The sequence below is a fragment of the Vidua macroura genome, chromosome 1 (genome assembly GCF_024509145.1).
Source record: "Vidua macroura isolate BioBank_ID:100142 chromosome 1, ASM2450914v1, whole genome shotgun sequence".
In the NCBI taxonomy this organism is placed as follows: domain Eukaryota; kingdom Metazoa; phylum Chordata; class Aves; order Passeriformes; family Viduidae; genus Vidua; species Vidua macroura.
In genome coordinates, this window is record NC_071571.1 from 74,012,829 (window position 1) to 74,084,917 (window position 72,089).

Below are 72,089 nucleotides of genomic sequence, written 5' to 3' on the forward strand. Positions count from 1 at the left end.
TAAGTTGTGAGTGTTTCCTTTTGCAGGAGCACAACATATTTCTTGATGCCAACTTAATTTAATTAGATGCTCTTTGATACTGCAGAGCAACTGAAGTGTTCTTAAAGTGGAAAGCTATATCATAAAAGTACAACTAAAATGTTTGAGAAGTTGATTCTAGAAAATATGCTTTTATTAAGGGGAGACAAAAGTAAAAAAAAAATATCTTTCAGTGTCACAGTACCAGGTTAACAAAATAATAGGAAGTGTAGGTAGGCAGAGGTAATTCAGAATACAAGTAAAGGACCCACAGTAAAGCAATCACATCTTTATAAGTTTTCAGAAGTATTTCTAATGAAAAACAATACAATTCAGAGGAGAAAACCCCCAATATCTGTAAAACATTAAAAAATCTTTATTCTGGATTAGTATTTGAAGATATCACTATTATATGGAATTTTTGATACAACTATAATTCAATTCCCAATGAAATAGAAATGATGGTAACCTTTACTGAAAGAATGCTTATTTTCCTAATAAGCATTAGGAAAACACAGCTTTGGGACAAAGTGTTTCAGTCACTCACAAAGGAAAATGTTCAGGTGTGGTTATGCCTCATTTAGTCAAGACAGTTAAATTTCATACAATATAGGAGTATGGAAGACAAAATACAAACCCTTTTTGTAGACTTTTAAATAAAGCTATCACTCAGAATACCCCAAATATGGATATGCATATTGCATAAATGAATAATCAAATATTCATATTTGCCAGCCATTTGAAGAGTTCCAGGGAGTTCATTTCAGGCTCATGTGGTGTTGCTGCTGTAGAAGGAAGAAAGTGCAGTGTCATTTAGTGTCTGCACAGACTGAAGGTCTCCAGTGCAAGCAAAGTCCAGTTCTGGGAGTTTTTTCACCTGCCAGAAAAATGCAGGTGGAATGGACAGAATCAGGATGAGGACAAAACCACGTCTTCTAGTCAAAACAGATTCAAGAACAAGCATCATTCAAGTCCTCACATTATCTTCTCAAAATATGAACTGAAATCTTCAAAGTTACTTCTCAGTTTTGTATTCCTGGATTCTGCTCCACTAGACTCAACAACCATCATAGACCTCTGAGTGAATTTTTCACTCTAGTGAAAAATCTATCTTAGTTTGATAAAAAGTACTAATCTAACATAAAAGGAAACTGCATATTGGGTGGGTGGGGGGGGTGGGGGGGTATATTTTTTATATTTTTGTTCAGAGAAGCATTATTGTCTTATTGAAAGCTTATGTTCCCTTAGGTGGCCAGGCTATTCAGCTTTACAAAATATCCTCAAAGGGAACAGCACAGTGCATGAGGGATCCTGACTGCTTTTAAGCTCCAATAGTCAGAGCTCATTACAACAAATATTGTCAAGAAAGCACCCTTATTCTTGAAGGCATAACCCATGGCAGAACTGGATAACTCAACAAATTTCAGAGTTAAGGAGAAATTCTGTGAAAATAATTTGTATAGAACAATTGACAGCCTTATTGTGGAAGAGGTGTGTGACCTCAGAAAGAAAATATTTCATATGTAGAAGTGAAACTGTCCCCTTGACTGTAAATAAAATCACACACAAAAAAAAAAAGCATCCAATAGTCAAAACTTAAATTTCTTATCCTTTATGTACAGAAGAATATAAGAGTAGGATGTAAGAAGGGATATTGCACAATACAAGAACAGTCTTACATTTAACCATGGCCGGGAGACCTATGAACAGGAAGTTTCTTTCTATTTATTTTCTGTTTCAAAGCCTATACGTAAAAAAAAAAAAAAAAAAAAAAGCATTTAAAAAGCAGTGAAAGTTGTGAAACTAACCCAATGCTCAATTAATTTAATAAATTTAAGTCTTCCAACAGACCTGCCTGAGCTGGACTCTAAAGTGATTTAAGTTCATATTCTTCAATTAAACAAATGAATTTGTCTTATCCCCTCAATGCAAGCCTATCTTGACAGCAACTGCCCAGAATTTTAAGTGAAAGAGGGGACTGTTGCTTTTGGACTTAAAGGGTCGGGGGTTGGGGGGAGGATAGATATAACAAAATGATAAAAGAAACAAGGGTAACATATGTAATTTGTTAGGAGTTGTGTAAATTACAGGATTCAGGAAATTCCTTATTTTATATTCTGTCAGTAGGCTGTGTCAAGCATATTATCAGAGCTTCTTCCTTCTCCTTATATAGTCTTCTCTTGGGTATATAGTGTAATGCTTAAGTGCCTCCCTACATCTATTCTCTGAAGCAAACAATATATTTATATTTTCATTCCTGTAAAATAATGTGAAATTGCAGAGCAAACTTGCTTCTATCTGCTCTTCTCTCTCAAAAGATATAACAAAATATATAATATTTTGGATTTTCTAAATTTTAATTTAATTTTTTAACAATTTCACTATTTCAGGTATATCAAGAAGCCTCCTTGAACTCACTGAAATTAAGAAAGGAATGTTGGAGAGAATCAATATCCTTATTTCATATATTTCCCTAGGTTAAAAGCTAAGCATATACATGTCATTTATATCTTTATTTCAATCTGTATTATATGAAATATGATATCAATAATATGAAATTATATGAGCAGTATTTCTGAAAATTAAAAAATGGATATTGACTAGAAGTAGAAAATAATTTTTGCATGATAGTCTACAAGAAACACTATGTAATGTATTCCTCTTTCAATTTAACAACTAGTAACAACCTGTCAAAGGAGGACAGACAAAAAAAAGAGGATTTTGAAGAGGTGTGAAAGTTTTATTGAACTTCAACCACTGTTTTGATTAATTTTAGCATGTATGGATAAGTATTTTTCATGCACACTATTAAAAATAAGAACTCCCCAGAACAGTCCATTCTATTTCCTCTTCACACCAATCCACTTTTTCTAGGCCTTTCAAACAAATATTCTCTGTTTTTTGCGTAACACCCTTATGCACTTTACAACAGGATTTTGTGAGCAGTGAGGACTGGGTATTGTTTCTATTTTAGAATATCTGTGTGCTAGATGAAATAAAAGGAACAAAATGTGTCATAGGACTACTTTCACATTTCCTGGTACCCCAGCCATCATATTAGTGGAAAAATATAAAAGTTGTTATTAAAAAAAAGTTGCAAACTTTCCAAAGATGACTTAATCTTTCATTTTCTTCTACTGCATGTATCCCCATTCTGCTAACAAACATTACCGTGGTACTGGGATATAATATGACGTACGGGCTATATGCTAAGCCCTCTATTTCTATATGGTATGACCTTATACCAGCAGGATCCTGGAGCAGATCCTTCTGGACACTGCTTAGATACATGGAAAATAAGGAGGCAATTTGTGACAGCCAACATGGCTTCACTAAAGGCAAATCATGCTTGATGACTCTAGAGGGCTTCTACAACAGGCTTACAACCTTAGTGAATGAAAGAAGAGCAACTGCTGTCATCTATGTTGACTAGTGCAAACCATTTGCCATCACTCCAAATAGCATCCTTGTCTCTACACTGAAGAGAGATGGTTTTAATGAGTGGACTGCTGAGTGGATAAGACATTGTCTGGATGCTTGCACTGGAGAACTGAGGTCAACAGTTCATGTCCAAGCAGAGGCCAGTGAGGAGTGGCATTCCTTGGAGGTCAGCAGACTTTTGCTGTTCAACATCCTGTCATGGACACTGGGATCAAGGGCACCCTCAGCAAGTTCACTGATGACACCAAGTTCTGTGGGGCCATCAACACGCTGGAGGGAAGGGATGCCATCCAGAGGGACTTGGACAGGTTGGAAAGGTGGGCCCATGCAAAACTCATGAGGTTCAATAAGGCCAAGCACAAAGTCCTGCACTTATTTTGTGCCAATACTGAGCATAAATACACATTAGGGGATGAAAGGATTGAGAACAGCCTTTAGGACAATGTCTAGGGAAACTGGTGGATGAGAAGCATGACATGACCCAGCAATGTATATTTGCAGCCCAGAAAGCCAACTGTATCCTGGGCTGCATCCAAAGCAGAGTGGCCAGCAGGACCAGGGAGGGGATTCTGTACCCCTGCTCTGGTGAGACCCCACCTGAAGTACTGCATCCAGATATGGGACCTGCAATATAAGAAATACATGGAGCAAGTCCAGAGGAGGGCTACAAAGATGATCAGTAGGCTGAAGCACCTAATCTATGAAGACAGGCTGAGAGAGTCGGCATTGTTCAGCCTGGAGAAGAGAAGACTTTCAGGAGGCCTTATAGCTTCCTTCCAGTACCTAAAGTGGACTTTCAGGAAGGCAGGAGAGAACCTTTTTCCAAGGACATGCACTGCTAGGTCAAGAGGAATGGCTTTAAACTGAAAGGTGATAAGTCCAGAATAGATATTAGATGTTCTTTACTGTGAGGGTCCTGGGTTGTTGCCCAGGGAATGCCCCATTCCTGGAAATGTTCAAGGCCAGGTTGGAAGGGGCTTTGAGAAATCTGGTTTAGTGAAAGGTGTCTCTGCCCATGGCAGGGATTGGGACTTGATGGTCTTCAAAGAACCCTTCTGAATCCCAAACTATTCTATGATACTAGAGCAAAATAATAAGTAGCAGCATTAGACACTATTAATACCTGAATAAACCTACAATCATCTACGCATGCTAATTCTCCACTCTTTCTTGAAATTAAAACTACTAATTTTCCTGTTGAATTGTTTTGCTTGGAAATTCTCTTTGAAGTGCCACTCTTTTTTAATGCCAACAAATTATTTGTTTTTCAGAGGAACAAGTATTTAACTGTTAAAGCTGGTTTGCCGCAGTAAAACAAAACAGTTTTAATATATTTGGTCTCGTCATTGATAAATAATCCATCTAAACGCAGAACTCTTGAAAATTAAAACAAACCCTCCTTTGGTGCATTTAATTGTAAAATTTTTGCACACCCAAACTTATGCACAACTTATGGAAAATTTTGTTGGGTAAAACATACCAAAAACAAGACAGAGGGGCAGGAAATAGAATAATGGTCCCACAGAAAAATGCATTTTGTAATAATTTTTACAAGATTTTGAGAGGAAGTGCCAAAATATTTCAAAGAAAATAAAAATTTTTACTATAGCTGACAAAGTAATATTTATTTGTTTTCTTCTGATTTCCTCACAATACTGATGACTGTGCAGTTTCTTTTTGTGATACGTTGTGTATACCATGTAATTTTATGTTTCAGAATTACAGCTCTTTTTATTTTAGGTGTGATTTTTTTGACTCAACTTCCTACTTGGATGATCCCAACTGTAAGCAGCCCAATTTAGTAAATCAGACGTAAGAAGAAACTAAACAGATTATGCTTCAAGCTGCTTCTGTCTCATTTTAGCATTGTGTTCCACGCCTACTACAGAAATAGTGTTAAGAACATGTAAGAATATTGAAAAAATAACTATTTTCTCTCATTTCAAATGTTTCTGAGAACTACACTGGGCTCCATAATCAACCTGGTTAGGACACTTCCCTGAGTCTCAATAGAGAAATTTGCCTAATAGATACCTAAACAAACTAGTATATTGACTACCCTCAAATTTTTTTATGCAAAGCATATAATTTCTCCAGGTTTGATTTTTTTTCTAGCCCTACTTAAACAAAGGCAGTTTTGAAGGTTTTTGAGACAAGGCAGTAGAAACAGATGTTTCTAGATTAAATATATATATTGCTATATTGACCAAAACTGGAGCATAATTGCACTATTTCAAATCACAGACTGATTTCAGTTTCAGATGAGTGCTACCTAGTAAAGTGTCCAGCTGTGACCTCAGGGCTTCTACGCTGGCTGTTGACAGGAGCCAAACCTTCATTAAAAGCGAAGTGATTGCAGCAATTGAAGAGTTGTTGCTCTGGTGAAATGAACACTTCCTGAGTTGCAGAGCTGAAATCTTGTGCCCACCTCCTGTGAGGCCACTTGGCAGTTCTGCCAGAAGGCTGGGTGTCCTTTCAGCCTGTAAGTCAACCTACCCAATACTGCAGCTGCTCAAATGTAGGGCTACTACATCATCTCCAGAGCTGACAGCTGGAAGCACTGGATCCAGGCAATGTAGAAAGCATGTGGGGGGCACTTCCCCAGAAAGCTTCCAGCAGTCCAGAAAACTTTCTGGGACTTGGAGGAAAAAAATGTTCCGAGTTGGTATTTCCTGAGCCAATATTGATCCCAACATGATACAGGAACCATAAACTGTTTTTACCTATAATTTCTTATTAAGATGAGAAATGAATTTCAGTTAGGGTATTCTGAGAGAGATGCTAACAATTGAAATAAAGCTTCCAAATGAAAGAAAGCTTTCTACACACTTCCTTGAATTCTACTTGAATTTCTGTAGCAGTGTCATGCTTCCTGTCAAATTGCTACATACACATGAGTTTTTTTAAAAATCACGTTTTGCCTGTTTTAAATACAGCAATAATACTGCTGTCTGCACATTGCCATTTCAAGTAATGAGTCAACACAGTGTTTGGAGCAAGACTTTACCTAAAGAAGAACACCAAAAGACATTGGTATTCCCAAATGTTAACCCTAGGCAAGGTGCAGTATCATTCTAAACCAGTAATTAAGCTAAATGTTTACTTCAACATATAGTGTAGGTTTTCTGTTGGCATGCTGGCCTGCTTAATTCAAGATGTGCTATATCATGATCATAACCAATATTTTTGAGGAACAAGTTACTCACTTGCATTGTGTGAAAATTTATTTAATAATGGGCTGGTTTACAATACCAACTTCCAGATGATACCAACTTCCTGTCTTTTAGAATGTTTTTTTTTTTTTTTCCTAAAACCAGAGAGAAATAGGAAAAATAGGCTATAAATGTGAAGCAGAAAGAGGCTTGTATCAGATTGTTCCATATTCTTTTCTTATCTTTAGCTAAGGAACAACACTGTTAGATTTGAACTCAAAATTTATAAAGCCTGGACATAGATTTTTAATAGGAAGACAGCTGGGAAAAAAAAAAAAAAAAAAAAAAAAAAAAAAAGGAAAAAAGCATCATAAGGAAGAGGTTTCTCAAGAGAAGAGATATCAATCTAGTATGCATGGGACAAAATGTCCCTGAAATAAAGGCACATATATTAGTAAAACATTTCTAACATAATGTGTTTCTGGTTAAAAGCTGGTTGAAGTAATAGAGCAATAAAAACAAACATAACTATTTTAAAATACCAAAATAAGTGAAAGCTACATACAGAAAAAGCATTAAAACTCACATAGAATAAACTCATTTATTTCTAATATCAAATGATATTGCAGCCTGCCTATATTCATTAGGTGGGACTACCATTGTGACTAGTCCTGAATTGTTTAGAACTGAGCATTTAACAAGCTGATATGACTGTATGCATTATTGATTGCTAATTGCAAAAGGTTTTGCCACCACAAAGCCTCTCTGATTCAGCACCAGTAGATTAAGGAACAGCCACTATTTCTTAAAGCTATTTCTCCACAAGATCACAATAGCATCCTACTAAGGAACATTGTCACCAAACACCTTTCTTACAGCTGTGCTCAGACTAACTTAGTCTGAATTATAGCATTTGCCTTGGAGAGCTTCCCATATCAGTATGCAAAGTTGTACATGTTCGACATTTTGCCTGCAACACATAAAGAGTTCTGCACAAATTCATGTAGTAGGTCCGCCTTAGGACTATGGTGAGAATCACAGCATCCTAACTCCAACTGTGGAGCTTTAACTATCATGCTGTATGTGAGGGATACCTCTTGGCTCTGGCAGGTTTTACATCAAGCCCTAAGGATTGTAGAATGTGGCTGATGACTGTAATTAGTGTTTATTGTTTGTTGTGTACCAACAGCATGCTTGGAGCAAAAAAGAAAATTAAGGCAATGACTGCTGTAGAGAGAGGAGAGGCAAAAAACAAAATATAACAGATAAAGAAATGAAAACAATTACAGATCTATCACGCTGACTTAGAATCCACGCAGTTACAAAAATAATAAAGTTAAATAATAAAATTGCCTGCAGGCAATCTAAAAGGGATTTAATTATTTTTGAATTACCCATCTTGGATGAAAAATCATTTCCAGAACCAGGAGAATTAAACATTCTTTTGACCCTGACATGACATTTTAAAGATTTCTTCTTTTTTAATATGAAGCTTTTATGTAGCACAGTTGTATACCCCTGCTTTGTTTATTAAATGTATAGCATTGGATCAGGCACTAATTATATTATATGAAATACATTTGTAAATAAAATATGAAGTTGTGATGTATTTAATGATAAATACAATAAACTGTAACCAACTGTTAATTGTGAGCTCTGGTACATGGTGCTTATATATGTGAGTGTGTGTGTACGAAGCCACTGCAAGACTGACTAAAACTTGGACGAATTAATTCAATTCAGCACCATACAGCAGCTGTGTCCTAGGTCTGTCTGTTTTTAAAGGCAGCCTCAGACTGACCTCTATAAATGCACACTGTAGTAAATATACATATTGCTTCCTGTAAGGTCCTGAAGGCAGCTATCACTTGCTTCATATCTTCCAAATTCAGGCTGCATTTTTCCTTCCTGTAGCTACAGCATCCTACCTAGAATCCTAATTTCCTGTTCAAGAGTAGAAGAATTTGCACATCTCTGCTTTCTTGTGTAGCAAAGACATAATCAGCCTCCCATCACTGCTCACCTTTGTGCTGATTTCAACCACAATTCTGGATTCACTGACCGAACCAGAACTGAGGAGAGTCATCAGCCAAGAAAGGAGGAATTTCAGGGATGTTTTAAAGAACATTTGAAGGAATTTAGTATTTCCTAAAGAACAAGAATGCTGTTTGAGCCTTAGATCCCTAGAGTGATGCAGATATTTAAAAGTTTTGTATTGCAGGAAAAATATCTTTTAAAGATATTCAGTAGAAATAACCTGTTAATCCACAAAACCAGCCATTTTTTTCTGTAATGACACAGGAACACAATTTTAAGACATATATACAATATTTTGAGTATATGCAGGTATTCTTCAGTTAAATTACCTAAACATCTGCTTAGTTAACTATTAATAAATGAATGGCTTAATTGTTCACTTTAAAAATCAATGTTTTGAGATGGGACACATCAAGAAAATACTAGCAGAATGGTTTCTTCTTATAGTTCTGGTATTTTAGTAATGAAACTTTTTCTGCAAAACATGGATGTCCAATAGTCAAAAATTACAAATTGACAAGAATAAACATCACAGAAACTTAGCTCTTTCAGAGCTGAGCCAAGAGTACAGTAACAGCAGCCTTTCATGTTGGCTTCTGGATGGAACATAGAAGATGCCGAGATATAAAACTGAAAGATTATGGCAAAAAAAATTTCCATCTTTTTAAAAAGTTATTTAAAAAAATCCCCAATCCTTTGTTATTAAAGGTGTAAAGTAAGTTCAGTTCTGACGTTATTAAATCTGATTAATATATCTATGTTAAAACTACTGATTCAAGCCAACTTTATTTCAAGAACGCTGAAATATTTTTAAATACTAGATAGAGGAAGTTTTTGAGTTGCCTCTGTATCTCATTTACTACAATTACATTACAATACAATAACACAGTTATATTTAATTATAGTGTATAGCTTCACACAAGAGGAATCCAAAAAAATTTAAAGACATGTCCTCTTTGCCTGCAGTAAATACTCTACTGCTAGACAGCTAAATTGCCTGTCAAATATTCTCATGAAGCTTTGATAGGCACTTCTATTATATTATACCCTTTTTTTTTCATTTTACTTGCATTAGAAATACCTTAGCAGAACATGAAACTGCTTTAATGGTCCCCGTCTTTTACCTCACAAAACAGCCTGGCAGATAAGAGCTCATACTTTCTGCAAGAATTCTGAAAAAAGTTCTGTTTGCGCCTTTATTTGAATGAAAGACCTAAATATATCTATTTAAAGTTCTCTTTAAAAAATAAGCATCTTAAGGAAGGCAACCTCAGAAATGTCTAAAAACTGTTAAGGCTAAAATTTCCTTTCTGCATTCTCTAACTGAAAAGTTATTATCAACAACATAGATAATTACAACTTGTTCATAAAGTCCAAATCTGCTAAGTCTAGAAATAAGATTTACAACATTTTTTCCCAGTGACCAGCAGCATCTTCCATGAACCTAATCCGGACAAACAGGAAAAAGCAGCATTTTATGAATAGCCAAAAGCAGACTCTCTCCTTTAGCCAGGTGACAGCTCCAACTGGGAAAACAGGAAACTAGGAAAGAGAACCATCAATATAAATCAGAAGTCTTTTCTAAAACTTGTATTATTGTCAAACAATCTACCCAGACATCTTACCCTTGAGTACCTGAAACATTTAAAGATTTGCATTTGAAAGAGTATTACCATCAAGGTGAGATGGGTGAAATTAATACATCCTTCAAAACATTAAGCTATTTTTCTATTTGTAGTTGATTCAAGATTAGTTCTTGTCAAAAAAAAAAAAATCAATGTAGCTAATGAGGTAGTCTTTAAAAATTATTATAATTTCTTAAGAAAGGATTGTACTGTTCATATGTAAATGAGTTTTCTAGTTAATGAGTAAAACCAGTCAATCAAACAAAACTGCAAAAGGAAAAATTATTAATAAAAGATTTTTTTTGTCTGTCCTTTGTTCCTTAATTGCAGGGATAAAAAACATGGCTATTAATGTGTTATTGCCAAAAAGTTCCTATTTTATGAACAATTACTATAAAAACATTAAAATGTAAATAAATGTATCCCAAAGAACACAAATGAAAAATATTTTAAATACTGCTAGAAAATAATCTATAAGATTTTGTGTGGAATGACTTTTCATCATTTTACATGAACATACTTAAAGAGTACAGAATGATATTTACACTGAAAAATATACTAATGTTTCCTCCATCATCTCAGTGACATGTAGATAAAGAAAATATACTTAAAAATATGTTGGGGGTGGTGATCTTTCTGCTGAACTTGTAATTGAGCAATTGAATAATATAAAAGTATTACAACGTAGCCCAATTCTCACTTGATGTGTGATTATAATGCCTCTGATAATAAGAGTTAACAGCATTTTGCTAAAGCATTTCAAATAGATTAGCACCCATTTGCATGCCAGAACAATTTGTTCAGAGTTTGAGCAAATACATTCTTTAGGAAATATAGCAGCAGCTTTTGCATTTTTGTCCATCTCTCTGCAGAATGGCTTTCACTTTGTTTCTGGAATCAGTCAGAGGTACAATAGGAGGCTACTCCTTGGGCTGCAGTTAAACATGACCCATCATCCTTTACAAATCATGCTGAAGTACTGCCTGAGAAGTCTTACATTACTCTTTACCAACAGAAAGCTGAGTGAAAATCTCATGTTCAACAAAACACATAAACCTATCTTTCTTTTTAAGCATGCAAACAATGTTATAAAGAAGCAGAAGTTTATTGTGTACTGTACTCAGATTCAAAGAGATGCTAGAGGCCCTTGGGAAATGGAATCAGAATATTTTGTATTTACAAGACTGAAAAGCATTGTTTTCAAATTGCAATGTGGTTAAGTTGAATATCTTCTTTATGTGCCTATCTTACTATGATAATAGGAGTTAAAAAATAGAGAAAGAAAATGAGATCAGAATAATTCTAATGCCTTATCTAGCACAGTATTTCAGTATGTCAAAGGACATCTGACCTTCTTGTTCATGATCAAATTTTTAACTTCTGATTTAATAAAAAAAAATCACCTTCTGGCCTCAGAATGAACATTACTTTGTTCATTCAAAGATTTTCAATTAGTATTCAGTTTATCACTGCATATGATCATTACATAGAAATCAACAAATTATTAATTTTTTTTCAGATCTGAGCAAAGTAGACATATTTCTATCTAAGATTTGCCTAAGAGAAATAGCAAGCCTGACACTGAATTAATAATACATCCTCTGTGCATGCTGACTAAATCAAATGTGTCTGGGAAATATCTTATTTTCTGCAATAATCTATGAGCTTTAGCAATTGATGATACCTTCCATAGGAGCATGTTTTGCAGCACTTCACATGATATTTTGCCTACAAGTAAAATCCTCAATACATCCAGTATCCAGTTTCCATGTACTTTTACAGTGATGCAGTTTATGCATAAATCTATGATTTCATTGAATACTTCTGAGCAAGAAAAAAGACTTTTTTGGGGAAAGTCTAAATGCAGATAACTGCAGATGCAGTGCAATCTATCAAAAGCCAGCACAGATTCACCAAGGGTGAATCATGCCTGACAAATCCAGTGGCCAGCTACAGCAGGACATGCCCCTCAGAGCATTTTTTTAAACCTCACAGCAAACACAGTACCCTTGCCTAAGTGAAATCAAGGCACATGTGCACTTGATGTGAACTCTGATATTAGAAATCATTAATTCTTGTAGAAATTATTCATGGGAAGTACTTCTTTCATACAGCACTGGATATGCCCTGCAATTTGGGTTATAAATATTAAACTATATATTTTGGAAATTGTAATGGCATACTGCTAATTAGCAGTAGCACCTACAGTCACAATTTATTGCAGGCATTTCTGTGGAGGGAAGGAGGATGAGACTAGTGATATAAAAATTTTGAACTGCAGCATCCAGCTTTTGCATTCTGGCTACTTTTTGCTCTCTTGATTTATGTGAAATGTAGTAAGGTATAAAATTAGTAAATGTAGGAAATGAGAAGGTGCTAGCAAAAGTGTCCACCTGTGATCAGAACTGGGTGCGAGTTCATTAAACACGCTAGTTTTAAAATATTTTCCAATAAAAATCGCTCACAATATTTAAAAATAAGTAAATAAATAAATAAAGCAGGTCCAGTATTGCAAGTGATTAATTCTCCTCTCCTCTCCTCTCCTCTCCTCTCCTCTCCTCTCCTCTCCTCTCCTCTCCTCAGAACTTTCCTCCCTCTGCTCATTGCATACTAGTCAATGAACTAGTATGTCACAAATAATCCAGAAACTGAGATTTTGTCATGGTTTGACATGGAAGTGTTTTTTCCCAAAACTTCATTTCATTTCTAATACCTATTTTTTTCTGTGTGATAAGTCATTTTGGCACATATAGATGCAGCATTTAGTTATTGTGTTCTAAGTACTTTTAAATCAAAATTGTTAAAAAAGTCCAAAGTCTTCTAAGCACAGAAAAATTTGCAGCAAGTCTATCTGAAGCATCTAGCACTCTCATCCTCAGTAAGTTTCACATAAAAATATACAGTTATTAAATGGGCTTGAGCACTCCAGTTTATGAAGAATAAAATAGAAGTAACTGACTCAGAGGCTGGTATAAGATTTAGAGATGCCAACAATTGTTGGGTTTTTACAGAGACCCTGAAACTTGATTTCTCTTTGGCACGTATAGGGTGAAATTATTTATTTGTCTGTGTAGTATAGCATGGAGGAATTTAGGACTTTTGTTTGCTCTAAGCACTTTTGAAAATACACATACATTATTACTTCATGTCGTAAACCAATCAGTTTTGGAAAGATTAGCAAGATGTTTCATTCTGTAATGGTAGCTAAACTATATCTTCTGTTCCACTGACACTAATTGTTCAACATGAAACAAAAGTAGCAGGGAAGATTTTAATTTTTTTTTCCAGCTCCCACACCAGCTTCAGTGAAAGCAAAGCACCGAGTAAAACAACATTAGCTGCTATCAGACTTATGGGATGATGCAGTATTCTTCACAGATTGCAGCAGCAAACTGTCAAGAAAGGGCATTCTCCACTGGGCTTGGAGTCAAGGCCAAATTACCCTGTGCGGCGGCTACCTGCCACAAACTCAAGCAGACAAAATGAGCCAGCTAGCACTGTCTGTGTGAGGCTGGGTGGCCACCATGTGAGTGGGCATCCCAGGGAAACGGCGTCTGCCACCCTGGTAGTGCTGATTGCTGCGGCATGGGTTACGCAGCTTTGGTAACTTCACACGCTGAGAGGAGACGAAGAGACAAGAGAAGGACCCTTGTTTGCTAGCTCAAAGAGTTTTATTCCCCCATGTATGGTAGGAACAAAATGCTCTCAGAGAGGATGCAGTGACAAAATGCTGAGAACAAAGAATGACAACAGGTTAAGTAGGGGGTGGGCAGACAGGGGTGGAAACCTGGCTCGCCCAATGGGGACAAACGATAGAGAAACAACATAGATTATAACAATCAATGGTAACATAACAGAGGTGGGTACAGTGTCCTGGGACGAATAGAAGGGCTAAGGTGGGGTGATTGATACAGAACTTTCATGAAGAAGCTGGGGGTGGTTACAGGATTGACACCTCGACAGGGAGTGACAAACCTTGACTGATGGGACTAAATAAGGAGAAAACAGGGAGAGGTGAGGAGATTGACAGGTAACTGTGGATCTGGGTGGTGGGAACTTTCGGGGTAAACAACTTGGAGCAGACCACTGTGAGGGGAAGAATAGGGAAGTACAAGGAACGAACCTAACTAACGTTAATAAAACCCCTGACTAAATAAAACCAACCCACAACAACCCTGTGCTTAAAAACTAGTCTTCAACTTCCATCCAGGATCTCTTGTCATATAGATCATACAACACAGCCTGTTTTACCTTCTTTTAATCTGTTAATGTCCTTCTCATTTCTGCATCAGGATATTATGGCAGCATTGCAAGTCTTGGCAGACAGAAAAAAAAATCTCCTTTTTTAATCAAGACTCAAATTCATCTAAGTGTAAACTAATATCAAGCAGCATGTATTTTTATAAGCCTGAAATAGAGATGTAATGTGTTACTAATAACATTTCAGGTACTCATTTTCATCACAAGCATAACATTTTCTCCTCTTTAAGAAATAAGAAGGAGATGGAAATAACTGACTTGGTCTGGAACTAAAATTTTGCTTCAAGGAAGGAAGGAAGGAAGGAAGGATCTATTTCCTCCCTTTGAGTTGATCTTCTACTATATCTTTTGTTCAGTTTTCCTCTTACCTGAGCTCTCCACCTGGGTAATTTAGAACTGGAAGTTTTCCACTTTTGCCTCTCAGCATTACCAGAATCAGACTTGCAGTTGTCTGGATCCAAAGTATTGATTTAGACACCATGTTAAATAGATGTAACAACCAATCCAGCTGTATTTAGAAAGTTATTAGACTGTTTCCTATATTGACATATGCACACATAAATTATTTTTTATTTCATGGCCAGCAAAATGAGAAGTTTATAAATCACATTTATTAGACATTTCTATAGCCTCAAGTTGATGGGCACAAATTCAATTTTATGTTAACTTCCTTGAACTCACAATTAAGATCTTGAAGAATTAGACTGGTGGTAATAACAATATATGAGAATTTGATCTAAATGTTGGGATTTAACAGCGGTCTGTGAATGAGTTTGTATGCAGCTTATCACCACTGGAAACCAGCTCAATATAGTAAAACCAGATCAGAAGGAAAAATTAGTTTGACGCTGGATAAATGAAGCATTTTTACTTTCCTATTTATTCATGCAGTTTCTAATCTACTGCATTTCAGTTAGAAAGTCTCTGGTTCACAAAACTAAACAAACACTCCTACATATACTGAGTACCTTAAACATCTTTGCAGACTGTGAATGAGCCTAAAGAGACTAAATGAGGAAGTCTTTGTTACTGCATCTGTGATTGTTTTATGATCCAGTATTAAAATATTCAGATTAATGACTAAAGACAGAAATACAGAAATGTTTGTAAAATAAACAGACCAACTTTGAAATTCAATGTTTCCTTTTCTAAGTCCCTTTTTTAATGGAAGGCAATGCTTTTGGACATCTTACAAGTAAGAAAAGTGTATTTTAATTCTAAGAATGAACAGTTGATAATAAGGCACAAATAAAAGTATGCATTTAAAAACTTACATAAACCTTGATCCACAATATGCTCCTGTTATTCTCTGTTCTTGAGTTAACTCACAAATATAGTATTTAAAAAAGGCCCTAAATATAACCTTGTTCTGGAATTTTTTTTTCTCACTGCAGCACAATTGTGGGTCTCTGATTGACACATTGATTTATTCCCAGCAAGGGTCCTATAATTAATGTGACCTTTTGATAAGGTGGGAGATATGGGGTGAGACAAGTGCTCTCAGGAGAGCTATTAGCAACTTCTGAGCAATTGCTAATGTTAGAGAGTTATCTTTTTTAAAACAGTTTGGAAGATAATTGACAAACCATGATAATGACTATGTATAGGGAAGGAAGGAGGGTATAAAAGAGGTGCAAGAACTGTTAATTACTCAAAATGAGGTGAGATCTTGCCACTGGTAAACTGTGCATTTTGGGCTATGGGCTATTGCAATTAACAATTCCAATAAAGTGGAAAGAAAGAAATAGTAGGTCTACATGGGTCAGAAACAAGAAAAAAGAGTAAAAAACTTTATCTATCTTAAGAAGCCTTAATTCTCTGCCTTTACATAGCATAGCAGGTGGTTTTATTTCTTCTTATCAGATGGTACTTGTACCAAGGGAGTTTTCTCATTTCCCTTCCCATCTGGTTCTGCACAAAATGATATAACATAATACTAAGATGACAAAGTCCCACTAATGTTATTTGAACATTAGTTGTATAACTAACCTTTTATTTCATAATCAAGATCCAGTAACCCATCATAACAACAGAACAAGAATTTGCATGATCATTTTTGAAACAAAGGGTAAGAATAAATTGACCTATCAATAATTAAAATTTGTGACTTTGCATTCAAAAGGATAAGGCAATAAAAAGAAATGTATATATTTAATGTATGTATATATATATATTTGAAAACATTTTGTTTATGATTAACAGGAATATATACATCTACAGTGTGAATTATCTCAGTGTGTGCAGAACACAGAACAGCCGAAAAACCTGTAGGAGCATAAGTGAAATGCAAGCAAATAGAGAAAATGTGAGGAGACTGGTTCCAAACCTGAATGGAACTGTATGCTATGACTCTATCTGGGACAAAATTGATCATCTAAAAAGAAAACAAAAAATCTTCCACCCTCCATTGTGTATGGATTTTTGAATGTTTGACTACTTGTGCAGAGCTTATTTTTTCTCATTTGCACGTTACAGTCTAGACCCCAAAGGAAATCATTGGACAAAACTTGTCTTTTTGGTTTAACACATCATGATAAAATTATGAGACTGGGGGAACAGCAGAATTTTTCAACATTTTTTCAACACTAACTTTGCCAGAAGTACTGAGTAGCATAGCAAGAGGCAGTAGATTGATTATACACCAGAAGCTATCTGGGAAAAAATTCTTTTGAGCAGTGAGGCTTTATGGAGTTGTATGCAAAGCTTAGCCAAAAGAGGATGAAATAAGGGAAATGTAATGGCTGATAATACATCACTGGACAGAATAAAATCTGTGATAATTTCAGCAACCATGAAGGAAGAGTGATTCATAAGAATCTCTGATTAATACTTTCATTTTCAAATTTTTGGCAGACTGCACTGAATTTCTGCCATTTCAGAAAATTAAAATTGAAGTAATTCTCGTAAGTTAAAACTAGCTGTACAGAAAAAATTAGTATTTCTCTGTAAGGCATCATTTTACTCTTCAATATTTTATCTAGGGATTTTAGATCTTGTGCATTTGTTTTTACTTACTGACACTTTTTTTTTTTTACTGAAATACTTTTGAACAACACGGCTGTCATGATGAAAATAAGGACTGAAAGAGTGAATGGAAAAAGAGACAGCAAAATTATTGTGAAATTATTGATTTCTGAAAATCAATAATTTCTCAACCTGAGCTTTTCACAATCTTCTATAACAAGGTCTTTTAATAATCCTGTTTTTAGCCCACCTCATCACCTTTCTACCCTGACACAATCTTCTTTTTCATCAACACTAACACAAACAGGTAACTACAATTCCAGCCCTCTGGAACAGGTAAGGTATTTATCAATTGATTATGGAGGTGTCAGCTTTGCACCCAGAATAATAAATTAAAGAAATGTAACAATGGGCAAGAGTTTGAGGAGAACAGCTAAGAAATCTGTCAGGGATGTGATCATCTACCTTTGTGCAAAATCCTAAAGATGACTGAATCTTTGTACCCACACCAGGCAGATATAGGGGAGCACAATAAAACACTCTAGTTGCCTTGAAAGCAGGCAATTAGCATCAGTGCTTCCAAGCATCCTTTTTCACTTTGAGCAGAACATGAAAGTGGTCATGTGCCATGGTGCATCATTATTCCTTTTAACTGCTAGTCAGCATTGCATGCTGGAATGCTGCATCTAAATGCAGCACCAGAGATGGGATCAGTAGATGGTAAAATGCCAAATTCAGACACCAATGTGGTCTGCCAGCAGTTGTGTCATGCATGTCTTTTGCAAGCAAACACAAATGTCAGTCTGTGGTGGGAAAAACCTGTGAAACAGAGCTGTGATTTTCTGCATTTCTGTGTCTCACTTCAGTTTTTCTTCTGCCTCCTCATCAGTAGCTCCTTTCCTTGATAAATTTTAGGGAATTTGATTTTAAAGCAAGGGAAAAAAAATGTTATCAGTCCTTACTTATCACCACATGAATGCCTGAACATATTTTTGTCACATGCTAGTTTTTCAGTAGAAAGCTAGCACATACTTCCCAAGTGGACGTTGGAAAAGCACATAGCTGAGGAAAGGTGTTTTCATATTTTTTCTTAGTTTATCAATATTGAATTCCATTTTACATGTCAATAAATTAAAATAATTTTGCCTGTGTCACATCTTTTATCCCCATTATGGTGAGTGGTAAGAGATCTCATTGTATTTATCTTGACCCACAGGCTTTTCCATCTTTTTTCTTCCTTGATGCTGTTGGGGGTGGGCAGAGGAAGACAAAGCAGCTGGATGAGCATCTGGCAGCCAGCTAAGATAAAGCTGCTACAGGCATTGACTAAAAATTATATGAAAACATCCCCAAATGTGTATGAATAAACATCACTATTTTTAGATGCTTTCCTTTTTTTGGTTTTTTTTTTGGGTTTTTTTGGGGTTTTTTTGTGTTTTGTTTTTGTTTTTTGTTTGGTTTGTTTTTGTTTGTTTGTTTGTTTGTTTGTTTTTTGGTCTCCCGTATGGAACGCTTATTTGGTGCACATTGCATTTATACAAAAATCTTTCTTGGACCTTCTTCCCCTTCATTTTTCTCTGAGATGAGCCTCATTCAGGTAATTCTTCCTTTTCCCAAAACATATTAAAGTTTCACCCCCTCCTCTACAAGAATGCTAAGAAGGAGGGGATGGTGAACACCTCTGCTAAACTCAGCAGGCTGATGCAATGTGCACAGAGAGCAGCTGGAGCCACAAATGGTGAACCGTTAGCATGAGCTTCAGAGACCTTGATGTATGTGCTCCAGATCAGAGTCATCACTCATGGATACTGAAAAGGGTCCAAACCACCAAAATATAAATCAATGCATAACAGCAATAAACAACTGCTAACGTATCACCAGTGGCTTCTGGAGTCTTGCAGAAAACAAATCACAGAGATATTATATGTTGCAACAGAAACCACTGTGTGAAACAAAGTTGTGCCTGTTAACAGTCACATGTACATGTGCTGTATTAATAAAGGGGAGGGGACTTCTCTCTTCTTTAATGCTTTAATTACTTTGCTTTCAAGATGAGCTTTTGCGGGGAATAAAGTCTTCATCACTTGATATTTATCATGCTGCATTAAATATATGTATGCCCATTAATTATATGCATGTATTAAATATATATACACATGTTAGTGAAATAAATTGTCTAGATGAGGCCTACAAGTGTCCTGCCTACAAAGTAAACCAAACCAAACCAAACCAAACCAAACTAAAAAAAAAAAAAAAAAAAAAAAAAGTAGGGCAAAGACAATAAAACAAAGTTTTAAGAGGAACAGTAGTGTGTGTCACTGGTGCTCATTAGTATTGCTGAGGACTGTCCTGCCAGCACATCCATTTTGCTGTCGGCGTTCCTGTGCTGAGGCTACAGTCGTCTTGGAGCTAGCTGGGCACTCCTTGGGCTGTGCTCTGCTGCACAGTGTAGACATACCCTCAGGGTGTGGGCTGTTAATTCACGTTTCCTAAGAAGTGCTACCTACTAATAACTGCTCCTGCAATTTTTCCAGAGCAAGCAGTGCACATCCATTCTGCAATATGCTTCCTCCCAATTTACCCCATGGCACTCTTACATGTATCAAAATGTAGTCAAAGCAAAATAACAGAACATACTGAAAAAGAGGGAAAGATAAAGATTAGGAAAATTTGTGGTCAGTTTTTTCTCAGTGGTTTCTTCCTTCTGCCTTAAATGTTTATTTGCAAAAATTACATTGCATTATTTGGGTGAGGACTTTCACTGATAAAAATATCCCACTGAATACTGAGGAAAATTAAAATACATTACAGCAAAAGAGGGCAGGTGAAAAAACCAAAAGAAACCAACTCCTGACCCTTAACTCAATTCATGTTTCTTGAATCCACAGCAATTATATTATCATGCTAACACCATTATCATTTGTAGTAATGAGAAAACCGCTCTGTTTAAAGATCACGAGACATGCACTACAAATGTATGAGAATGAAATTCCTAGGGGATTAATGATTTTAGTTCCTTGTATGCAACACAATTAAAAGGTATTCTCTAGCAATGGGAGACTCACCCTTTTCAAAAAAAAAAGGGCAAAAAGGAAAAAACAAAAGTAAATTAAAAGTAATCAGCTGCAGAAATTAAGGTTTAAACCTTTTATGTAAAAGACTACAGATTTCTGTCTTGGATAGTGTAATTCAAATGCAAGAAAAGTGTGACATGGAAAGAGAGATCGTCACAGTTCTATTCTTCCCTGTCCTGCCAAGAATATCAACATCTCCTTAAAAAGTATTTGCTTACTTTTAAAAGACCCTGCACAACAGTAGCAGTATTAAAATCTTTAAGACTGAGAGAAAAACATGCAGAGTCAAGAGGAAATAGAAGAATATAATTTAATAATTGCTTGTCACTTCCAGAATACTTTCAAGTAGTAAAGGAAAGGGAAATGCATTAGGCTCCCAGAATTGTAGGATATACCAGTGAGTTTTTTACACAAGCTTTTTTCATTCATAATGAGTAACATACCAACTTCTATGTCTGAAAAGCCAGCAGCAAGCTGTTCTATTTTATTATGTTCTATTATTATTGTAAAAAAACAGAAAAGGGGTAGAGGGGAAGAGATCACAGAAGAACATCAAAGGTTTTACAAGGCTGAGATAGTAGGAAAAAAAAAAAAAAAGACTTGACAGCATATGATAAGGAAGGAGGTAAAATCCAACAAAAAATGTATAAAATCTAGCTCTACTTACAGTTAAGGGCTACAGCTCTGTTACAAGCACCTGAGCAGCCTGCTCCTCATCTGTGAAACACTGTACAGAGTTTCAGAGACTAAAGCATTAGGAAATTTTCAGTGGAAGATTGCTACCTCACAGCGCATAAAGACCCCTAGAAGGAAAATGTAGGATTTGAAAGGAGAAGATAGAAAGGAGTAGGATGTTTGAATCTTTTGCTTTGTAGGTAGGGAACATTCAAAGCCTCCTTACATATGTACAGTCATGAGCCTTTCACACCAGCATCAAGAGAAAAATCTTAAACTGTTACTCATTTGCAGCAAAACTTATTCAGGGCTCATTTTGAAGTCTTTTCAAAGTATCTTGCTCCAACAGACTTCACATTTCAGACATGAAAGCTCTGCCTTTTCTCCCCCCTTGCAATCACGTATTTGAAAAGGCTGTCACTACCTGGGTGTATTGCTCTCCCTCCCACCCCTTTCTGCTCCAATGAACTTATAAATGCATCACTGAGAAACAAGTGCTGTGATGTCAGGTTGATATCTTGAATAGAGTGGAGAAGATATCATAGTGTCTTTCAAAGAGAGATGTCATTGCTCCTCCCAGATCTCATCACCTCACAACTTGTGGCAGGATGTGCAAAGTCCAAAGTTAAAGTAGTTGCTAACACAAAAGTTACTCTGAAACACAGACACAGGCAAATTCCACTTTCTGAGAACATCCTTAAACACTTTCCTGGCAAGCCTAGAAAAACACTATGACATATTCTCCTTTGTACTCAGTATAAACAGCTTCTTCTGCTAGCAGTAAGGACTGGGGCTAGAAAGGGACTTGGTGGTGGGAAATGAGCATGTATAGGCAGGAATGCATTCCAACTCAGTGTCTCCTGTGTCACTTAGACATTTGTAGCAAGCTGTATTCAGGAGACAGGCTTAGTAGGTCAGGCTTAATAATGTGGCACATAATTAGGAACAGTTAAGGTTATATTAGAGTATTCCTTTTCACAGGAATATGACCCTCTAATTACATTCTCGCTTGAATGAATTTTAAGAAAAATAATTTCTGTATTCTACTGCATACCTATATAATACTGTGTTCTGATTCATTAAAAAGTACTGTGTTAGCTCTTGGCACAGGACCATGCAATTCTTCCAGCTTTAAAAAAAAAAAGATGGCTATGAAACAAAACTTGGCTTAAAAGAATTTGGAGGCAGCAGCATGTTGCAGTTCAAATATATGGAAATTCTAGGGTTATGGTACTTGTTAAGGTATTAATGTACAATCCAGAACAAGAAAGACAAACATATAAACCATCTTGGTTTACTTGCATGCCCGATGCTATTGAAGAAGAAGTAGTGAGGAATACATACAGAGACACCTGAGCGAGCTGTTTACCAGCCAGCCAGCTAAAGCTCGTCCAGCCTAGAAGCAACACATGGCATGGTGACCACATTAGTATTGCTTTGGAACAAAACTGCAGAGTTCATTGCACTACGTGGACATGCTGACTTTGATCTCTGCTGTTTTGAAGTGACTTCTAACCTCATTATAAACATTGGTGTGCCACATTGGATAAGTCACTGAAACACTCAGTAACAAAAGCTTTCAGGACACTAAATGCACTTGCTTTTGGCTAACTCTGTCCAGGTTTTGCTTCTTTCTTGCAATGTTCTTTCCCTGCCCTCTTAAATTCTGTTCTTGTTTACAATCTCTGAGACTTTCTAGGCAATCTGAGAGACTCTTGGAATGCATGAAGGGTAACTTCCTAGGCAGGGAATAGACAACCATACCAGAGGGTATGCGATATGGGATGTAATGGTCACCAACACAAGTGAGCTGACGGGTGACATCAAGACTAGGTCAACACTGCTTGTGCTGCAGTTGTCATGCATTGGTGGAGTTCACAGTCTTGATGGATATGGGTCGGGTGAAAAGTAAAGTCAGGAACCTGAATTTTAAGAAAGTGAAATTCCAACTATTTAAGGAGTTAGTCAATAAGACCCTCAGGGAAACTGCCCTCAGGGGAAAGGAAGAAGAAAAGAGCTGGTAAACCTTTAAAGATTCTTTGTATAAGGTGGAAGAGCTCTTGATCTTCACATGTAAGAAATCAAGAAAGGAAGACAAAAGCTTAATATGGCTAAATTGAGACCTCCTAGTCAAACTAAAGGGTAATAGGAAATGCACAGACAGCTGAAGCAGGAACTTGTATCCCACAAATAATGTATGGATGGGATCAGAAGGTTGAAGTGCAGCTGAAGTTGAGCTTGGCAAGAGATGCAGAGAATTGTAATATTGGCTCCAACAGGAGCCATTGAACAGATCTATCAAACTCGTAACAATAGAGGAGAAGAAGGCTGAGGTAGTCTGCAGTCAACAACTTTTTTGACTCAGTCTTTACTGGAAATCTTTTTGCTCACATCTCTCGGGTGGATGGACTTCAAGACAGAGACTGAGGGAGCGAAGACCCTCTGACAGTAAGGACACATCAGATTCAAAGCCACCTCAGAAACCTCAATACATATAAGCCTATGGAACCCAATGTGATATATCCCAGAACCTTAAGGGAATTGGCTGATGTAGTTGCCAAACCACTCTCGGTGATATTGAAAGACCACAGAAGTTAGATGAAGTCCCAGTGACTGTAAAAAGGAAAATATTGCACCCATTTAAAAAAAAAAGTTAGAAAGGAGGACCCCAGGAACTGCCAACCTATCAGCCTCTTCTCTGTGCTTGTGAAGATCATGGAACAGAACCTCCTAGAATCTATTCTAAGGCACATGGAGGACAGGGAGGTGATTCAAGAGAGCCAGCACAGTTACACCAAGGGCAAATCCTGCCTGACCAACCTAGTGGCCTCCTATGATGGAATTTCTGCATCAGGTGACAAGGGAATCATAGAATCATTTAGGTTGGAAAAGATCTTTGAGATTATTGAGTCTAGAAGAACTACTCATTTTATCTGTCTGGACTTCTGTAAGGCCTTTGTTCCTCACAAAAGCCTTCTCTTTAAATTGGAGATATATGGAGATATATATTCAGTGGATAAGGAATATAGAATGGTTGATCTTTCTCAGAGAGTTATGGTCAATGGCTTGGTGTCCAAGTGCAGACCAGTGATGGGTGGCATTCCTCAGAAGCTGGTATTGGGACTGGCACTGATTAACATCACCAGTGACAGAGGGATCAAGTGCACTCTCAGCAAGTTTGCAGATGACACCAAGCTGAGTGGTGTGGCTGACATGCCTGAGGGATGGGATGCCATCCAGAGGGACCTGGACAAGCTCTTGAGTGAAGAGTTACCTATGGAAACTTCGTGAGATTCAACAGGGCAAATGCAAGATCCTTCATATTCAGGATCCTCAGTATCAATATAGGCTGTGGGATGAAGGAGCAGGGGAAGAGTTGGGGTTTCTGACTGTTAAGAGGCTAGACCCAGGCCAGCAATATGTGCTGGAATCCCAAAAAGCCAACTGTATTCTGAGCTGCATCAAAAGAGCAGCATGACCAGCAGGGCAAGGGATGTGACTCTCTCCCTCTGCTCTTCTCCCCACTGAGACAGAGTGAAAATTTAACAGGGTAGAAATCTATTTGGATTTAGGTGAATGTGCCACTTTGAGTTTGCTAGCATAAGTAAAATATGCTGTTTAGTCTGGTAACTTTGCAAAACTAATAAAACTGCCCCAGCTGAAGAGATAAGAGATAAGAAAGACTCCTCAGACCTTGAAACAGGGCAGAGTGACCCAGGAGTTCTTTCTGTATTTTCTGACAAAAACTGAGTACAAGTGTAACTAGCTGTAGGTGTAACGTGAAATCAGCAGAATGAATGTGCACAAACCTGTCGTAAAATTCTATGGATATGTAAATTAGTTAAGGGTAATAAAAAAAGGATTTGTAGTTCTCAGGGGCATGCATGTCCTTTGAAGTGGAACAATTCCCCACATGCGTCCAGTGCTGTAATAAACATACCATCCCTACAAATCTTTATAGAAATTGTGGGGTTTTGATTTTTCATCCATGTTTCACCACTTGGAGTACTACTTCCAGCTCCAGGCCCCCAAGCAGGTAGACCTGTTTGAACAAGACCAGAGAAGGGCTACAAAGATGGTGAGTGGGCTGGAGAAACACTCCTATGCAGACAGGTTGAGAGAAATTGGGTTGTTCAGCCTGGGGAAGAAAAGGCTCAAAGGAGAATTTTATGCAGCCTTTTAGTACTTAAAGAAGGCCTATGAGAGTGAGACAGATTTTTTTAGTTGTGCCTGCTGTGATAGGATGAGAGATGTGGCTTTACAGTAAGAAAAGGTAGAGTCACACTTGTTCTACTTGATGATGTTCCTGTTCAGTGCAGGGGAAGCTGGACTAGATGACCTTTAAAGGTCCCTTCCAGCCTAAACTATTCTTTGAATCTCTGGTGCTAATCAAGTTGCAGAGTCAGTTCAACACTATTGACTCTTTCCACCTCTTACCAACACACTCAGGCTGAGACACAGTTTTTGCCCAGCTAAATTCAGCTATTCCCACAGGACTGAGCAGCCTCTGCCTCCCATCAAGATTTCAGCCAACCCCGACTCTACTCTTTAAAGGAAAAGAAGTTCTCTGACTAAGAATAAATAGACAAGTGCCAACCATCAGCCCACAATATATGAAATATGGCAGATATTATTCATATCAGAGATTAATCCTTTTCAGGGTCCCAAAGGAATATTGCCGGAGAAGATTTACTGACAGATTATCAAGCGCTAAGGTGAGAGAAATAGTAAGTGTCAAACAGAAAGAGGATGAGAAGGAATAATCTAACACCCCTCATTATTCCCAGAGGTTGATGATGATCTTAAAAGTATAGGGCAGATGAATAACAGCATTGTATTAAAAATGCTAGTTCCTCTGAGACCTAAGTGCTTAGATATTACCTCATAACAGTGATTTCCATTTCCGATCAACCAACAATTTTATTTTAACCCTCATTATCTGTTCACTACATTCACTACATTTTTCTAATATGTAATTTTCTACCTTCAAATGTGCTCTGACCCTTGTAAGATTTTTCCATAAATACAATTCCCAGTCCTTCTTCAAACCTCTCCATGAAAACTTTTCTTGATGAAAAGGTTGTAAAGATCTCAGCAATGGCTAAACAGGTGGTAACTGGCTTCAGATGATCATACAAATATTCTATTTTCATTTCATGTGTTTATCTGTGTCTGACTTTCAAAATTTCTCATGGTAAGGATAATCTTTTAGACAGTTTGCAGACTGTTTAGCACAGTGGGAAAGTAATCTCCAGGCTAGAAAAGCTAAGAAACTTTGCAATGCAAACTAGTGATAACCACCATCACAGTAGCAGGCACTGCTGCGTCAAGCTTCTGGCCTCAGTTGCACTCAGTTAGGCTGCAGAAGGTACATGACATCAGCTGGATGTCAGCCACCACACATTATCATTCCACCCTCTGTAAACACTGCTAGAGATAATCACTAAATCTCTGCAGAAATGCATAGTGATTTGTTTCTCTTTTCTTTGAAACTAATAATCTTACTACTAGTGCTCCAATTAGAAAATCAATAAACAAAACTCATAAGATTCTTTTTTCCTACTAAGAATTAGATATTACTAATTCTAGTAAGATTTACCTTACTGGAAGTACTAAGCCCCAAACAGCTGGAAATATATATATATATATATATATTTAATATAACCCAATCTGATATAATTCATAACCGTTGTAGCAGATATTCAATCGGTACTGTTTGAAGAGATTTGCCTCCTGAGGATGTGGCTCTATTGCCATATTTTGATTTTCTTCCACAGTGTCAACAGCTGAATAAAATGATGAGGAGGTTTAGAACCAAACAGTCTTAGTATCAAGCCCTGCTGATCTAAGTGGGGGTTTATTGGTTTAACTTAAATGAAAAAGCCTGTTACCCTTTTAAACTCTGCAGTGAATTTGCAGACATAGCAATCCCAAGCAATAAAGATTATCAAAAGGAATGCAAATGAAAATAATATCACATCATTAGATCTTTAGGTATTAAGATAATTAGTCTTCAACTCATAGTAACTATAGTACGACTATACAGCTCTGCTGCAATGGTTTAATTAAACCAAATACCCGCTAGACTTGAAATCTTAAAAAAGATAAAAAAGATCAAGGCCATAAAGATTCAAAACTCTAAAAAAAAAAAAAAACACAAGTGGACAGTGGTTCAAGTCTAAAAGGAGGACACAGGAGAAAGAAGTGACCAATTTTCTGCATCTCTAACCTATAGGACATGGGAAAGTAGCTATGTCTGAAAATGCTAAGTCAATTTATGATCGTGTCTTACTTCCAGATTCCACAAGAAGAATTTCTGCACACTTTTTTAGAACATAAAGAAATTTTTAATAAAAATACAGCAAATCAAAACCTCACTAATATCCAGAGAAGTGAAAAAATGAAATTACAGACCTTCTAACACTTGCTCACTGTGATTAACTGTGTAGCCAACATTTTTCAGCCTTTTGAACAGCACAATTATTTCACTGTCTTTGCCAGAAAGAGATAAAAACAATATAAATTAAATAACAATTTCATCTCAAGCTATCCAGGCCGAAAAGATAACTTGAGACTTCTTAGATTAAGACAGTAAAAAAAATCAGGCAACTATGGAAGTAGCACAATTTGGAACTGGGGAGCTTTCTTTAAGTATATTGATCAAAAGAGATGTGGCAGCTAAAGGGCACAGGCTATTATCTTTTACAGTCTGTTTTGTTTGTTCTTTTAATAGCAAGTGGATAAAAATCCCACTCATAAGCTCCCATATGTTCAGCCAGAGCAGAGAAATATGCTGCATATTGATCTATTTCTGACAATGAGACTTTTATTCTCTACCAAATTCTTACACATTATCCAACTGTTATGAGCTCTTGCAGATACCTAGAGTGACACTTCAGCCACAGTCATACAGAACTATATATATATGAGCATAAAAAGTAATACTAATGAACATATAAATGGCAAAAACTCTAAGTGTGACTTGAAATTAATTCCCAGGTAGCACACAAAGAGAATTCTCTCTACGTGGTCAGGTTTCTTTTTATTACTACCATCAGAAATTTGCAGCTTATACATGTAGCTTGTGGAAATGGAACTAATATAATAAATTATCTATTTCAAAATGTTAAAAATATTGACATGTACAATAAACATACCACTTAACCTCCTAACACTTTTAATACTATACTCTGGAATTGTCATGTATTCTTTATACAAACCAGTGGTACAATGTATATGTCACCAGACTACATATGTTCATCTTTCTTAGTATTTTATCTAATACATTTTCTCAGTACATGGTTTTAAATGGTTTTGTTTGGGTTTTGTTTGCTTTGTTGGTTGGGTAGTTTGGCTTGGTTTCTTTGGGAGTGGAGTAGGGTGTGTTTTTTTTTATACTAGCATTATTTCTTTATAAACCTTACTACATATTTTGTCAAATTCTGCAACTCAGTCTTTGGAACTACAGCAAAATTAATACCTTTCTATGGAGATTTAAAATTCCATAGGTGCATTTATATGAGACAATTGTGTGCTGTACATTCTTGTATTGGCTTGTAAAAGAAGCACTACAAAGGTAGAAATTAAAAGATTGTAACCATTTTGAAGGAATTATTGTTTGAAGACGGACGGAAAACATACCAGACTACCTAGATTCCTTAAAGTCTGTATTTCATCTGTTCTGCAGTTTGGACTTTGGATGTTTACTTTAAATTTTTCATAAAGACAAGATTTCTGTACCTGCTATCTGCACATGGACCCAGTTAGAAAAGGATATCTTCCCTGTGCATCAATCTAAATGTTTGGTTTATTTTCTTTTTTTAGCAGATTTTAAAAGTATTGTACAGTCTATACAAGGGATATTACTCTTAGGAAAATCACCGGATGCTTTTGTTGCATTAAGATTGTGCTCAATAATTAAGTTTAAAATTAATGACATTCACAGCTGCATGCCCTTCTATAAAAAGTAACATTTATTCAAAAAATGAACAATGGAAATGGTCTGTATTCTTCCCGTGCTGTTTTCTGGGAAACATTTTGTTTTTAATTTTTAAGTGTGCTGTCTTTCTGCCTCACTTTTCCACACTCCTTTTGTCCACCTCTCCCTAGATACCTTCTTTAGAAAAGAAGACTAGGAAAGGCAGATATTAACATCCATTATACAAAAAACACTGTCAAATCAGTCTTCCTAGTATACAGAAAAACAGTCTTCATTACTACTCATTGCTTCCCATGTAGTAGTTGACAGAGATATTTAAATATTTTTTTCTCCAAACTCACAAAAAAAAAAATTCCTCTTGTTTTTTTAAAATGAAATTTAAGTTAAAAAGAATACTTTTCATTTCCTATCCAGAACTTTAAATTACGAGGATAAGAAGCAAGGAGAAATTCATTATGTTTAACTACTAAGAGAAGTCAGTACTGCATGTAGTCTACAGTTCTGCATGCTGATGAATACTTCATCAGAAGAATTATCACTTAGCAAGATGGTGAAGGCAATATATCAATTATCAAAAATATCTGTATTCTAATCTGGTGCTTTGCATTATTTAACATTTTCTGACACAAAATATATCTTAACTGCCTTTTCTATTCTGTGGCCATTAATTCCCTGATGTAGAACACAAATGCCAATGACATAGCAAAACACTGCTCAGATTAAGATTTAAATGAAAATCAATGTTTCAGTTGGCAGAAAACGAACTTCTCTGACTTGCTGAATGGCAGGACTAAAAATACAGCCCATGGTTCTGTTTCATGTACAAAATTTTGGGTTTTTTTCTTTCCAGTTGTTCCAGATGAAGATCTTATTAGTTGAAAAAGAAAGGTGGGGGGGAAAAAGACACATGAAACTTGTTTTCAGTTTTACTGAAAGATTAGAACATCTCTAGGTCAAGCATAACTCACATTAGCACTGCCTGACAAGCTACTTTTGCTGAAACTAAGTTTGCACATAATTACTTATTCAAGCCTATCTTTTCTTCTTCTTTGAATGTTATTTGGATGCTAAATGGAGGAAATTATTCTTGCATTCTGGTTAACATCCAGGGAATTACTATAAAACTGTAATTATTTTAACTAGCTAAAAATCTTACAAATCTCCATGACTGTTACTTACTCCAATTTTTGCATCCTTGATATGACACTTTTCTTCACTGCAAAGTGGAAATGGCAAATTTTTTTTTTACCTTGTAAGAGTTTTGGACTCTATGGTTGAAAACCCAGCAATAAATGAGATGCACATGACCCATCTCCAAACTCTGCAGAAGCTTCCTTGTAACATCCCTGACTGTAGATGATCTCTTGAATTTGTATACAAGAGTTCTGTTGGAGTTTGTTTGGTAAAATGGTGCAAAGTTCTTTTTATCTACATTTGAGAATTTATCCTCTCCTTAAATGGAGGAAAAAAAAAAAAAAACAATCTTCATTAGATATATGTAGATGAAGCCTTTGAGGCATGACTGAGATAGTTTAAGATAAAGTCTAGCAGTATGAATTGGAATGCATACCACACTGGTATAGGAACACCTATGACTGTCAAATATGGTGAGTCAGGGCAAGTGGCGCTAGTTGTAATGTTGTTAAAGCTCCTTTTCTCTTCTGATTTACTCTTTATCACTTTGTGTCCAGGGACAAATAGAAATAGGAATTATACTCCAATCAATGCACACTGCAAGCTGAAATATTAGGTTAATTGGAGGTTAGACTAACATGAAACAGCTTTCTGTAAAGTATAAAATTAAACTGTACCATGCTACCTCTGAATGTAGCCTGTGGCATAAATGAGGTCTTTAATTAAAAAGCCACATGAGCAGATATGTGAATGAGTGAACTTTTAGCAGATCACAGTGAATGTGGAGGTTTTGGCACCAATTTAGACTTTCAGATATAAAAATCTGATGTTGAAATCCTGGGTTTTTTTCCTAAACAAACAAACAAAAAAAAAAAACAAAAAAAAAAAAAACCCAAAAAAAAAAAAAAAAACAAAAAAAAACCAAAAAAAACCAAAAAAATATTTCTAGGCCTGCCTGAGGCATTACTTTGATGCTATTAAAAATTTAGACAGTATTGTAGACATGCACAGGAAACAGTTGATTTAGACCCCCAAATACTTCCAAAGCCTTATCCCAAGCACTGTCTCCAAGCTTCCACTGCTGCTTTTCCCCCTTTATGTGAGACAGAGACCCATGTAAACTAGCAAGAGAAGTAAGCTTCTGTGTCAAATCCAGCTACAAATTCCACTTAAAAGTAGTGCATCCTGAAACGCACCTCACAGATGTAGTTCTGAAAAGATTTGCCCTGGGATGCTATGCTGGAATGTCCTATGAACATGGGCTCCAAATATTTTGCTTAGAATTAAAGTTTGAGTGAATTTCAGTTTATACTTTCCCATTCTAAAAATAATTTCTCCTTGCTTTCTTCTTGGGTAATGTATTTAATCGTAATGAAATTTTCATTTCAAAACAGTGAAAAAATCTGGTTTATTTACTTTCAGTTTCAGTTGTTGAGTCAGGATGACATCACTGGTTTAAGCAGAACTTAGGGTACAAGCTACTGACTCTCCCACTTAGCAAGTAAAATTGTATGGATTCAGCAGAATTAAATCCTGCACCAACACATTGCCCCAAGAATCATCAAGTTTTCCTCCATCCTCTAAGTTTTTTTCCCTTCTCCATTAAGTAATACAAGTAATTTCATATGCTTTGAATAATGCAAAGACTGTTTTATCCTTCCCAAACATACGACAGCATATATCAAAAAGTTAACATATATATATTCTTAAACACCATTGGGGAACAAAGTGCTTTTCCATAAACACCATACAGAAAGTACACACTAAATTACATTCTGACCTAAGAAAATCACAAGCAAAAATCCCCTCAAACATTCTGCTGCATTGTCCTATGCAGATCTTCTTGCACAAAAATTACATGGAAGTTCCATAATTTTTAATAAAGTAATACAGGCAGTGCATTAATAAAATATTAAGAGCTAGCTGTGAAAGACAGACTTATAAATAAATGCAGATGTTTATTTACTCACAGCTAACTAGAGAGGTACTTGTCATAGAAATTATTAGGGAAAAAAAACCCCTATATTTTTGTGCTAATACAAAAGGAATGAGAAGAAAGGTTGAATATGAGAAAAATTTCTTTACTGAAGGAGTGGTTAAGCATTGGAGCAGGTTTCCCAGTGGAGTACCTCTCCTTGGAAGTGTTCAAAAAATGAATGGTCCTGGAATTTAGTACTATGGTTTATTTGGATTGGGGATATTCAAAGGCTGGACTTGATGATCTTGATGATTCTATGATAAAAAGCACTTCTAGGAATCATTCTGTTAACACTGATATGAGTTGATTTTAAACTATTGTCTTTATTATGTTTATTGTACTGAATACAAAGAACTCTCTACAGTGAAGCAATAACTTTTAATTTTTACATTTTATTGCACTGAAAATTTACTTTGTAAAGAATTTGTTTATTTTATTTCCATTACACTACATGGGAGAGGATGAAGTCAGTTAAAGAATTTTTTTTACTCTTCTTCATATGGGTACTATGAGTGGGTTTATTGAATGAACCAACTCAGCTTCCTGGGATGTGCTTTCTTATGTAGTCAACTATTGACAAATCTCTCACAAAGCAGCTCATTAAGAACAGCTTCTTTATGTATTGTCCTTGGAAATATGCTATATTGGAATAGAAGATTTCTAATTAACAAAGATGGATACTTAAAATAATTTCAATAGGTGATAATTTAGACCACTATTTTATTTCTTGTCAGTAATGACTGGAGATGTAGTGATGAGGAAAAAAAAGATTTATTTCAAGGTTTGTTTACATAAGAATTTACTTTCACATCCTCATGTTCAGTCATTCTTAAATATTTGTCTTTATTTTCTGCCCCTACTATTTTATTTCCAGGCCCCCCAAAATAAGAAATTCTAGTAATTTTTGAAAGGAAAATCACCATCTTTCAGTTAAGAAGCATGTGATTTCCCACACTAAGTCCATCTCTCTGGTATCAGAGATAAGGCCCATTATGCAGTTGCAACTATCCCAATTGTTAATGAAAATGCTGGCTTCAAATTCAAAAAATCAGAAGGTATTTTAACTCTTTTCTAGCATTTCAAATGTTAACTTTATTTCCAATAGTGTTTTCTACTGTGTTTCTAAAATACTAGTGTTTTGGTGTTCTTAAGCTCATTGGCTTTGAAAATAAAAGGAAAAAGAAAAAAAATTAAAAATATATTTGAAGTTGGGTATGTTATGAAGCTTCGAAAACACAGATGTATAATGCTGAAGCTGTTGGTGTCACTTTCTCAAAATAAAGGAACGGTTAATGCTGGAGTAGTAGAAATACATCCATGGCAAATTATGATGCCACACTCAGGAAGGTTTTTTCCTATCAGCTCTTCACTGGAAACAACGCTATACAATTTAGATTAAACTTACATGGTCTGCTGGGATCCTGAGGTGAATGTTTTCTTCAGAGTGCTTTGTACTGGGCCTGAGATCCTTCCTGTCAAAAAAAAAAAAAAAAAAAAGACTGATGCCTATTTTCCACTCCTTACTTCAGCTACTTGTACCACCCCAATCTGGCACACAAGAAGAACGGCACAAACTCTTCCATTTATCCTTTTGGGCCACTAATTCACATTGTCTTCAGGAGAAAATGAAATTGGTTTACAATAACTCATATTTTTTGCTATGGAGTATTTAGATAACCATGTGAGCAAATAAGTCCTGTCAGGGCCTGGAAATGCATGAGTCTTCATACTCCCAGTCAATGAATTACCATTTAATGATAAGTTTTATATTGCAAATTCCAGAGAAAGGTTCTCTGCTGTCTGAAAGCACGTGAGTGTGCTAGTAGGGCTCCCCAAACCATGAAGTACTGGTTACAATATTTAACCAATGTTCCTCTTCCTGCCTTCTGATCATAGCTCTCAACCTTTGTATTTTATTAACACATATTTGAGGTAGTTGTGAGTTTGAGATTTTTTTTTTAATAAATGTACACACTTGTAGTAAGATAACATTTCTCTCTGCAATTAGCATTTTTTTGTACCTAAACAACTAACTTCATTGGCATTAAAATAATATTTTTAATAATAACCTCATGAAAAAAAAAATATTTTCATCTTGTTCCAAAGTAGTTCACAAGCAATATCACACTATTTTCACTGTTAAGGATCAAAAAGACAAGTAACTATTCATATTATTTAAAAAAACCCTAGGTTTGTATTGGAAAAGAGTACACTTTTTGAAGAGCTACTAAAAAAGCTGATCATGATTTTTTAGCAATTTATATGACTGGGATGTTTGTATTTCCAGAGTCTTTACTTTAGATTTAAGCTAAGATTTTTTCATATTTCTGTGTATGTATTTTGCTTCCTGCTTTCTGAATTGCAACTTCTGATTCCCCTAAGGTGGGCAGTGAAAAATGAGTAATTTAAACACATAAATATATCTGAAGTCAGACAATAAAGTATTTACATAATTTGAAACAATAAATACAATGAGATTATACAGTACATGTATTTTAGATTTCCTCTGAGTAAGGATCATTTTCATTATATTTTTCAAGTTTTCCTTTCAGTTATTTTCAGTTTGTCATCACAATAAAATGTTTCTTGAGGAAGTGCATTAACTGTATGAAATGGAAATGTGAAAACCTAGGGGCACAATTCTCTTCTTAATAAATATGGCTGTGTTGCCAATATGGTGTAGAACTTTTTTGGAGCCAGAAGTATTTCAGTTTTGATCAATCATGTCCTGGATAAAAACTTGAGCTAGCTGATTTCAGCCTAACCTTTGAGGCAAGCAGGCATTTTCAATGATAGTTGCCACTCTGGAGAAGTAGTATTTAGCATTTCTCACCCTCTCTGGTTCAATCTATCTCTTGCTTTTAGAGTACTGAATTCTGCATTATAGAGACCTTGATGAACCTCAGCCTAACAAACTCTGTGTATAAGGTTGGCATGCATTTTCAGAAGCTGGGCTTTTCCATGCTCCCAACAGCCGTTCCAGCCCCAGGTGTAATAACTTTAGGAATAGAGAAGCCCTGTGAATTCCCTGGATGAAAAAGTGAGGTACTTGGCAGATGATGAGATATGTACTAGAACCCTTATGGATTTATTCAATTAAAAACAATATCATGAGATTATTACTAAGGTCTGTGAGGAAAAAAAATCTATTTGGGATAAGCAACAAAGTTCTTTAGGTTTAAAAACCTTAATTTGTTCAATACATGGTAAAAAGATTCACATCCTTTCTGCAGTACAGCTGTTTTATGATCTAAAGAAGACTGCAGGAACAACTGCAAGTGTCATTAGACTGTACAGATAGTGGGAAAACTTTGATAAATTCCAGTTCATATCTTAGATGATAAAACAAAAATATAAGTTGGCACTGCAGCCTCCCTCCCAGAAACTCAAATTTGAAAGAAATACATAGATTTAACAGTTCACTCCATGGATTTAATCCTGTGGATTTAATTTTGCAAGAACCCCAAATGAGAAGTTCCTTTCAAAATCTTCTGATGTGGCTCAAACTCCAGGGAATGAGGGATGTGTTGATGTTCACACATTTCAGCAGTGAATGACCTTCATTAGAACTGGGGTCAGGAATTTTATCATAGTCTTGGAGTACACGTGTAGCAACACACAAAAAAAAAAAAAAAAAAAAAAGTGAGCAATACCAAAACTAAGGTCTAGTACTGCTCAGAAGTAATTTGAGTTCCCACGTCCCTATGCTTTATCTGCATCCATAACTCCAACTGTACTAATTTCAGGAACAGCTTCTGTTAGAGACTCTGTAGAAGCTTTATTTAATCAACAAAGTAAACAACAACGTTATTAAGAAAATGAGCATTATCCCTTTATTAGCTGAGGAAATGAGACCCACAGTTTTTGACATTCACAATGTCACCTGCAGCTGTGGACAAGCCTTTGTTAGCACACTTTTTTGCTCCTTAAGATGCCAAATTATTCACTCCTAGTGAAAATAGAGAGAACACTATGCTGACAGAATAACCAGAATTACCATAGTAGGCGGTCAGTACAACTGCACTACATAATAAAATCTTACTGATAAGATCCCACATGCTTTCACCAATGCTGTTCTTCCATCTCTTTTCTCAAATAAAACCCACCTCTATAACCACTATGTCTAAATATTTTCACATACAGCTTATGTGCTCCCAGCAGAAAGATAGAAAACCACAAGTGTCATATGCTGGTTACACTCCGCTATGTTGTACCGACAGGCATCCATGCACAAACTGTGAGGTCTTCTGTTAGCTTCTGGCCTGAATGTTGCTTTTGGAAATGAAAGGAAGAATATCTGAGACTGGCTGAATATGCAGCCACATCCATGTGTTCCTGGCAAGAGAAAAATACAGCAGGTCCTTCCCCCAGCTTCTTAAAACTCTGCTTATATGTTTCACAACATAGAAGACTTGGGCCTTTCCAATAGGTCTGTACCCAAATCTCTCCAAAAGTTAGATAGGGTGGGTTTTTTTATCTTCTTAACAAGGAAAAAGTGAAAAAAATAACGTATTTGCCTCAGATATCTCATGGAATAAGAATGACAAAATGCACTCCTATATTGCAGACTTTGTGAAAAAACAGCCAGATATGGACTGTTACAATGCAGTCACATGTGAAAATAATGATGTGGTCTGATGCCTCAAGACTTTTTACCAGGCACCTCTCATCTTTCAGTATTGACACTGAATTAATCCTTCTGCTACTCTTCCAACACCAATAACATTGACTTCCTGGATATAAAGTCATATGTAATTTATATCATTTTCTCAGATAATTGTATAGACTGGAAACCCTGTGAGCTGACTCAGAAGGAGCTTTCTTTTTTATCACACAGGTCATCAACTCTTCATGGTGCATGTACACTTTGGAGAGTGGAACTAGGTGTGTGACAGGAAAAGACTCTTGCACAGCTCCTTTTCCTCTCTGTTGGACTGCTTCATGCTTTCCTGCTTAACTGACTTGTAAATCCACTCATTAAATAGTGCCAGGTTTATGGAAAAAGAGGAGGAGTAGAACTAAAAGGAAAGTAGACACCAAATCACTTCTCCCACGGCTGCCTTTGGCAATTTATGAGGTTGAGTGTGCATCTACAGGCACACTACTGTGTTTCTCCTGCATGTTTCTCACTGTACTCCTGCTCTACTAGAAGGTGCCTGTGGGCTCATTTGGGTTCTAGTACTCAGTTGTTAAAGGGCAATGGAGGGTGAGCAAATAATCAGAATTTTTGAAATAACTCCCCACAACTTTGTTAAGAAACATCATCAACATTCAAACTAACTTAACTGAAAGATCTGTGTTTACCAAGTGTATTTACCCATGATTCTGTCTACATAACTTAGTTGCATATCTCATAAACTTCCATTAAGACTTTGATAAGGGATAAGCAACTTTTCTCTAATGGAGAAAAGACTGGTGGAGGTGTATTTACAGTAAAGTAAGAGTACAACATAAAATTTTCAAAACTAAGTACAGTATTTATTTTTACTGTTAGGAAAAACTAAACTAGTAAATATAAAATAATGATGGTGGAAAAAATAATCAAGAAGTGATGAATGAACAAGTCATGATCTTTCCTTTTTTATTACTTAAAATAAACTCTTATTAAAAACTGTATCACAAAAGACATTTCTTTTCTATTCAAATATCAGTATCATTCTATAGCCACAGAGAAAATGTTTTTCTCTTTAACTCCAGATCCAAATTAAAGATGTCAGTCAAGGGTCACAATAAAGCCTGTCTTGCAAGCATTTTGTTTAACTGCAAAAGATCTCTTTGACATTAAGAAGATTTACATTTTGTTTTTTTTAATTTCACAAAAAAAATAAATGTACTTATTATATACTATTATTTTAGAAAACTATACGTTTTTTAGATTTCAGTAGATTTTCTGTTTGGATTTTGATATTGAATCCTAGTTGCATGCTGCTACTTTTGATTCCAATCAGCAGGCTAAAGCTCAGGCCCCTAACTGGTCTGGCCAACCTGAAAAATTAGTCACCCAGTCTATTAAAAATTCATAATTAACTTTAATTCATTATATACTGTGTTTTATTGTCAACTCTAATTTCATTTTTTGTTTTGAATACAGACAACAGACCTGTTTCCAAACTCACTGGAAATCTGACACTTAGTTTTTCCCTCTTTTGAACAAAACTTGTCTGAGATACTTTTTTTTTTCCCCAGTCAGCTTAAAATTACCAGTATCTTGAGTACTTAGATCAGTAGATGATTACAGGAAGATAAGGAAGATAGCACTGCAGGTGATTTCCTGGATCATTATATCCACAGTTCCATTATTATTGGTGGAGTTACTCAACAAATAAAACTGATTATCACACATATATTAGAAATGAGGAAGGAAAAAAGTCCTTAAGTTAGACTTGCAAATATGAAGGCAAATATTTTCAAACGAATACATAAGTCTTCAGGAATTTTTCAGTTCCTGTGGAAGAATCCAGACCATATTCTAAATTATATGATGACAAAGCACATTCTCCCCATACAGAAAGCTTGCGAAATTTTGCTTATGCTTTTTAATAATGTTTCAATACATCTTTGAGAGTTTCTATGAGGAAAGTAATAAGATGGAAATATTAATATATATTTTGGGCCCAGAAAAATTAGGCAAGGAGCCCATGTTAGTATACATGTTGATAATGTGATGTATCCATCTACAAGATTAATTTTTTTCCTTAGAATGTATCTTTTACTGGATCATAGAAACTTCAAGAACACCCATTATAGTGGGATTTGATATTTGAATCAATGGGAGCCCTAGTCCATTTACCTTTTTTTAAAACAGCATGAGAGCTATCTGCAGAAAATAAGTTTATATTCCCTTTGTGACTTCTCTGTCCTACCTGTGAATTTAAAAGGAAAGTTTATCTTTTTAATTTTATTCTCAGAAATAGGTCACAGTGTCTTCTAGAAGGCTTAGCATTAAGGAATCTCTTTTCCTTTAGGAGATACAAATCTTAATGAAGAGAGCCAAAAATGTCTTACTCTTTAGAATAGGTTTATTACTGATTTATCAGTTCATTATCCTCCTAATTTCCCCATTTATAAATCTGATTAACTCTTGGACTATCCTCATGTCACTGTCTATGAGATATTACATTAAATCCTCTGATGACTTACTAAGATCATTTCCCTGACTTTCCTGAACTCTATAGATATTTTACGTGCCCTGAGGAAAAAAAAATATAAAAAATACAATAGTATAGATTTGAGGCAAAAGAACTCTAAAGCTATTTAGGACTATTAGTCCTGAAATATTAAGAAAATCACTTCAAATAACAACAATGTTGGTATATTCCTAGAGATGTTAATATATTGGGCGTGAATCTCCCTCTTCACTATGTTGGTATTAACAGCTTTTTAAAGGTGGTATAATCAAAAGGTGTGAAGTGTTCTTCTAATTTCACATCCTCTTTAGTATTTGTATTTCAGGAATGGAAGAATGGGAAGAGGAAAAGAGATAATGATAAATTTGCTGCAAAGCCAGCGATATTTCCTTTCAAGCCCCACCCCCCCTCCATCTCCCCCTTCCCCATTTTATAACACTATTTGTTAAAACAAAGTCTCTTCTTCTAAGAGGAGATAAAATGGTAAAATGCCTTGGTGATCCAATTCAAATGCATTATAAGAATTCTTCATCATAAACAAGCACAGACATTATGGAGTACTTTGCATACTTCAGAATTACATCTAGTTGTTCACCCAAAGAACTTAGGCTGCTACATTAAGCCTAAACAGCATAAGATATTAGAGTCTTCTCAATTTATTTAGTTTCACTTCAGGGATGGTAAAGTGCTTTGCTAGCTTTTCCATTTTCACCATTCTGAATAATTAATTGTTTTAAATGCCATTTACATTTTCTGACGTATTTAAGCAAGACTTAAAATTTCATAAATAATAAGCATGCATAATTTGTGTTTCAATTACTGAATTTATAATCTCCCTGAATGCTATTCAATGCATTACTAATGTACTTTTGGCCAAAAATTTCTAAATAGATGCCTTTCTAATACGTATTATTTCCCCTGGAAGTACATATCTCAAGCTTTTCTTCATCCTATAGCTGGAAATAAAAGCAATGTGCTGGTTGGCTGCATATATTTAAATTTCAGGATTAATAGCTAATTGCATTTATAAAATGCAATTATAGCCATATTTTCCACTCTATAATTACAGAGCAATTGTTACTATAACTTAAAGTGCTTCAATATTCGTTAGAATGGAAATTAGTAGTTAAAATTTGCTACAGTGAATCTGGCATATTCTACAAATACAACAGTGCTAGCTCCTAATTCTTTCTAGTCAAAGATGACACCTCACCTCACATCAAGTCTGTGGCTCTGTTCCACTTAGAGAATTACTGGAAGTAAAACCAAAAAAGCCCAAAGTCTCTACTGACGTGTTGTCATGGTTCATCCCCAACCAGCAGCCAAGCCCCACGCAGCCACTCACTGACTCCACCAGAAGCATCAGGGAAAGAACTGGAAGACTAAAATGTAGAAAACACATGAGTTAAGATAAAGTCAGTTTAACAGGGAAAGCAAAAGCTACACAAGCAAGCAAAGCAAAACAAGGCATTCATTCACCACTTGCCATGGGCAGGGAGGTGTTCAGCCATCCCAAGGAGAGCAAGGCCCCCTCCTGTGTAACAGTGACTTGAGAAAACAAATGCCATCAATTTAAATGTCCCACCCCACCCTTTCCTCTTTCTTCTCCCACATTATATGCTGCCCATGATTTCATACAGTCTGGAATATCCCTTTGGTCAGCTTGGGTCACATGTCCTGGCTGTGTCTCCTCCGAAACTCTCAAGCACTCCGAATTTCCTCACTAGAGTGGCAATGCAAAAAGAAGAAAAGGCCTTGGCCAGGCCTGGCCCTGCTCAGGATAACAAAAAATCTCTGTATTATCAGCCCTGTGTTCAGCACAAATCCAAGACACAGCCTCATACCAGCCAATGTCAAGAAAACTAACTCTGCCCCAGTCTAAACCAGCACACATAGACTATGAATGAATAATTTTTGTACTAAAATACTTAAACAGTGAGTTTAACAATTGTTACTGTGGAAGCTATATTGGCTGTTATTGATAAAGCTAATTGCTTAAATATTCCATTGTTATCTCTTTTTGTTGCATCCCATGACATAGAATATACAATAGTATAGACACACCCCTTTAGGTCAGAGTGAGACAAAAAGATGCTCCCCACAGTTCCTTGTAGTTATATGTTGGTGACCCAAGTTCTCCTCTCCAGTTCTAGAATGTTCCTCGCTCCCACTCTCCCCATTGGTCCCCATTCTTTACTGCTCTTCCCCTGGATCCCAGTTGGTTGCTCCCCTGTTCGCCTTTGTTGTTCTGCCTGAACAAAGGCAGAACTTCGGCTTTGTTCTGCCCTTATTCTCTCTACGCATTGGCCCTCAGACTTGGTGCTCCACCTCCCTTGTCCCATTTAAAACCCTGGACCTTCCTCTTTCTTGTTCTTCTATCCCTGGACCCTTTCAGTGTGTTGGCTAATAAACCACCATTGGAACTCCAAAAGAGAATCCCTTCCACCTGCCTTTTCTGTCAACCTGCAATCACCATCTGTAGCGCGAGTTTCTGGTGCTCACTGAGCTATCCCTTTCCTAGAGGAGACACTCTTGGGAAGGCAGTGGTCTCGACAGCTTCTGCCACAACGCTGCGTCCTTTCCCCTCTAGTAAGTTCAGCCTGCCTTCTTTTTTTTTTTTTTTCATGGTTTTGAAAAGAAGCCGTTTTAATGGGGGTAGACCAAGAGACTCAAGGGATCTCTAAGTCCATAATATGTCTGTTATAAATATGTTAGGACTGATTCAGTAAATTTGGAGAAGCAATAACTTACAGTAACTACAGTTGTCTTATACTGAGGGAGTCACAGTTAATAATGGCAGACACTAAAGCCACTTGACCTTGCTTAGGGACTCCATCTGATGGAAATAGAATGAGATCACATGGAGTTTCTACTACTGGAGTGCCTGGAAGAAACCACTCCTGAACCCTCTTCACCAGCTTTCTGAACTTAGACTTTTATTTCATTTTTTGGGTCAGTTTTTTTTTTTTTGTTTGTTTGTTTAGTTGGTTGGGGTTTGGGTTTTTTGCTGTTGTTGTTTTTTTGGCTTTATTTGTTTTCTTCTTTAATTATTAGACACTCAAACTGGTATTAGTGAGAAATTGTGAATGTTTATTAGACATCAGTCAGGAATCTCAGGTGATCAGGATCAGGTACATGAACATTTATAGTGAAAGAACCATTCGATAATTGTAACCGAAGGCCTTCGGCAAGTAATACTTAATTGCTCTGGTCTGTTTGAATCTTCAGTGAATAGTGTTTCCAAGTAATTCTCTCAATTTAAAATAAATGTAATTGCTAACAAAGCCATGTGCAACCTGCACAGTGAATGGTTCAGTGATTAGTGACTAGAATTTCACTTAGGCAACGTTCATACTGGAAGCTCAAGCTATTTAAAAAATTCTGATTACACTGCTCAGTATAAGGATCAGGCTTAGGCTGAGGGAATTAATTTGACTTCTGTGAGTCAGAGACTAATAGCAGTTCTTTTTACTAATGTAATTTACTATTGTGAAATATTCACTTCATTGCAGTTATTTGTTAACAGGAGGCCAAAGGTAGCTTAATTTCAATAAATAAAACCAACTATTAAAAACAAGCCCCCAAAGCAATCTACCTATCATATATGTGTTATACGAATATAAGTTAATCTTCAAAGTAAATCATACCCTATGACTTTTAAATTTAGGGGAACATATCACACACACAGAATCACCAGGGGTTGGAAGAGACCTTTAAGATTTCTGAGTCCAACCTATGCCCCAGCACCTCAATTAAACCATGGCACTGTGTGCCGCATCAAGTCTTTTTTAAAATACATCCAGGGATGGTGACTCCACCATATCGCCAGACAGCCAATTGCAATACTTCATCACTATTGCCATAAAAACATTTTCCTAACATCCAACCTAAATTTTCCTGTTTACGTAAACTACATTATTTTTGCAGTCAATTTAAAATATAACAAAAATTAAAAGAAAACCAAAAAAAAAAAAGCTTTGTATGTTCATATCTCATCAATACCTTGTAGATGACAACAGCATACCCTTCACTCATGTGAGGTATCACAATTATGCAAGTCTGAGAGAGTTTTACTTTTTTCCCTTGTTTTGTCTTCTTTTAAAAGTACTGACAATATTGAGAAGCCTCAAAAAAGGAAGTTGTTAAATGATAAATTTTGTCATATACTGCAACCTTAACCTTCCATATCCAACTGGAAAAAGATTAACCTCAAGAACAACAACAATAACAGAGAAAATAATAATAAGAACAAATCATATACTTGGATGTCTCATTATTTCAAGTTTATTTGGTTATGTAAAAGAATCTGTTTTCTACAACCACAATATAAGTCATCCATACAAAGAGACAAATTGATATTTGTAAACTAATGAAGGCTACCTAGACAAGCGTTTCACCCACATGCATTACCTCATTACCCTGTGAATATTCAATAACATAGTTGAACATAAAATTCATACAATTGTATAAACATGACAGATCAGAAAAATGAAAGAATATGAGAATTGTTTTAATTATCTATGACTAAATATTTGTTTTGACGTTTAATTTTCATAGATGCCTGGAGTAAATGATGGTTATGGAAGGCAAACAACATACACTGGTACAGTTGGTACAGAAACTTCCCAAATTTTTGTTTATCTGTCAAGTGGAAATACAAATACACCACCCTATGCCTGATACCTCTCCCCTTAAAGTTAATGGAACATTTAAGACATCCAGAATCAACCGAGTCCATAAACAGAAATTTCATTATCTTAGATAAGATACCTAATAATAAATCTCTCATAACAAACATGTACTTGCAAAGCAAAGGAAGGTGGTGCTTGAACGAATACTGACTTGAATTACTCATCCTTTAAAGCACAGCAGTGTTTGAGGACACTACATTGTGTCTGTGTTAGTACATATGTGTATTTAATGGGAAGGCTGTAGCTGGTCCAAAGAGCATTTGAGTCACAGAAAGCATTAGAATTTGTACAATTCCTTGACACAGCTCTGACAGCTTTAACCACATTTAGCACAGTGACAGAACCAAGTTCACATGATCTTGTTCTTCAGCTCCTGGGCAGGCTTGAGTGAGAGCACACCCAGCCTCTCTGCCTGAATAAAGTTGCAGTACATAGATGTATGAGAGACAGCTGAAAGCTATTTCACCCTTCTACAGTGATGCAGCTGCTTAAAACCAAGCAGGAGTCACAGTTTAATGTGCTCAGATAGTACTCTGCTCAGAAGTACTCTGCTCACCTGTTGCCTTGTTAGGGAAAGTGTTGAGCACACTGGAAAGGAGCTATTCTCCCTTAAGACTTTTAATTATACTTCGTGTTAATTATGAGTACAGTTTGTATTCAACATTTCTATTTCAGTATAAAGTTAAAACATCAGACAAATAGCATTCTCTATTTGGCAGCATCTCAATTATGGTATAGACAGACTGACTGCTTGAGAGGGAAATAAATGGATAAGAGCATTAGGCACCAGAAGTAAAACACAGATCAACAAGCCATAGTTACATAACTGTCAAATCAGCTTCTGCCAGACAGCTGAGTGAATTCTTCCTTAAGGAGAATTTTCTTTTGATATCTTTCACACAGATCCCTGCACCTGCACAATGTGGTTTAAAAATACCAGGTGCCTTGCACAGGTTGGGGATGTGAATGTGCAGGGTAAGGTCCAACTCAGTGAGTGGCACATTTAAATGCACAGTTGTCTGAAGGAAACCAAATACAATTTGCTGACTCTCTAACTGCAAATAACATATTATAATAAGGTTAAAGGGAAGAAATGTATGGAAAATCACACCATGAAAAGCCAGTGTCCATAATAGAGACAGGGGAGTCTGGCAACTTTATTTGAATAATGGCAGAGAGTCCACTGGAGCACATACCTGCCAGGATTTTCTCTCTCGGTTTTGGCATCTTTATATCCCCAACTCCCGGCTGCATGTTGCCCTCTTCCTTTCCCCATTGGCTGAGGTAGTAGGAAGGTACAGCCTTCCCAAACCGCCTAGCACATATCCCTCCTTGAACCTACTATTTTAGCCCAAAGTCCAGAAGTTCAGGCTTGTGAAGACCCCCTTGTCTGTTTCAGGAGCCAAGGTGTCTGGGCTCTGTAACAAAACTGCTGCTTGAAATTAGTAGAGACATTAAGACCCATTTCAAAGATGTAAACACCCATCCCTTCACCCTTGGAATTGTTTGTAAAGACATTAGCACACATTTTCCCTATCAAAGTCATTACCTACTCATTCTGCTCCCTGGTGCATGATGTATTGAGGAGAATGAACATTTAATGACCAGATGGTCCCAGATGTCTCCACTGGCCTCACTGGAGGGCACAGCTGAGCCCCTCAGACGTGGCAGAGCAAGGGTGATGTGTCCCAGAAGTTCAGAGAATGAGGCAAAGAACTCTCAGCACAATGGGAACAGAGAGCAGCCTTTGTTTTAGATAACAATTCTCCACAGTTGCATGGATTAGCTGGAGACAGCAGTGTCTCCCTCAGCTAATCGGACCAGTATAGGGAGAATGAACACTACTTCAGCCAATACAAAGGACAAAGCCCAGACAATCAGTAAAATGATTTGGAAGAAAGCAATAGGCTTGAGCTGGTTTTAGCCCACATATTCCCTCCTGGCATGTGGGGACACCCAGTGTTGGGAGAGTGGAACAAAGTCTGGCAATGGGAAATACATTAGTATTGTGTTTGAACTGTGTATTACTACTGCTGTATTTTGACAAGTATAACTTGCAAGTGTTGTGTTTTCAGTAGACATTGTATCACTCTGCTAAATCAGAAATCCAGTGTAACAGAACCTGGGGAGATCATTTGACTACATTTGACATCAATGATCATTTGACATTGAGCAGTCTCAATGTCCTACTCTATTTTAATTGCTATTTTTTTCCCCAGACTGAGTGTGTTTTGCTCATGACAGTATGAGGGATGTCTCTGGCTGTACTTCAGTGCATGAGTCTCCTTGTCCTGTTGAGCAGAGCAGCTGAGTGGGAGGTTGGTCAGCCCAGATCAACTCATCACGGGAACCTCCACTGAAATAGACAAGTAACCAACTACTGTTTAGTCTTGACTAATTCAATTTCAGAATCATAAAAAAAAAAAAAAAAATCTAGTTACAAAGACTTGCAAACTAATTGTGAAACCAGTCAGCAAGTATTGTTAAGTGACCTTGTTTTGGTTGTTGAAAATCCATTCCACTGTAAGAGCTCCACTGCTTTGTACTTCAATTCATACAAAGGAAAATGTAACTGAGGCTGTAAGAAGACTCTGCACCAACTCCAGAAATGAAGAGAGCTAACAGTGAAATATCACTGCATTTCTTCCTTGCTCAGGACATAAGAATATTGTATCTGACTACTCAAAATGGGATTATAAATCATGCTTAGAGATTAACTAACCCTCACGAATCATTCATTGCTTTAGACCATTTGTCTTCCCATGGATAAGATTCCATAAGTAACAAGACTTACTGGGATATACATGCATTAAAAAGAAAAATGCTTTAATGCACAGGTTAAGGTGAATGTTCACTCTAACATAAAGTGACATTAATGCTACAAAATCCACATCAGTCTAACTTACATCTAAAATTCTATTACTACATTATTGATTAATCACTTGAACTTTAAATTTAGTTGAGAATGATCTGAATGATTCAAGTACTTTATCAATTTATTTTAGAATATTTTGCCTGTCAAAAAAAAAGGGACTGGAAGGTGTTCTTTACTTGGGACATAAAATTCCCTTTTACATAGTTGCCTATGAAAGTAGATGGTACAATCTTAAATTTATGTTACAAAGCCAATAAGCATTGGAATAACAAGCACTTTTTAAGTGTTTGGAATTTCAGATATTTCATATTACTTTAAAAAATATTCTTTTTTTTTAGCAAATAATTTTATAATTATTTTATTTTACTACTGTAACCCACACTGATGAAAGCCAAAACTTTCTAATGCACTACTAAATCTCAGCCAAATCCATATTCAGTATTTGCTAAAACTGAGCATCCATAGAGGAACATGTACTACCAAACCAAGTTTCAAGTAGCAACTGGAAGTTGCTCTAGCTACTTTTTCCTAACCTATCTGCCAAAAATCTCAGTCATAGAAATAATTTCTCTTTAGTATCATATCTGTCAATTCCTCTGTCTAGTTAGTAAAACACTGTATCATCTAAACAGTATGTAGCTCACTAGATCTCAAATCATGGTGGGAAATAAAATATTTCTCTTACCCTGAACTTTTATTCTATATTAAAATTAGGAAAGTTTAAGTGTATTGATTTCAATTGGGTCCAAATTTAGCCTGATGTGATTCATACAAAGAAGGATTTGTATGAAGGGTTTTACTAAAGCTTCCTTGATTGGGGAAAAAGCCACCCAAGCCCAGCAATCAGATAACAGCACGAAATTAAACCCAGAAAGTAAGGATAACTAAAAATGCAAAAATAAATATACAATTTGAAATACTGTGCCATGAAGATAGAATGAACAAAATATGATTTAAAAATATTCTTGAGGAATGGATTTTAAAGAGAAAACCAGATGAACAAATTAACTACTTATCTGTGTCATGACATCATCTTCTTCCTTTTAGGTACAAATACTATCAGCCAAGAGATCCTAACCATTCTACCTGGAAAACATCAATAATTTTTAACTTGATAGTCCATCTGGTTGGGCTAAAGTTTTTTATGCTTCCCCTGACTTGAGTAAATTGCATGTATTTCTACTTGTAAAAATGATCTTGCTACATTTGGGTTTCTTTTTTAATGTGGACTTCATTCTTAACTTTGCATACAGTAGAAAAGACATTGAACTCTAACTTATACATTTTTACAAAGATAAGTCTGTAATGTGCACATGTGCAGAGACATGTGAAAGCATTTGTTTATTCAAAGATACTGGATGTATAAACTAAGTAGCCTGTAAGATTTACACTCAAATATCTAATTTAACTCTTGATGCCAATCCTTTTCAGACATGTCTTCCAATAAAGATGGGCAATTTTTCTACCACCTCAACATCTCAGAGTGGAAAACCTTACAGTCAGATGATCAGGAAGCACCATAGTTATATAAATGACCCCACCCCAAAATGTGTTTAATATCAAATGATGCCTCATATTGATTGAAAAGACTTTTTTTTTTTTTTATTTATTTACAGTTATATCACTGAAAGCAACTGAAATTAAGTTGTTTAACAATTTACAAACTGTTGGGATAAAGCTTTCTGTTTTTTTGCTAAAAAATAAGTGTATCATTTATGTTGTAGATGACTAAATTATTTATCTGAAAAATGCTGTTTCAAATTTATGTTGAATGAATCTCATTCCATACACTTAAAAAGTTTTCTTACTGTGGTGTGATACATATGCTGATAAGAAATTTACCTAACGGAGTCACACTTCATAAGCTTAAGGGAGAGAGGATTTATTATTTTGCCCTCTAGCAGTAACTTTTATATGTACTTCTCTAAAAGATCGTACCCCACATGTTCTTCCCAATGCATCACAACCAGGACTATTTTATCTAACTGTTTATCTAAATGTTTATCTAACTGACTGTTTCAACAAATCAGCTAAATTACATGACCAGACTCTAATTATCTTTAGGATGAAACACATAAGATGTTTTGTTTGTTTGTTTGTTTGTTTTTTAATTTATAAAGCAATGTGATGAGACTATGTTCAGACATTGCTTTCATTGTATCTGACACATGCTCATAATTTTACTTTCAATGCAGATTTCATTCTTCTGATTATTGAGTTTAACTGAGGATGGAGAAAAAAGAAAAGTGAAATTACTATCCAGAAAACAAGAAAGGGACAAAATGGGTTGCCAATACAAACAAGCATTCAGGAGCTGAGCAATTTGGCACCAGCAATCATCACAGGTGAGACTGAGGTGATTTAATAATTATACCCCAGGCTCTCATGGGAATACAATCACAAAAAACAATAAAGAGCCTCTAATTGACAACTAAAGCCAGTCATCTTAGTCTACTACCAGTGAGTAATTAAACTGAAGTATGCTGGATTTCACAAGGATTTTGGAACTATCTACAGCATAACAGCAAGATGAGAGTCAGTATTTCACTGAGATAGAAATAAGAAAGCAGCTGCAGTGCTAAGCAACAGAACACAGTGCTAAGCAACAGAACACAGTTTGATGATTTGTGCCCCAATTATGTCTATAGTACCTTCCAAACATGCAGAGTGTTGAAACTCAAAATTTCTCCTACTTTCTGTATTTGATTCTTTTTGTCTTAGCATAAATCAATGTATACTGGACAAAAAATACCATCTAAAGCTAAGGCTGGGAAATGTGAAAGAAGAAAACTAACAGGAAAACTGAAAATAAACATTAATGTGATTCACTGCCATATAATATATTTCTATCTTGGATATTATATCAAACATATTTTCTCACACACACACACACACACTCATAAAAGGGTACTGGGCTTTTTTGAGGTATACCAAAGATCACAACAGAGAGATACTTCTTGTGAGGTATATTTTCGGTAAGATATTTCTCCAGTAGGCAGCAACTGGTGAACAGTACAATCAGGGATGTTAGGAACTTCCTCCCAACAAAAAGGTTATCTGTTGAAAAACTTTAAATATAGTGATTAAACAACATGTTTATCTCCTGTAGTCGAATGTAATTCAGGCCCAAATTTCTATACCTCATCCTAGACCTAGCCAGTTTTAGGTTAATTGGCTCTTCTGGATAAAGTTATGATAATTCTTTAGCTCTTTGCAACATTTAATCACCATTCAGTGCTGGGACTCAGTCTGAAAACTGTCCCTTAGTATATTTTTTCTTATGTGTCAAGCAGCTATCCATTTATATGTTTACATATTATAACATTAATTCTATGGTAAAAGCAAACTTTGCAAAGAAGAATTAAAATGCAAGTGTCTTCCATATGTATTGATGTATAACCAGTATTGTAAGCAATGGACCAGAGTGAATATTTACTACTCAGAATTTCCTACTCAGAATCACAAAATCAGAGTTAGCCTCCAGAGAAGCAGACATTACTATACAGTGGGATTGTAAGCAAGTCTAAACCTTTATTTTATATATTCCTTTGATATTTTTCTGTTCATAAAGGATACAAGCAGGTAAAGATATATGTTGACTGCAGTTGGCGCTCATAAGAGCAAGGCCAAACAGAGTTATTTTTCTGTGAGGCTGGCCTGTGTAAACATATGGACTTCAGTTATTGACACTTGTGCCAAAATGGTAAATCTGCTATTTTGTCTGTTAGTTTGATTTTTATAAAGTATTTGTTTAAGCATGTTTACACAGCTTCAGGATTATTATTTCCTAAGAAATTACATCTCTCCAGACCTTCTATCTTACTGTCATACTTGTCAGCTCTTCCTATCAGCCTACCTTTCAGAGTACTATTAATTCATATTAAAGTCAACCTGTGTTTATATTACACAATATTTTTGTTCACTATAATTATGGAAAATATGTATAAATAAATGCCTTGCTTAGGATTTTGCTTGTTCTTTACACTGAAGGCTGTCTAATTGAAGGAGACATATTGTGCTATCTGTAAAAAGTGCTGTTGAAATATTTTAAAATTATAATTATTTTGGTCTCCAGATGAGTTCAAATATAAATGCCAATTATTTTACAGAACAAGTTGTTTTTACACTGGTCTGTGGTTGTTAGCTAACTAATCATAGGACAGGAGAACCGTGATTAACAGATATTATATTTAATAAAATGCCAAGTTCATAAGGTTCCTGTAATTAAGAACTCCAAAAATAATTTCCATTAATTTTATATAGTTTGGAATGATACTGAAATACTATTAATAATAATTTCTTCTGAAAAAAAAACCAAATAAAAACTACTATGGATCTTTGCTTGGGGTTTTTTGACAACATAGAGGACAGAGCAAATCCATCAGCATCTGCAAAGAATATCACAATCTTTTTTCTAAAATAATTTAAAATAGGAAACAAAGAGAAAAAAGTACTATTAATATGTAAGTTTTGAGGAATCTCCCTCAAAAACCTAGTAGTCAAGTACACGGTACAATACTATACCCATTGAAAAAATCTGGGGCAGGATCAATGGCAAAAAGACAAGCTTTTCAGTGGATTGGAAATACTTGAACATAGGAAACAAAGTATTTAACATGGAAACTCATTTAAAATGCAATAAGTATGAAACATATTAATAAAGAGATAAATATGGGTATAATGATTCTTGACACTTTGGAAATTAAACAGTCATACATTTTCATTTACAAGAGAAACAAAACAAGAAATTACTAATAATCTAATCTGTGAAGGTCAAAACCCTTTAAATAACTACATAAACATAGAAACTTAGTACAGTGTTGGCAACAGTACTAATTTTCCTAAAGAACCCATTTTAAATTAAGATATAATTGTGCTTTTGAACAAAGTCTTACCTTGCAAAGTAACTCCAGACTAACAGCAATCACAAATACTTTATCTTCTTGTTCTATAATCTGTTTTATGAGAACAAGAAGCATTATTTTTCATGAATGCTACTGCTCACATGACTAAAATTTAAACAGTGTTTTGGGGAAGGTATTAGATTTTATCCAATAAATACTAGTTAAGACCACAGGAATGCTGATCATTCTGTAAAAGCTTGTCTTGTTGTGAAACATTATTGAGGTAAAGGAGGTATAAAGGGAGAACATTTGAAACTTACAGAAATAGGAGTTATTTTTGGTAACATAACTGTATATTCTTTGATCTTTTATAAGTTCATCTTTGATTAGAATTCAGCAACAACTTCAGTTTAAAAAAAAAATTAAAAAAGGACAAGGTTAAAATGAGCAATGAGTACAACCTTTTCAGTTTCATTTATTTATGACTCACATCTGAGAGAGGAACTCCTAGTCTGTAAAAATGAACTCCTTTACACATAGCCAACATGATCATTGCATTTTTGCTGTGTCTTCATTAAAAATGTACTAATTTCATTAAGCATGGCAAAAGCATCACAACCAACCAAACCAAAGTTGCCCAGGTAAAAATCCCTCAGCAATATTCATAGCATAAATATTAAAATTTATAATATTTAAATTTAGAATATTTCATCCTTTCAAATACATCTTCATTAATCCATGTTCTTACTCTGTACTATAAGATGTACAAAAAACAAGTGGGAGAATATATCTTATATGTGTATTCATTACTTTGCTAGAACACATGTAACTGGTTTCTGATACTAATGGCTCATCAAACACAGTGTCTGCTGTCCTTTCTTATTCTGCCTATTTGTTTCTATTCCTATTGCTTCTGTTAAACTCTGGATTCCATTTCCCAAACTCTTTAGAATATGTGGTTTGGGAAGCCAAGGTATACATATCGAAGTGAACAATTTGATGCAGTCATGGGATAGACAGAGAATTCACTTAAATTAAAGAAATAAACAGAAACTCATGCAATTGGTTATCTTTTTCAATACAGATCTTAAAATACCATTTTTTAAAACAACCCTACTTATTTCCTGGATGCAGCACAAATAGAGGGACATCCGCAGTATTTTTGAGGGTCTTTGGTGTCCAGACTCAAACATTTTCATTATGCTTTTATATACTATTAAATATGGCTTTGGATTCTGGGTCCCAACCCTACATTTCAGAGAACTGAATTTTTGAAGATTAGTTCACATTTTTCTTTCGTAAATTATATGCAGTTGCAATAAGGAAAGTGGAGAACTAGTTTTCAGTAAAAGACTCAGAGACATATGAGCATCTTAAACTGGGTTTTTTTATTATATTTGGGTTTTGCTGGACCATAACGTTTGCCTCCAGGTTGGAGCACTTCATTTCACAGTTACCAGTTAGCTCCCTTTTTTTTTTTTTTTTTTTTTACCTGGTAAATCTATTGCTTAATTTATTGTAGTTGGCCAACATCTTACAGCTGGCCAACCCACTTTATATTGTCTTTGTTAAGTTACTTGTTCAGAGATTTTTATCAAGTCAGACTAAAAGCAACCAGAGAATTCAAGTATTTTCAGTTTTCATTAATTCAACAAGAATTGCCTTCCTCTACTAACAGATTTTTCCAGCTTATTTGGCTTACTTGTGAGTTCTGTTATGGGATTTGGAAGGTATCTGTATTGCTTTAAATTCATTTAGTAAACCCCAAGAGAGTTTCAGAGGCAAAGCTTCTTAGCAAAGGATTGCAGACTTATTGATGAGACTAAGTTCTGCTAAAACTTTCACAACGCCTGCAGTTCAATACAATTCAGTTACTCAGAGAATTTAAACTCATTTAGTTGACTTAATATTTATCAGTTAATTTAAGTCATACTATGTAGTATGCAGTGAAGACTGTATATGGACACATACGAATGTGTAGAGCACCTTCTGTATTACCAAAACAAATAAGCTAAACCAGGAAATTATAGGAGACATAAATATATACACACAGACACAATGTTTTAATGTGAGATTTTTTTGTGCTATTTAATTAATAGTTTAGACGCTAATAACCACAGTCGTTTGTCTAGGAGCATTATTTTAGCAGAAAACCTGATGCATTTAAAATAATCTAAAACATGAGAACTACATTTTTTCACAACAAGCTGAACAAAAAATAATAAAATACATGGCATCAATACAATAAAATAGATGGTACCAACCATCTCTCTGTTGGGGTAAAAAAAGTACTGTGGTTGCCAGCCCTCAAAATTTACTAACAGTATGAAACACAAATTCTCTGGCAAAATGTGCAATTTTGCAATTGTCTAACTAAAGAGAAAACATAGGCTTTTTGTTTTAATATTTTTGTTGCCATGTAATACATACAATTGTTTTACAGTACTACATAAGTAGGTTGAAATAGTCATTAATTATCATTATACACATAGAGATTTGAGTAAATGACTCAAGATTTCATAGAAAATAGGATGAATATCCAAAAGCGTATATTGTGTTATATTCCACTTTGTGCTTAAGAAAGTATTTCTCAACTGTGCATATTACTGAAAAATATTTTTGTATCTCAAGATGCCTTATCCCATATAGATAACTTATGACAGAGAAGTAAATTAAATCCTGATTTTCTAGACCAAGGGCAGTGCAGTAGAAAATCCTTTCTCTCACAGTTGCAGTGTAAAACATAATACATCTTAAAAGTTGTCTTGCCCCAAACCCAAACCACAGTCCTAAGGAAAGTGTCATAAAAAAACCCCAAAAAATAATAAGAAGAAAACATCTTACATGCCTGATTTGAAAACTGAAACAATGGTTAAAAATCATTCAGTTGAAAAGGGTGGGCTGGGAAAAAAAAAATCCCACAAACAGAAAAAGAAAAAACTGTAGGGTGAATTGATGTTCTAAACTTTTAAATTTCTGGCAAAGACCTATTTTTCCCTGAGGTTCCCATACCTCTGGATATGCCCCATTACTTCAAAGGCCAATGTTTTAATCATAATAACAGAAACAGACACCCTGTCTCCAGGACTAGAGCTCAGACTTGATCTCAGACTTCAGGTTCAGTTTGTCTTCTGCCTCACACAGATGACTAATATTTTGAACCTGAAAATGCAGCTCTGCATCCTCAATGTAATAAGAAGCTTTTCCTTTGAATCCTGGACTTTGAAAGTCCAGGAAACAGGCACTTTAGACAGTATTTAGAACTTAAAACATTTTGTGTGCATGCATTCTGTAGTCCAGATACAGCCAATACTCCCAAAATCTTGCAAGAAGGACACAATATGACAGGCCTATCACAAAAAAACCCTGACATCTAAACTCAGAGAAAGATCTTCACTTTTTAATTAAATAAATTATTTTAAAAATATATCTCAATAAAATATATATAGTGGTGTCTATACTTAACCCCAGCAAGGGATATTTTGATAAGAGGATGTAACTGAATTTCCTTAAAATTACTGAGGGACTTCGGGACTTGCTGAAATTATCTCTCTTGTTTAATTTTCCATTTGGACATGAAGAGCTGAATATGAATCTTCATAGAATTGGGGAACATACTGATGGAAGAAAAAGCCCTTAAGTGGTGGCTTCCCTATGGAAAACTATTCTACAGCCTAATGTATCTTCCTGTCAGAACGTTTTTCATTCTGTTTAGTATAGTCTTTTCCGCTCCCAGTTCCATCATATTATTAATATATATCTTAATGTACAACATTAAAACCACTTCTAGCCTTCTTGACATTTACATAATTATATTCTTATGGATGCCCTTTTGAGTCAAAGTGAAGGTGTCCTTATTTCATTGCTAAGAAGTTTCCTTTGTGTCATCTCTTCAGTGTTTTTCTCTTCCTTTTTCTTCCCTATTAAAAATAAATTATCTCCCAGTAGAGTCCTTTCATCCCATTCAATTTCTTCTAATATTTTTTGCAAGAAATAGTGGTGCCACTTCCCTCACATGGGATGGAGCTTTTAAACCATCCCTCCATTTCATCACAGGAAGATGTAGTTTTGTGGAAGAAACTCCTGCATAAGAACATTGGATGCCCATGCTAGGGGTGCAGCAGTCCCCCTTGTTACACAGTGTTCAACAGATGCTAGCAGAAATTGACAGCTGCAAATATTAGTAGGCAGGCAATCTATCAGGTGAGAAATTCACCCTCTGAACAATTTTCAGCTTCCATTCTCTAGTTTCACAAACTCTTCTTCCTTTTTCACCACTCATAAAAGAAAACACCAACACCCACACAATCAGTCAAATAGCAACAAAACCAGCAGAAACAATTCTGGAATATGGAAGTGGTTTTTGATATGTGCTTTATCTTCTGGGATTCTGGTGTGTGGAAACCCAGGGCAAGGGGAATATTTCTTTGTCTGCCCTGAGGGGTTCTGACTCCCAGGGAAGCACTGACTTTGACCCTCATTCATGGAGAAGGCCTCCAAAGCCTCAAAATAAACTAGAGACCACAAAATTGTGAAATAGATTATAGAGAGTAGTATAGTATGTCACTTGGGTGAGAAATTTAGGCTTTAGGATTTTTAGTATGCTGTAGATGGGAACAAGATGGAGGGTATAGGGTGTTGTCTCGGGAACAAGATGGAGGATATAGGGTGTTGTCTCATGTTCCTTTTTCTTCCTTCTTTCTTCTTTGTGGGTTTGGGTGGTATCTTGTAATTGGGCAGAAAAATCCGCATTGTGGATCTTTAGGGGTCAGTTATTTAGAAGGGAAAATAATCTAGGTGTCACTTCTTAATTGGGCAACTTAGTTTTTGATTAGGCTTAAAAGGCCTTGTAACACGAAGTTGTTAGACGCTTTTGTGCTGTTTTCTTGCATGCAAGGTCTGGCACAGAGAGTGTGCTGAAATTTTGATAAGATAACAATAAAATAAGAAGCTGAAGACTGAAAAAGTCTTGTGCATCCCTTTTTCCTGACACAAAACTGTTCCAGGAGGGTTTCCCCCATCAGGGGAGCCCCCAGGGAGAGGCCCAACGTGGGGCCAACAAAGCCATACTGGTGTTTTACTAAAGGTTTCTTTGGCAAGCTTACTGTTGTAGGTTGGGTTGATTTAGTCAGGGATTTTTTTAATGTTAGTTAGGTTGGTTCCCTGTAGTCCCCTATTTTCCCTCACAGTGGTTTGCTCCAAGTTGCTTACCATGGGAGCTTCTGCCACTCAGACCTGTCAATCTTCTCACTTCTCCCAGTTTTCTCCTTATTGGGTTCTGTCAGTCAAGGTTTGATCACTCCCTGATGAGTGTCAATCTTGTAACCACTCCCTGCTTCTTCATGAAAGTTCTGCATCAATCACCCCACCTTAGCACTTCTATTTGTCCCAAGATGCTGTACCCACCTCTGTTATGTTACCATTGGTTGTTATAATCCATGTCACTCCTCTGTCGTTTGTCCCCATAGGGCGAGCCAGGTTTCCACCCCTGTCTGCCCCCCCCACTTAATCTGTTCTTTGTTCTGTGGCATTTGCTTTGCATTGCACTGAGAGCGATTAGTTCCGACCACTCATGGAGGAATAAAAGTTCTTAGGGCTCGCAAGCAAAGTGTCCTTCTCTCGTCCCTTCGCTTCCTCTCAGCGTGAAACTACCAAAGCTGCGTTACCCACACCGCAGCGCTTAGCGCTATCAGGGAGGCAGACACCATAACCCTGGAGTGCCTGTTCACGTGGCGGACCCGGCCTCACAAAGGCAGTGCTAGCTGGCGCTTCTCGACTGCTTGAGGTTGTGGCAGGTAACCGCTGCAGTTTACAATGCCTTAACTTCCTTGCTGGCACTGCACCAAAGAAATGAAGTGAAATTTTCTAATTAAATTGTGACATTTTTTAGATATGAAGTGTAGCAAAAATTCGATACCAAGATCCTAAAAATGGAAATCAAAAGTGAATATAGCATCATGCAAATTCAAATGCACTGCTGAAGTCCTTACCTACATCAGAGACAAGAATCTGTGACTTTCTTTTTGAAGGGCTTCTTTTTTTTTCTCTTAAAAGATGTGATACATTAGAAGACATTGTACAAGGTGTGTTATTAAGTGTCGCTGAAAAATTCCAGTTGTTTGTATAATATATATCAAACATATTTCTATTAGTTGTCCAATTTATTCCTAAAATCTTTATTTTATTCCCCACTTATTCATTTAGATGAACTTGTTAAAACAGCTCTTTTGAAGACTTAAGAGTACTAAAAGGCTATCTCTTAGTCTCACTCTGACAACTTGATCCCAGTAATAAATATAGGATATTTCTTTATTCTTTGAAATAAATTATGCCAAAAAAAGCTTTTCTCTCTGACTAGCATAGAAGCATGCCAGCTGGTTTGGTATTTCTCTGAGGTAAAGCATGTACAAAGAAATCAAGGACTAATCTAACAAGGTAATCATCTTTGCTTGTGTCCTCACAAGTGAGTTAAATGTGGAATACTCAGTCTAAGCTTTGGTCCTTAGACCTTCAAAGGAGCCAGCAAAAAAAAGATAAAACAGGGAAATTGCTGTGACATGCATCTCATGGATGGAAATGTTCTGTAACTGGATTGTGGAAACAACTGAAGGGTCTGTACTTGATTCAGTCTATACTTGTTGCAGACTTCAATGTTGTTTATTTTTTTTTTTGTTTTGTTTTGGTTTTGGTTTTGGTTTTTTTGTTTTGTTTTGTTTTGTTTTTTTTTTTTTGAGAAATGGAAGTAGACAGGATCAGTCTATAGTTACTGAAATAGTTACTGAATAGTTACTGAAATGTGAGTTGAAATAAAACTAAGAGAGAAGAGATTTAGATTACATTTTAGGAAGAAATTCTTCACTCAGAGGGGAGTGGGGCGTTGAAACCACAGAGCGTGGGGCGTTCCACAGAGAAGCTGTGGCTGCCCCATCCCTGGTACTGTTCAAAGACAGGTTGCATAGGGCTTTGAGCATCGTGCTCTAGTGGGTGGCATCCCGCTCAATTGTATGAATTAATTAGATGATTTGTTACTAGAAATATTTGAAAGACAGAAGGGTAGAAATGCAGATACAGGAATTTGAAGTTCCTGTGACTTTGTGATTAGAGAGTTTTCCTAAATTGCACACTAACACTACTGGGCCCCTGCTATTGTTCATAGCCCATAGCACTAAATTCATATCAAAACAAACAAATTAACTAGCGCAAGCATAAAATAAATGAACAACTGTTGTGGGCTTAGTATCAGTATTGGATGATAATAGGCTGCATCCAGGGATGGGAGTAACTGCTCAACAAGAAGCTGCACCATTAGCACTACAGATGTTTCAAATACACCTACATGCTGTAATATATTTGATACAATTTAACTCCAAGTTCTGCTCTACTGTTTGTTTCTTTTAAAATTGCTGTAAAAGTTGAAATTTAGAAGAATTTTGTAAAAATACCTATTTAATGTATGAAATATATATCACACCAGAAAAAATAGTTACAGAAATTTACAATAAAAATTTCTATGTAATGTCTGGTTTTATAGTAAGGGTATATTTTTAGATAATAAATTCTTTAACACTAATTACTTTGTTAAATAGAGATAGTAGGTTTCACATCCATATTCATCAACAAATTCAGCAAGCATATAATTTTTTTACTTATTACCATCAGTAACAAAAGCCACTCCATAAATAAATACAATTTAAGTTCAAGACAGGCTTAGGACATAAATTAATCATTTATTTATAAGTGTGCTATTGTAAAGTTACAGTCTGTGAAAAAAATGTTCTAATTATGTTAGACAGGAAAAAGGAGAAGTATAATGGACACTAAGGAGCATCTTTTTGATAAATACAGAACAATAAATCAATAGTATAACAGATTTCCCCTTGTGCCCAGCTCTCCAATGGGAAGGAAACTCAGACCCTGACAGTCGTATGATGCTGCCAAGTGGGTGCTGAACTGCCCACCGGAGCTGGGCTGGAGGCAAGAGCCAGAGCACCTCATCTGGAACTCTTTTGGTCCTTGAGTATTTGTGCAATAGAAACACTTTGCTCAGGGCAGAACAGGTGGAAGCAGAGCAGCCACAGGAGCAATCTTGAAAAGAGCCCAGAGAATAAGCTGGCTGATCTCATTTTGAGCAGCTGTAGCTGTGGATGCTCTGAACAGCAACAGCAGTGGGAGGGCCAGCTCTGTGTGATCAGAGGGCTTTAGCAGTTGTGATCTCTGAACTAATTCCAACATGTCAATGAAATGGCACATCAGGATGAAAAAAAGACTGTAAGGAATTTAATAGCTTAGGGGGAGAGGGCACTTTACTTAGGCCCAAAAATAGATTTGAGAAGAAAAGCAAACTACACTTTTATGAATATTAAAGAGAACTAGAAATGGGTTTGGTTTATTTTCCTTCCTCTGTGGGTATCATTATTTACTAAATGGTAATTTCTTATGATAATTTTAAAATCTTTTCAATGAATAGGGTATTAGCACAAAGGAACTGTGAGCATCATCTGTAACTGTGTGACTAAAAGCACTTTCATCTGAAAAGTCACTATTGTTTATATTTCCCTCTACGTAATTAGACACTACAGCAAAAATTAAAGCCAGAATTGGAATGCTTAAATTTGCATATTTTATAGGATAGAGAAGTAGAATAACTATTACAGTGCTAGTTTTGAACAAAGACAACCTGGATCCGATTCCTTAATTGGCTTCAGGTGTCCTATTTAATCCTAAGAAAATCAAAGCCAGAATTTTAAAGGTATTCAACTACTGATTTGAGTAACTTAAAAAACTTTTTCTAGTCTCTCTGGAAAGAGATTCGGGTCATCTGATTTTAGGCCTTTAATTTAAAAATGTGAGGTTTTCCGAGTATGAATTTATGTAGTCACTGGAAAAAGGCAGGCTCCCAACAGAGGAACTTGTGACTAAGCAAGGCATCTAAATTAAATCCCATAAAAGAATGGGATATCTGGTGCATATCACACAGAGTTAGATATTTTTTCATACCTGGATGTTTCTCTAATCATGTATCTTTCCTCATTTTTGTTGCGGTTTCCCCATCAGATGGCGATATCTTTCTCTTATTTACCTTGCAGTAGATTCTTGAGACTTAAGCATACACTATTTATAGAGCTCTTCAAAAGGAAGCAAGACTCAATAAAATATTCAGTGAAAAGTTATAGAAATGGTCAAGAATCAAAAAAAAAAAAAAAAGAAAAAAAGAAAAAAAAGTAAATTTGCGAGAATCCTTTGTGTTAAAGAAAAGGATGAAAGGGGTTACTTAGTAAATATACAGCAAATAAAAATGGAAAAATTATTTAAAGCAAATGTTTACATTCTGTGTTCCAAAGACAAAGAAATATTCAACTACATGAAAATATGACAACTGGTTCACTGATAAAATTATATCTATCTCATATTGTGGTTAAATTGTGGAACCCATTGCCCATTAAACTTACTTTAAAAAGCAACCATAAACACAGCAGTTGTAAATCTGATGGTTCAGAACTTTGGAAAGTTTCTAGTGATACAGCTAAGAGCATATGCGTTGTATGCCGGGTTGGTCCAGTTAGAGGTTTTAATAAATGTTAGTTAGGTCAATCCTCTGTACCCCCATTTTCCCCCACAAATGGTTCATTCCAAGTTACTTACCATAGGAGCTTTTACATGTCAATCTTATTGCCACCCCCTATTTATTCTTGAAAGTTCTGTGTCAGTCACCCCATCCTTGCAATCCTATTTGTCCCAGAACACTGTACCCACCTCTGTCATATTCTCGTAGATTGCCGTGATCCACGTCATTCCCCTGTCATCTGCCCCCAGTGGGTGAGGGGGACTTCCGCCCCTGTCTGCCCGCCCCCTATTTAACCCAATACTTCCATTGTTCAATTGCCATTTTGCCCTTGCGCAACCTGGGAACGGCTGCTCCAGCCATCGCTGCGGCCACGCGGGAAATAAAAGTTCTCAGGCAAGCGGGCAAGGTGTGCCTTCTCTTGTCCCTTTGCTTCCTCTCAGTGTAAGGCTACCAAAGCTGTGAACCCACGCTGGAGCGCTCAGCCCTAGAGCGCCCATACATGCGGCAGCTGCGGTCTCACAAAGGCCAGCGCCTAGCCGGGCTTCCCAGCCGCCTGAGATCGGAGCGAGGAACAAAAGCTGCACATATGATCAAATATTGCAGCGTTACTGCAGTTTTTTGACCCTGTTTATCCCTTTATCAACAATGTTTCAACTTATGCACACTCTGGCCCAGACCAACTGTGACCAACTGATATTGTTCAATGAACCCTTTTTATTTAGAGTTTATCACAGTCCAACAGCTCAAGCATAGCTATATCTAGCCACTGTGTCTGAGGACATTAAATCTGTATTTATACCTTTAGAAATGAAAATATATCCAAACTTTGTCAGTAAAATATCTCTCTGTCCTTTCTGCAAAGTCCATTCACCTTTTTCTGTCAGATACACCAGAGTGAACTGCGTGACCTTGGAAGACAAAAAAGGTACAATATGTCCTAGACACTAAATATTTTGGATATGAATTTTGAAATATTCAGCATTGACTCTAAGCTTAATTCCAGCCTGACTGAGGTTGACATGAGATCTGAAAAGGTAAAAAAGGTTGTGATATCAGAATATAGAAACATCCTACAGCCTCTTGCTTCAGGCATACCCAAAGACAAGGGTACCAGCCAATAAGACAAGACACAGACACAACTGGGATTCTATATATTAAGAAGACAGAGATGAAAGGTGTCATCAGGAACTGCATGGAGACTGACTTGCTTGCTTTGTGAAATAACAAACTTCACAAAGCATTCAGTCATTCAGTCCCTAGCACTCAAAAAGAGAAACTACACAAAAAATGTAACTTAGAAATAAATAAAGAAAGGAAAAAAAAATTAAAAAGTGGAAGAAGATACAATATATCAGAAATATGTTCAAAGAAATGTAGGAAATTAAAATAACCAACAATATAATCTCTAGCAGTTTAAATTTATATCACAAGAGGTTAAGGAGCTGCCTATGAGTTTTTATGCCTTTGATAATGTGTCCCTTAATGGAGCCTACAGAACAGGAAGCCAGGAGAGCACATAATCAAGTGGTAAAAGGACTGATCAGTGAAATTAAAGGTATTGCAGAAAGGCTAAACTAACTGAATGTATTCCTACTGGTGGGAAGACAGTTCTCAGACCAAGCCTGCATAGGAATCCACTGTCAGAGAAAAGGCTCAGAGATTTTAAAATTAAACCCAATACATAAAACAAAGCAAACCAATACATTGAACTACAGTCAATCAATAAGATCAGACAGTTCTGCAGCAATTTGATGTCTGTGTTTGGCCATAACGCGTGGTTAAATATCAATTCCTATGTATAAAGTAAACTTGGTGTCAGAGGAATGAAAGATGGCAAATGCCATATTGGTATTTAAGCATCGTTACAGAGGTGAAACTGGCACACACAGGCGTGAAAACCTAATTTCCACACCAACCTATCTGACAGAAGTTACAGCAGTTAGTATTATAAGTAAATAACAGGGTTCTGTCGTATTAAAGAAGGTAATGTAGGGATGTGGCTCTTCACAGTGTATTTTTTCAGTGTTACAACAAACATTTTCATCTGGGTTATGAAGTGGATATAACATGCTTGGTCTTTTATAAGATTATTCACCAAGAAAAAGCAATTAAATTGTTATGAGATATAAAAGAAAGCCAACTTCTAAACTAATACTTATTTAAATATAAAAAGCAAAAACTGGAATAAATGGACAGTTTATACAGTGAAAAGAGATTATAAAGTGTGTTGATATCCTTCCACATATTTCTTGCGAAATCTATCAAGATAAAAGCTATCAGCAAGGGATTAGGTAAAGTGAGAAAACAGATCAAAAATTAATATTGAGAGTAATAGCTCACATGAAAGGTATAGCTCAGGAATCCCCTTGATAAACTATTTTTTGTCAGACACTTGCAATCCTCACATTATCTCTTTCTTCTGTGGTTTTCCTTGGAATTTCCAGTTGCCGTTCAGGAAGATGAGCTACTGACACAGACTTTGACCTGGAGCAGGGCTGCAGTGAAATTTTTAAAGCTGTGTAGGGAAAACAACATTCAAACCACAAATCTAATGTCTAAAACTTTGTGTTCATGCTTGATTATTTAAAGAGTGAGACAAGCTTTCACTTTTGCATGTAACATTAATAAATTCCTTAGATGTAAGATCCCTTAATGTGAGCTTTAAAAGGCATATTAAAAAATGAAGTTAGCTGGATCATCCAAGTGTTAAAGAGTACAACTTTACCCGTACATGTTCCTGTGGAACAGAAATCATACCTTTTAATTCCCTGATTTTACTGAAATCACTAGCATAGACTTTTACTGCTAATGACACAAGAAAGGAAATCAAATTCTTATGATAAGTAGGTTTATATAGACATAAATTAATCAGGTTATGACTCTATCTGTTCAATCACTTCAGTAAAACCAAAACCATCAGCCACAGATTCTTTAGCTAATTCCAGGCTCATTGACAAGTCAACAGGTGATTTAAAATAATTCTTTGTGACATATGAAGTAAAACTGTGCTTTTCTTTAAATAATCTCTTGAATCCATCTGGCATTATCAGAAACTTTCCAGATGCCTTTTAAATACACATATTAAGATTGAATTGTTCTGAACTGGTTTGCATACAGTCTGTCAAAAAAATAAATATGCTCATTCTTCATCACTTAGGGTTTCAGGAACTGTGGACCTTGAACTGATTCCCCAATGCCTCTAGTTTATGACATCATTCTCCTCTAGTTTATTGGATACGTCTTTGAAATCCAATCTAATTTGATTTTTTGCTCTATGTTAAGATAGATGTAGATTTTTCTACCACCTGTACCATAAATGTTTCAAATGACCAAATGTTAGAGAAAATATTAGAAAGTGGAAGATTTCTAGTCTTCCTTTGTATGTTGCAAAGGAGCCATACCACAAGGATGAACTGCTGCGAGTATGGGTAATACATCAAAAAAGCATTCACTGTCCCCTGCTATCTTTCAATAATTTGCTAATGTCTTGATTTCCTGGTCTACTTGCACTCTGAGAGACCTGATTTACAAAGCAAAGATAAATGCAAGTGTCTTAAGAAAAAGATCGACTTGAAAAAGTATGGTCAATACAAGACATCTTGGAAACAAATTTTTTAGTGATTCCTGTGTAATTTTCAGAGCATCGCCAAACTACCTTCATCAAGTACAATAACAGGTTCTAGAATTTGCTTTAAAAGACTTCTCATGTAACTTATAAGATTCAGTATGACTCTTGTAAACCACTGCTTATTTCTACACAAAAATCCAGCTTATCCTGCCCATGTTTAACATGAAATGATTTTGCAGAATATATTGTATTCTCACCTAGATTTCACTCCACGCTTTCAGTCACACAAATCCAGAGAGAAATGAGTGTTTTAAACACATCTCAAAATTATTCATTTATTTCTTTCTTCAGGTCATTAATTGCAAGCAAGTGGGCATCATCTATTCATTTATCACTTCTGCTCAACTTGATAGGGCAGACAAAAAAAGAAAAACATGAATATAGTACATCAAAAAGTGGAGAATCATGCAGTCAATAAGCTTTTCATCCAACTCAGGTCATCTCAAATATTGCCGTAAATGCAAGCAAAAAAAAAGTTCCATGCCATCAAATCTTAAACTAAACTTTAAAGACTTGGAGGCAAGGTTTTTTGTGTTTTTTTTTTTTTTTTTGTTTTTTTTTTTTTTTTTTTTAAATTTTTTTTAATTTTTTTTTTGTTTTTTTTTTTTTTTTCCTTTTCTTTCTCTAGGTCAGTCTGGTGTTCAGATTTAGTTCAGCTATTTATAGAACTACAGTTTTAGTACAACAATATTGACAGTTTAGCTTAACTATTTCTAGATCAAAGTGAGGTGTAAAAATGTGAGGTGCAAAACTGTGAATCTGGACAAGCACATTTTATTATGACACTTAAAATCCACAAAGATAATGTTTCTCCCATCATTCCCCTGTTTTTAAATGAGTTTTGAAGAATATCTCCTAGAGCAGCAACTGTTGTTGCACTCATTGGCATTCTGGGAAGCAAAACAATCATTCTTTGCTGCTGGAAAAAGCATCTCTGTGGATTCTTTCCAGTCTGGACCACCTGATATATTTCACATTTTATGTACTCTATGAAGAATGACATTCATATGAATGATAACTTTACCCTTTGATAGTCTAATCCTTCCAAATACAGTCATACAATTCAGCAATCCCCCTAAGGAACAAAATGAAGAATAAAAGATACCACTTGAACAAGAATGCAAAGTGACAAATATAGTCATCATTTGTCAGAGCTAGCTATACCATAAAAACAGATTTCTCAAGAAGCTGTTGTGCCAAGTTATTAACCTCACATGGTTACCACTCTCTAGAAACCTTAGGTTTCTTTCCTGAATGGAATTAACCCCACACTACAATCTATTATACTGACTACACAGGCAATATTTTACACTCCAACAGACTCAGGAAAAAAACATTGTTTCATCTTTTCTACTTTATTCATACTACCAAGAAAAACTATTCATTATGAAGATTTGATTGCCTGAGCAACAGTAATTCATAACTTATTGCCTTAAAAAACTCCATTTATTCCCATATAAACCAGCATATGACTTCCTAGAACAGTGACTTGCTGTTAAATATGTTGGGCTAAATACCTCCAGAGGACATGGAAGCTTTGCCTGTTCTAGTTTACTCTGGCAGATGGAGCTTTTAAATATTTATTAAGCATTCACTATACCCTTGCTGTGATGAAAGAAAACCTAAGTATTTCTATAAATGAGCTCCTCACCAAAGATTGAAGAGAAAAAAAAGGTTAACATATCTCAGAAACAGAACTATTATTCTAAGATTAAAGAAATAAGTTTCTGTGAGACAAAAATGCCAACATTGCAATAACTTACAAGTTGGGGATTTTTGGTACCATAACATTACAATAGCTTACAAGTTTGGGATTTTTTTTCACAGATAATTGCATATCTCATAGGAAGGTTTTAAGAATTTTATGTTGACAGAATTGATGCTATAGTTTTAATTTGAAGGATATGCTAAAAAGATATGCTAACCCCCATGGCCTCAGAAAAGTATTAAACTCCTAAGGCTAGTAAAGTTAACCTCTGCTTATATACAAAGAATATTTCATGTCTGACATGAAAAAGAAAAAATCCTTTCTTAACTTTTTTTTTCTTTTAAATGTTCACATTTAACAAAGAAAAAATTGTGAATAAAATGTTATTATAAAATAATTAATAGTAGTTGCTAATGTCTAGATGGCTCTTACATAGCCAGCCAGCTACTGCAAGAGCAGACAGAGAACACTGTAGAAATTTCTCTTTCCACAGCTGAGTGCAGCACATTGCAAACCCAGCAAATGTAAATATGGAGCTTTGATGGGCCCTGAGGCTGAACACATACGTATTGGAGGAGAAAACATTTAAACTAAAGAGGGATAGATTGGTTAGCAGGTGGCTAACCAGCATGATCCCAAACATAACCACAAACATTTCTTTTTCATAATTTCTCTCTCAATTGAGGATTTAAACACTTTGGAAGTCAGACAAGATGAAGTGATTTTATATTTCATGGGATGGCTATCTCCAGTTGATCACTGTGTGTGTCCACAAAGCACTGGGACATGATCTAGAAATGCTGTTATGTATCTTTCTGTAGAGAATCTGAAAATTAAAGTGGTGATTCTGTGAATCCTTAGAGGCCTAATTTACAGTTGCAGATCGAGGCTGACTTGGCAGAGACTTCTCTCTCATTACTGAAGCAGAAATATATGTAGGAACAGCTGTGGAAGAACAAAACTAAAATAGAAAAGTTTGCAATGGATGTATTTGCCCACATAGGCACACACAGGCACACACATAAACCATTACTGCCAGCATAATGAGTGCTCCTAATAGAAAACTGATTGACATAAAAAACAGGCCATCATGCGTATCAATAAATTTTGACCTTTAGCTTAGTGTTCACTGGGAAAGTAAAAATTCTGCTTGGTAGAATATTTTGTAGTTTTGAAATGTAAATTCATTAATCACAGAATGAATAGAATGAAGCATTTAGAGAAATACTAACATACTTGATATATTTTTAAGCACATTACATTAAATGTATCAGTAATTTCATAAGTTTTATATGTATATTGTTGCCCTAGACAGCCAGCTAATCAGACAGTGAATCTTTAACATGTTGTCTGTTACTACATTGGTATCAGACTCAAAGTATAAAAACCAGCTTCCCTGAATATACAACCTGTTATAGCTACATTTTGTCTAGAGATAAAAACACACCTTTGAGGACAATTAGAATAAAAGTAGAAATGGCTATTGATTAATCCAACAGAGGCTATGTTCTATTCTATTCACTAGGGAATGCTAAATAAAATCTTTCACCATGCCAGATAAGAGTTTTGGATTTAAGCACAGAAAGGTATAGACTTTATACAGTATTCATGGCCCAACAAGTTAACTCTCTTGGGATTTTTGGGCATTGGATAACCTAACATAAATAGCAAAATACATTTATTAATCCATTTGTTTCTAAATCTTAGTGGGAACTTGAGAATTATTTAAAATATGTTTTGAGCAAATGGTCACACAAGTTTACAACAAATAAACATTTTTTTTAAATCTTAAAATATGGCAAGAATATCTGAAAATATTTTTCACAACTTGTACAGTATTTTCAGGCTCCTTGAACTTAATTTAGCATGCATAAATTCTATAAGCCCACCTCAGCACAGATAATAACAAATATCAGCATAAGGTAGACTCCACTAACATCAGCAATTCTGTATCACTGCTTGTCAACCTGCAGTTAGAACTTTTACAACAAGATGCTGATAGGAACTGTATTGACCAAAAAGAGCCCTATCAGTACTTTCTAAATATTGAGTAAACAGAAACAGACAAAGAACAAAACACAAGTAAATGAATGTTTGAATGAGAAAATGGATACTGTAATATGAACAAGCACAGTTTGAGTTAAAGTGGAATTCACAGATTTCTAAAGTGACATTCAATGTCAAATGGGAAAGCACATTACAGTAGCTTGACTTGGATTTGTTTCAGGGTTTTCCTTAAGGCATAACAATTTCACCCTTGATTTCCTATCCAGGAAAGCATGGGAATCTGCATTCTTATTCATTCTCTCCTGTTTCTTTGAAGCAACAAAGTTAGGAATCTCTAAAAAGTTCCTGCACAATGGGAAGAACTTACTGAGGAGTGTTTGTTGGGGTTTTTTTATGTGTATTTAGGCACAAACAGTAAGGGTGACAGTCAAAGATATCACCTAGTTTAACTTTTCTCAGCTGCACAAATTCTCTTTCTCTGAGTCACTAAGCATGGTGAGAATTACAAGGAATTGCAGGGTGGTCTCAGCTAGGAAAGAGAACACCTGGAACTTGCAGACAGGTGAAGGCATCTGGGAACAATGAAGATCAGTGATGAGTTTGAATCATACCAGGAATAATGCTAATTTCCAAGAAACATCAGATGCATCTACTGATTTATGAAGAGCCTCAGCTCTTCATAAGTGGAAGAATTTGATAGACTTTTCAAGAAAAAGGCCCTACAAAATATGGAATGCAAATGGACAAACATGTCTTTATAGAACAGATATTTCAGTCTTGTAGATTCCTGGAATTCTCAGATGTAATAAAAACCAAAATTGAATGCTTTTAAAATGTATATCAAAATGCCATCAAAGGAAACTGGAAATTTTAGGATCAGCTATGAATTGCATTCCAACAGCAAAATAGCTGTGTGTTTCTGAGATACTTTTACTATAGTAAATTTTGCATTCCTAGCTTTCATAACTTCAATAACTGAAACTGGATAAAATTAAAATAGAGAAGTAAATAAATTCCATTAAAAGGCTACTTTTTCTTTCCATTTTAATACAGCTTGGAAATATAAATTCTACCACAATAACAAGAATATGAAAATTTTCAAAAGTTAGGACATAGTTTAATTATTTGGACTTAGTCCAAATAATGCTTGAGCTTTAATTTCTGAAAGATAAAATATCTCTGAAACTATGATTTGAGTGTGACACAAAATTAAAAATTCATCCAAAAGCCTCTCCATGCTCCTCTTATTCCTCTATTTGAAATGGGAAGAGACAGTTGCTTGCAATCTACTCTTTGTCAGGGAAGCACAATATGTTGGCACAGGCAACAAAACAAGTAGGAATATAACTAATGAGAAAAGAGAATAGTCCCTGTCCTCTAATGTGCCCTACTAACACACGATGAGCTCATGCCAAGATGTCCCACTCTTTCTAATTTCAATGGGAATGAGGCACAGTGTGAAAGTCTGAGGTACAAATGCAAAGGCATTACCATCTGGCCTGTAAAACTATTGAAAACTATTTTTGAACTATTCACTTCAAAAGTGAATGTGGTAATACTTTATAGTGAAATAGTGAAAGGAAGAAACAGTTCTGAAAGGACTTAGGGATATTTTGAGGAGTTTCAAAACAAATTAATACTTTTCAAAAGTTAAATAAAATTTGCACTATAAATAAAAGCACTAGATTAAGAAAACCCAATACTGAATGTAATAAAATTGATGTCACAAATCTAATAATACATTACTACTAGTACAAGTGTGAAATCTTGTCAATGTCATGCTTTTTTTCCTCTAAACTCTGAAATTCAAAATAGGCTGATATTTTTTTCTGAAAAATAGCTTTCATAAGAGGGCCATGCTTGTATTTCTGCATCTAAATGGCTCCCAGGTAAAAAACCCAAACCAAATCAAACCAAACAAAAAAAAAAAAAAAAAAAACAAAAAAAAAAAACAAAAAAACAAAAAAACAAAACAAAAAAAAAAACCACAACTTGGTAGTCCAGTTATTTTTTCCTTAAAAAAATGACATTTTTTTCCTAATTTCAATTTTTAAAATATTTTGAAAAGAAAATTTTAATAACTTTATGGAAATAATAATGACTGTATACATATATTTCTTTATAGTTCCCATTGAAGATTAGCAGTTTCTCCTCAGTTGTTCTACCTTTGTGCAGAGCTTCCTGGCAAATCCAAAACTAATTTGTTCCTTTATCATCTATCTAATTTTTGTCTTTCATCATTTTAAAAAATATTGTATGACTAATAATAGTAAAGACATTAAACATTGTTTACCTCTGCCTTGCTCTCAGCTGCCTTTTTCCCTAGCAAAAAAATGAACAAGTTTTTAAAATAAAAACCTGAGCTTGTCCTGAAGAGTCTGAATTAATTTAAGGCTTCTAACTGCTCTGTTTAAAGGTTTAAAATCAGTCAAGAGAATACCTGCAGAAAGCAATTCACCCACCAGAGTTCCCAATCTGGCATTACATTGAAGATCTCTTCAATGACTGAATGCCTCAGTTCACCAAAATGAATCTGTGCCTGTTTTATATGTATGCTCCCTTCATCCTATATATGTTTTAAAAATAAAGATAAAATCTTTAGTTTTCCTAATGTATTCACATAGTTAGATTTTAAGCCATGTCTCGATAGGTCCTATGTAGCTTTTACACAACTACTGACTACCACAGAGTGTTGTTTGAGTTCATAATCAAGTCTCAGCTTTGTGCACTGCTTGCAATCTGGATTAGCCAATCTAGAACTAGATAAATGTATAAACAGCTTCCTCACATGTGTGACAGGGGCATGGCCCCCACACTACAGAAATCCATCCACGTGCTTAGGCCAGCCTGTGCCTTCCTGCTTGGCACTTAATGCTGTTAAAGGGCACAAGGTGATCTTGAAAGTCAAGGGCAGGAAAAAGAAAGGGCACATTTGGCCATTTCTCCCCACAACTAAAATTCTTTTTCTGTCTGACATGTGGAAGATGAAGAAAGTAATGGCGTTAGTCCTATCACTTTGACAGGCAGCACACAGGAAATTAAATGTGCAGAAAGCCAGCCAGGCTATCAGAACTAAACCTACTAGACTAAGACATCATCCTTATTCCAAATACTGTCTCCTTAATTCATGTTGAGTGCTTAATGGTCACACCTAGTTACAAATTACCTGTTTGGTCCAATGAAGACAATTAAATTGCTAAGTAGTATCAATGTTGCAACATGTTAAGTCTCTTGGAAACTACAGAAAAGTATTAAAAATCCTGCACATCTCATTCCAAAAAGAACTAATTTTTTTGTTTACTCCACTGATTCAATTCTCCTCATCTATTTATTTTCTTAAAGTTATG